General features: G+C 42.7%; 1 protein-coding gene across 5 annotated transcripts; it reads right to left on the reverse strand.

Annotated features, from left to right (window-relative positions):
* Nucleotides 1-2,999: 2,999 nt before the first annotated feature.
* LOC137332529 (biorientation of chromosomes in cell division protein 1-like) lies at nt 3,000-52,836 on the reverse strand. 5 transcript variants are annotated; one of them, XR_010965690.1, is made up of 9 exons: nt 52,570-52,836; nt 47,075-47,199; nt 43,878-44,065; nt 42,491-42,979; nt 40,745-40,811; nt 21,262-21,290; nt 19,834-19,921; nt 12,230-12,289; nt 3,000-3,079 (listed from the first exon to the last, which is right to left on the reverse strand). XR_010965690.1 is itself a non-coding variant. In XM_067996435.1 (4 exons), exons 1-4 carry the CDS (start codon nt 52,687-52,689, stop codon nt 42,948-42,950), a joined length of 465 nt encoding a protein of 154 aa, XP_067852536.1. In that variant the 5' UTR covers nt 52,690-52,836; the 3' UTR covers nt 42,350-42,947. The 5 variants fall into 5 exon arrangements, 1 of the variants encoding a protein (XP_067852536.1); XR_010965689.1 differs by lacking the exons at nt 3,000-3,079; nt 12,230-12,289; nt 19,834-19,921; nt 21,262-21,290 and adding an exon at nt 38,761-40,578; XR_010965688.1 differs by lacking the exons at nt 3,000-3,079; nt 12,230-12,289; nt 19,834-19,921; nt 21,262-21,290 and having other exon boundaries at nt 38,760-40,811.
* Between the last annotated feature and the right edge of the window lie 19,253 nt (nt 52,837-72,089).

Raw genomic sequence — 72,089 nt, forward strand, 5'->3', positions numbered from 1 at the left:
AATCTATGATCAACATCTTGATTACTTGGAATCTAAAGGCCAACAATCTAATAATTTGGAATTCTAATAAAGATCATCATCTTCAGTGGTGTTCTGACTCAATTCCAAGATATAAAACATATTTGCAAAATATAAAATATCAGGAAAATATCACAGATCAGATGTTTCAGGACATAAATTGCAATACAATTGGATAGATTGGCACATTCCTGATATATTGTAAAATGCTAGAATGTGAGGGTATCAGGTAGCTTTACTCAGACAGGTAATGTAAGCTCTTTGAGCAATGGGTCTCACCAGATCCTCTCACAACTTCTTGCATAGGCCAATTAAGATGAAATCTATGTACGTCTGTTTCTCACTGAACCTTGAATGCTACCAAGCCAAAATAACTGACCTCAGAATATGCTCTCTTCCAATGTTGCATTCTTCTAGTATCCTGGCTCCTCATTTTGAAGTGATTCCCTTTATATACCACCAGTGGATGATTTTTAAGAAGATAAAACAGGTGTATTGCACATTCACATAATTCTGAGTTGAGGAACAGTTAGTTACTGGAAATAGCGTGTGGAAGGAAAGATGCAACAGATTTACAATGGAATGTATCCCAACTTATAGTAAAGACATTCTGTTCTTCCCTTCCACTTCTAAAACGTTCCTCAAGTCACTCTTAAAAATGTCACAACCGCAAAATCTCTGCAAAAGAAGGTTAAGGAAAAATTAAAAGTCACAAATACCCTTGTGGATTTGCCAATGGTTGGAAAATCGGGGTTTTTATATTAGAAGCTGTCTCTTTCAGTATTTGCGTTAATTAAGTTTGACTGTGACAACTATTATTTTGAGAATTCTCCTTTGTTTCCTCTCATCCTCTCTTTCTAGTTATTTGTGTTTTGCATAAAAATGTAACCTCACAAGGTTTTAATCATGTGCATAACGTAAATCACAGGGTACCATGGAATTTCTGGCCTAGAGGATGTCAAGATGCCTCACAAACTATCTGCCACAAAACGACCACAGGAATGCTCAGATTGGTCTCCACTTGAAGCTCTTACTGGCATTCACATATGAACTTGACTGTGGCACGCATATTCGTGTGCAGTGACTATACCACAATCTGGCAAGAACTTTCCTCGATTTCGTATATCTTGCATTCATTGCTCTTTTTTAAAAATCCAGCATTGCTATTGCACAATTATTTAACTACAAAATTTTAGTAGAGATTTGTAGGTTATACAACTGCACTGAGATTTATGAAGAGTCAGCTGCACAGATGGACATTCCAGCAATATTCGAGTTGTTCTGTCCCCGTACCGTGATATAAGTATAATTTTTTTAGAAAAGGATTATCTGCTTTCCTGTCATTTATCTGAAGTCCTTTCCTTGCAGGCTACTAATTGCACTACAGCAGTCAGGCTCAGAGTTTTGAGTCAGTAAGTTGATTTGGTTGAAAAATATCTAGCATTCCAACAGTTGAAGAAAATCATGGTCTCTGATTTCTTAACAACCTTGAAAACTTTCTTGAATTTAGAGATGAAAGGGTTATTGCAAGTGCCTAAAGCTGGTGTTACACGGTAGCATTTCACTTTTATCATGTAGCTGTTAGATGGCTTTGAAGAACAAACAGCTCTAGGCACAGACATTGACTTCTTTTCTTGTGTGGACATAAGCTTAAGGACATGCAAAGGATGTGCTAGTGCTCAATATTACTGTAGGACTAAAGTCCATCTGTAGTATTTTATTGGACTCAATAGAAGAAGCTTACATTGCTGGTAATATTTATTCAATCATATTTTAAGGCCTTTATTTGAAGATAATTGTATTCACCATTTTCAAACCACAGAACAAAAAAGAAATCACCAGGAGAATGCAATACTTTCAACAAATATTAAGAATCTTAAACAATCAATCCTATTCTAAGTTAGTTTTGCTCAGATCAAATATTGCTCAAGAAGAAATATTTCCCATGTACAAAATTATATAAATTCACCACAATATAAATGACACAATTTATATCAATACTGCCTACACCAATTCCTGTAAAGATTAGCATTTTTAGACTATCATTTTAATTCATGGTAGTTTAAGATCAAATTGCCAGTTTTTCTTTCCACACTTTAATGGCAAGTTAATTAAATCAATGTCTGAATATTCAGAATAATCAGATAAAATTAGCATACACAAAAATATTGTCTATTTGTTTTGGCTTTGTGATATTTGTGTGGATATGAGTTTCAGTCCTGTACCTAATGTGAGGGTAGTTTGTCGCTAAGAATTCTGCCATTATAAAGAATTTGTGAATCCAAGTGTGGGATGATGGACATGTTTTAATATGAAGTTTTTCTACATTACAACAGTGACTACACTTCAAAAAAGTACTTCATTGGTTCTAAAGCACTTTGGGATATCAAGAGTTCGTGAAAGGCGCTATATAAATGCAAGTCTTTCTTTCTTTTATTTTAGCAGTGCGGGGTTGCAATGAATGAATCAGCTACGCATGGTGCCAGATCAAATGCTCTGGGGATGGGTTGAGCTGAGGCCAAGTACCTCACCACTGGATGAAGGGAAAGTGGACAGGACAGCTCCTCTGCACATTGTGATATGTCTCCTGGTGATGGACCAGGAACAGCACTGACAGTAGCTGGCAGCAGGCCAAGGCAGAAGGTGCGTGGTATGGAGTGACCAGCAAAAGAAGAAAGTTGAGGGGTGGGAGAGCAGGCAACATGCATACCTTCAAAATTAAAAAGATGGATTTGTCACGTGCTATCATCGTGCCAGTCAATGTGCCTCTCAATAAAGAGTTATTGAAAATGTGATTAAAAGCAGAAACTAATCAAGGCTATTTGGCAATAAAATTCCTTTCGTGACACAATTATTGCTGCCAAAATGCATTCTGTTCCATTTGGAAAAAAAACAATTATTTCAAACCAAATTGGGGAAAAAATGTCCATTAATCTTCAGCATATGTTGCTAATGTAATGCATTCGTGCATTCATATTTGTAGCAATTCTTTAAGTACATAAATTCTTTGCAGCTTCCAACAAACAAAATTGTTTTGAATGGCCTAAGTTCCTAAGAGTATCTATAATGAACAAAAAAGTGAAGAGAAATTGTTAAGTGTTATGATCGTTGCAGACAGCTATAAATCTATCTTGAATACTTTCATGTCACAAAAAGTACTCCCATTGTTGGAAAGTTGGGATGTTAAATACAGGATGTATCCTTGAATAATCTATATTTCCTTTTCCAGCTATGATAAGTATGCTAGATATTCAAAAAGAACTATCCACAAAGCATAATAATCTACTGGGATAAATCAAGGGAACAGAGAGACTATTAGTTCAGCAGAAATTATTATATTCCTATAAAAATAAATCTACCTGTCTTACAACACCAAGTTAACTTGTACTACAGGTAAAGTACTGCATTCCATTAAAGGAGGGGACTAGAAACGTCCTGGTATTACATCTACCCGGACTGATACTTCCTGAATGTTCCATTCCCAGTTATTTGTAAGTTAGAGGCAATTTAATAATATTTTGAGAAATAATATAATTAGATCACAGTAATTTAGTTTTGGTTTCTCTCTTTCTGTTGCAGAGACAGATCATGTGAGCCTTTTTCGCAGATCAAATCCCAGTGTGACTAATTTGATAAGAGATTTTACAATCCCATATTATCTTAGATGTGTATTTTCTGTTGCTTGGTATGAAATATAGGCTACCTAGGCTAAATCAGTTTTACTGTGGATTAAGGACAGATCATAAACACCTTGGGGGGAATTTCCTTGAAGTGAGTTACACTGTTGTGGCATCTTTTAAAGAAAAGTATTGTGCCTGCTGGTGAGCTGTAGATGGAATTACACGTGAGATTCCTGGGTCTGCTCATTTGCATAACCATTGGAGTACGCATTAGTGTAAAATGCGTGTAAGTAGCTGAACTGCATGGAAACTCGTGCAGCCTTTGAAAATAGTGTTCAGCCTGCATACTTCTGCAGCAGACTGGGCACAGCCAGGTAAATAAAGAACAGTGCTCAACACTCACTTCACACTCACGTAAATTCAATGTAAAGGAAAAGTGCGCCAGGAGTATAACGGGCAACCGATTTGTTAATGCTCGTTTTACGCCCTTGCCAAAGTTGAATTTTACCCTCTACATGTCATACTTGAAAAAATATTAATAAGACAACATTAGCACCAACAAGGCACCAGGGCATGGCACCAAGTCAGGGAATAAGAACACTGAACTTCACTCTTTCAGACCTCCAAGCTCTCATGAAGGCAGGAGGAACAGGCACCTAGATGTGGAAACCACTAAGCCAGAAATATCACTTATGCCACTTGGACGGGCTATGGAACTGGCATTGACTGCCAACTCCTTCACCCCTAGGACTTCAGAACAGTGCCACAAAAAGTTCCACATCCTCAGCAAGGCAGGAAAGGTAACACATTGGACACCTCTGCCTTTTCTTCCTTGCCCACCCTAGGCATCAGCACAGTCTTCACCCTCTTTAAGCAATAATTGCTCAATTAACCCTTCACAATGGTCTCTGGTTAAGGGGGACTCTAATTCTGCACCTTGCACTGTGGCTACAAAATTCCACTCAATAAATATTTACATGCACAACCCTAAACTCCTCCTTCCACTTTAACAGCCCCAGACTCCCACATTGCTTACTTCAACTCTCTCATACGACTTGACACAGATTCCTCAACTGCTAACTTTACCCACCACCACAGGCAGGGTATTGGAGGTGCTTCCCCAACCTTAAAGCATTAACCCCTTTGAGGAGAAGGCCTGATATCCTTGTGAAGCACCACACAGCCACAACCTTCTACCCCCATCTGTCTCTTTAATTCCATGGGGGTAATGCTCACCTATTCTTAATTTCTATCTTCCTTTCCTGCAGGTCCACCATAGCAACAGCCAGCATAGGAGGAGGAAGATGATGATGGTCATGAAGAGGATGATGAGGATCAAGCCACCCACGAATCGCAGCTGCGTAATGCTAATGTCTCTCAGGACAGCGGCATATACCAGGCCTCCGGTTGTCCGCTGCACTGCATTACACCAGTGGAGCAGGGGAGGCGACACCAAGCTGCCCGTGAGCAAACTGATGTGAGAAGAGGACCACCTCAGTCTCATGATTCTTCTGTACAGTATGAGGAGCCAACCACCTCCTGCAATCGTGGCCCTCAGGTGGCACTTAAGCAGTAGAACAGATGATAGAAAGGCTTGTGTAGGCCAGCGGAAGCACAATGTTAGCAAAGAGTAGGATGATTGTGTGCAGTTTACAATTGTTGTATTAAAACAGACTGTGCATTGATATGGTGCTTTGTTATTCATGGTGATAATTAGTGAAGCTTTTGATATCTGAAATATTGATGCAAACTATGTTTAGAATAAGCAATTTTACAAATAATCACTAACGGCTATGATATGGATAATACACTTACGTTTTCACAATAATTAGGGTACTGCAAATGCCTAAATGAAGATTTCAAAATTTTGATAAGGGGAAAAGCTCTACAGTAACAATTGTTTTTTTTTCCCCACTGAGCATCATGAGACCACATACTTCATATTGCTCAGCAACTTGGTGTGCACAAATTTCTTTTTAAATGGAGTTCCATTAAAAGCAGCACTGATACTGGTGCGCCCAAATCTCAGTTCAGTCATTTGATTGAACAGTTTAGAATTTAATACCCCATCAAATAATTGCAATTAAAAATATGGAACAGCTTTCTGCTGTGGGCCTATGATGTGGTAGATAACACTCAAACTCCCTTCACTCTGGATATATATTTTAATCCAAATCTACTAAGATAATTTGAGACTTATACATAGAAATACACAGAACTATTTCCTGTTGGCATCTACCCTCCATGCAAGCAAATAGTTCTAATCGCATTTAGCCACCCTGTTCCTATATCCCTTTATCCACCTATCCAATCTAATCTTGAATATTGACATAATTTCTGCCTCAGCCAATATGCCTGGAAGTGAATTCCACAGCCTCACAGCTCTCTGTGTAAAGATATTTCCCCCGCCCTCGGTTCTAAATCTCTTAAATTTAATCATGTATCAATGACCCCTTATTCTTGACTCAACTACTTAAAATGAATGTATACAAGTGTTCATACTAGATTGAATAGCTGCCTAGGCCCCATGCTCTGGAATTCTTTCACTAAACCCCTCCACCTTTCCATCTCCCTCTCCTTCTTTAAAACCATTTTTAAAAGCCACCTCTTTGACCAACCCCTCTTAATATTTCCTTCTTTGGCTCAGCATCCATTTTTTTCTGTGAAGCGCCTTGGTACGTTTTCAACATTAAAGGCACGATTTAATGAAATTGTTGTTAGTTTCAATTGTGCAACAATAGACTAATGGGGATGCTGCAACTATTGAACTATTTGCATAAAGAGACAAAATAGGGTGAAAGTCCAATAGGACAATTAACACTAAACCATGATTCCAATTATCTCTATCAAAGCTTTGAGTGCCCAAATTCAAAGTTCATTAGTCTCAACAGAAATTTGCTTATTAAAGAAATATCTGTTCTTATCCTTAATTTATTGCAATTGAAATGAATGGGGTCCATCCGTATACAGCAAACTTGCTTGTCAGTCTTACCCTTAAATGGAGCTGCCTGTATTGCCTTGTAGTAAATAACACCTTGCTGCTGGAATATATTGTATTTATCTTTGTTTTAAAAGCACTCTTATTGTGGTTGACGTATGTACTGTTCTTCATTATAAATCAACTATGTTGACCTGCAGCTATACAGAAGTGGCCATTGCACCCATAACAATAAATCTATTTTAAGTTATTGAGCTGAAGATACGGAAAACATAAAAAAGTAATTGACTCTTCCACTGAAAACAGCACTTGACAGGTATGCATGGACATCTGAGACAGGTGGGCTGAATGGCAATGGGATGATCTTCTGCTTAGTTACAGCATTATGGGGGTGATTTTAACCCCCAAGAACGGGTGGGTTGAGGGCGGGTGGGAGTTGAAAATACTTGTTTTTTGGGTCGTGACTGCAACCTGGCTTCACTTCCGGGTTTAACATGGGCGGTAAAAGTACAGGCTTCCCTCTGGGAATGCAAAGACTGAAAATTTTGTGGTTGCGACCCAAAAAAACAACTATATTCAACTCCCACCCGCTGCCAACCCACCTGTTCTTGGGGGTTAAAATTACCCTCTTTATGACTGTATTTACTCAACTTGACACTGCTTTGGCCTTTCTCCAGGCTTAAAAGCCTGTCAGCATACATTCCCATTGTAAAGAGAGATTTGAGAGAGGTGGAGAAAAAAAATAACTACAAAATGGGGTTAAGCAAAAATTTGTTTAAAAGCTACAATGGAAACTAGATATAATTGCATTTTACTTGCCAAAAATACATTAACCCACTGGCAAAAAAGCTCATGCAGTTGATGAGAGAGCTGAAAGAACGGTTTAAATTGGATTGACTTAGAACGGATGTATGCTTACAAGCTCAAAAGCCTAGAGAAAGGCCAGGCAACACCAAGTTGAATAAATACAGTCATAAGGGTGCAGTAAATGAGCAGAAGACCCTAGAAAGTATTATATCCTGCATGCAGGAATAGAAAACCATCTCTCTACAAGTGAGGTGGCTTCTTTGATGCTTAGGCTTAGACTGATAGTAGTTCCATGCTCAAACATTTAGTGATGACCATGTTTATCTCATCGTCAAGAAACCTCATACTATTTTTTTCTTAAATTTTAGCTCTCTGTTGTAATTGTTGATCGTGACAGCACGGGTCACATGACGATTGTTCAATAAGCGGTCATCTCCCTCCAAAACAGGTATACCGTTTTGGATACTGTTGGGGGAGATGGCTCACCAGGGGAAGGTGGCAGTGGCCAGGTTCATGGCACCGTGGTTGGCTCTGCTGCACAGGAGGGCAGGAAAAAGAGTGGCAGAGCTATAGTGATAGGGGACTCGATTGTAAGGGGAATAGACAGGCGTTTCTGCGGACGCAACCAAGACTCCAGGATGGTATGTTGCCTCCCTGGTGCAAGGGTCAAGGATGTCTCGGAGCGGCTGCAGGACATTCTGGAGGGGGAGGGTGAACAGCCAGTTGTCGTGGTGCATATAGGCACCAACGATATAGGTAAAAAACAGGATGAGGTCCTACAAGCTGAATTTATGGAGTTAGGAGTTAAACTAAAGAGTAGGACCTCAAGGGTAGTAATCTCAGGATTGCTACCAGTGCCACGGGCTAGTCAGAGTAGGAATGACAGGATAGCTAGGATGAATACGTGGCTTGAGAGATGGTGCAAGAGGGAGGGATTCAAATTCCTGGGACATTGGAACCGGTTCTGGGGGAGGTGGGACCAGTACAAATTGGACGGTCTGCATCTGGGCGGGACTGGAACCAATGTCCTAGGGGGAGTGTTTGCTAGTGCTGTTGGGGAGGGTTTAAAATAATATGGCAGGGGGATGGGAACCGATGCAGGAAGTCAGTGGGAAATAAAGTGGTGACAGAAACAAAAGGCAGTAAGGGAGAGTGTACAGAACATGACCGGACAGATGGTCTGAGAAAGCAGGGCAAAGACCAAGGGAAGTCTAGATTAAACTGCATTTATTTCAATGCAAGAAGTCTGATGGGCAAGGCAGATGAACTCAGGGCATGGATGGGTACATGGGACTGGGATGTTATAGCTATTACTGAAACATGGCTAAGGGAGGGGCAGGACTGGCAGCTCAATGTTCCAGGGTACAGATGCTATAGGAAAGATAGAGCAGGAGGTAAGAGAGGAGGGGAAGTTGCGTTTTTGATTAGGGAGAACATCACGGCAGTAGTGAGAGGGGATATATCCGAGGGTTCGCCCACTGAGTCTATATGGGTAGAACTGAAAAATAAGAAAGGAGAGATCACTTTGATAGGATTGTACTACAGACCCCCAAATAGTCAACGGGAAATTGAGGAGCAAATATGTAAGGAGATTACAGACAGCTGCAAGAAAAATAGGGTGGTAATAGTAGGGGACTTTAACTTTCCCAACATTGACTGGGACAGCCATAGCATTAGGGGCTTGGATGGAGAGAAATTTGTTGAGTGTATTCAGGAGGAATTTCTCAATCAGTATGTGGATGGCCCGACTAGAGAGGGGGCAAAACTTGACCTCCTCTTGGGAAATAAGGAAGGGCATGTGACAGAAGTGTTAGTGAGGGATCACTTTGGGACCAGTGATCATAATTCCATTAGTTTTAAGATAGCTATGGAGAAGGATAGGTCTGGCCCAAAAGTTAAAATTCTAAATTGGGGAAAGGCCAATTTTGATGGTATTAGACAGGAACTTTCAGAAGTTGATTGGGAGAGTCTGTTGGCAGGCAAAGGGACGTCTGGTAAGTGGGAGGCTTTCAAAAGTGTGTTAACCAGGGTTCAGGGTAAGCACATTCCTCATAAAGTGAAGGGCAAGGCTGGTAGAAGTAGGGAACCTTGGATGACTTGGGAGATTGAGGCCCCAGTCAAAAAGAAGAAGGAGGCATATGACATGCATAGGCAGCTGGGATCAAGTGGATCCCTTGAAGAGTATAGAGATTGCCGGAGTAGAGTTAAGAGAGAAATCAGGAGGGCAAAAAGGGGACATGAGATTGCTTTGGCAGATAAGGCAAAGGAGAATCCAAAGAGCTTCTACAAATACATAAAGGGCAAAAGAGTAACTAGGGAGAGAGTAGGGCCTCTTAAGGATCAACAAGGTCATCTATGTGCGGAACCACAAGAGATGGGTGAGATCCTGAATGAATATTTCACATCGGTATTTACGGTTGAGAAAGGCATGGATGTTAGGGAACTTGGGGAAATAAATAGTGATGTCTTGAGGAGTGTACATATTACAGAGAGGGAGGTGCTGGAAGTCTTAACGCGCATCAAGGTAGATAAATCTCCGGGACCTGATGAAATGTATCCCAGGACGTTATGGGAGGTTAGGGAGGAAATTGCGGGTGCCCTAGCAGAGATATTTGAATCATCCACCGCTACAGGTGAGGTGCCTGAAGATTGGAGGGTAGCAAATGTTGTGCCTTTGTTTAAGAAGGGCGGCAGGGAAAAGCCTGGGAACTACAGACCGGTGAGCCTGACATCTGTAGTGGGCAAGTTGTTAGAGGGTATTCTGAGGGACAGGATCTACAGGCATTTGGAGAGGCAGGGACTAATTAGGAACAGTCAGCATGGTTTTGTGAGAGGAAAATCATGTCTCACGAATTTGATTGAGTTTTTTGAAGGGGTAACCAAGAAGATAGATGAGGGCTGTGCAGTGGACGTGGTCTACATGGACTTCAGCAAAGCCTTTGACAAGGTACCGCATGGTAGGTTGTTGCATAAGGTTAAATCTCATGGGATCCAAGGTGAGGTAGCCAATTGGATACAAAATTGGCTTGACGACAGAAGACAGAGGGTGGTTGTAGAGGGTTGTTTTTCAAACTGGATGCCTGTGTCCAGCGGTGTGCCTCAGGGATCGGTGCTGGGTCCGCTGTTATTTGTTATTTATATTAATGATTTGGATGAGAATTTAGGAGGCATGGTTAGTAAGTTTGCAGATGACACCAAGATTGGTGGCATTGTGGACAGTGAAGAAGGTTATCTAGGATTGCAACGGGATCTTGATAAATTGGGTCAGTGGGCCGATGAATGGCAGATGGAGTTTAATTTAGATAAATGTGAGGTGATGCATTTTGGGAGATCGAATCGGGCCAGGACCTACTCCGTTAATGGTAGGGCGTTGGGGAGAGTTATAGAACAAAGAGATCTAGGAGTACAGATTCATAGCTCCTTGAAAGTGGAGTCACAGGTGGATAGGGTGGTGAAGAAGGCATTCGGCATGCTTGGTTTCATTGGTCAGAACATTGAATGCAGGAGTTGGGATGTATTGTTGAAGTTGTACAGGGCATTGGTGAGGCCACACTTGGAATACTGTGTACAGTTCTGGTCACCCTATTATAGAAAGGATATTATTAAACTAGAAAGAGTGCAGAAAAGATTTACTAGGATGCTACCGGGACTTGATGGTTTGACTTAAAGGGAGAGGTTAGACAGACTGGGACTTTTTTCCCTGGAGAGTAGGAGGTTTCGGGGTGATCTTATAGAAGTCTATAAAATAATGAGGGCCATAGATAAGGTAGATAGTCAAAATCTTTTCCCAAAGGTAGGGGAGTCTATAACGAGGGGGCATAGATTTAAGGTGAGAGGGGAGAGATACAAAAGGGTCCAGAGGGGCAATTTTTTCACTCAAAGGGTGGTGAGTGTCTGGAACGAGCTGCCAGAGGCAGTAGTAGAGGCGGGTACAATTTTGTCTTTTAAAAAGCATTTGGACAGTTACATGGGTAAGATGGGTATAGAGGGATATGGGCCAAGTGCAGGAAATTGGGACTAGCTTAGTGGTATAAACTGGGCGACATGGACATGTTGGGCCAAAGGGCCTGTTTCCATGTTGTAACTTCTATGATTCTATGATTCTATGATTCTATAAGCTCCGATCAGTTCCAAGCACAATCTGAGAATCAGTTAAGTAATGCGTTACATCATAAATAATCAATGATCAGCAAACAGAAAGCAGCCAAACAACAAAGACATCCTTTTAATTTAATGCATTTATCTGTAATTCCTTTTTCTGCTATTGCAGCAATGGTGTTAACAAAACTAAAATTTGCTTTCAGTGTAAATGTGCAAAGTCGTGCAGTTGGGGATACAAAATAAGCAGAAGGATTGTAGGAATAATGGGAAAATACAGACGGACAAATCAGGAAAGGAATCCTGGAGTCATGGTAGGTAAATCCCTCATGACATCAAGCCAATGTCTGGCTGCTGTTAGAAAAAGGAAACGGGGCATTAAGTTGTGTAAAACCAGGAGTTAATTGTAGAAGGTTAACCAGCCACTGTAAAGAGCTTTGCTCAGGCCATACCTGGAATTCTGGGTACAGTTCTGGAACTCACACTACAGAAATAATGTCGCTGATCTGGAAAAGGTGCACAGAAGGGGTTACTAGAATGATTAGGGGATGAGACAGAATTGGGGCTCTCCTCAACGAAGAAGAGAAAACTGAGGGGGATATGATGGAGGTACTCACATTAATAAGGTGCAGGGATATTTGATTTGATATGAGATAGCAGAACAAGGGGACATGAGTATAAGCTGAAAAGATGAACCACGTAGAAAGTGTTATTTCACAGAGAGTGGTGAGTTTTTGGAATAGCTCACCTGGGAAAGTTGTAGGGACAAGTAGCCTTGATCTCTTCAAGGTCAAATTGGACAAAGTACCTTCAAGAGAAACACATCATCAGTTACAAGTGCTAGGACAGTAGCAAAGTGGACTACGAACTATGGCCTTTTCCAGCTTTTAAATTTTCTGTTTCTTTGTTCTTTCACCTCCTCCCAAAAAAAAAACTATTAAAACTCTTCAAAAAGGTTCAGAGACATACACTATGAAACACAAACATTTTCACAAGTTTGTTAGCTTTTTTCAGAGCACTCAAAATTCCAGTCAATGTCTCCTGGTGACCTCCACTGGCCAAAATCTGTTACTGCAAATCTGAACAATATTGCAAAAATGAAATACACTAAATGTATCTTATAGTTAAAGTGTAAATAATTGTAATTAGACATTTATAGTAAAACTAAAAATAAGCAAAAAATTAATTTACCTTTTTTAATTAATGATTTTTAAAATATCTAACATTCAGATATATTTTATTTTTAAACTCAAGGTTCTGGATCCCATTTGCTAACCAGCACATGTCCTCATTTTTTTTATGAGGCACATTACATTCAATAGGTGCAGTCGACAAAAATCACTCTGATGTGGGGATAAGAGTATGAAGGTTTGTTACATAACATTTTTCAGATTGAATTATATCTTGCCTTCCACAAAATGATTAGCCATTATTTTATAAAGTGATCATTTTACACTTCTAAATTAGAGATCACAAAAAGAAGGAACTTATTCCATAACTCTGAAAATATTATATGTATATATAAAAATTTGTGATTAGCATTCATGGTAAAAACTGCAGGCATGAATACAATATTCTGGTCAAGACAGAATTTACAGACATGCTGTGGAGAACCAAAAGGTAAGTGAAACAAGACTTTATTATTGAATTATAAATCTTGATGTACTTGCAGATGCCTATTTATAGAGTAATATATAATAAATAGTTTGTAATCTTAGGAATTTACTATACTATCAATAATAACCATGAAATAGCAGCGCCCCTGTTAATATCTGTCAGGTAAAACAACATAATGGTCCTACATTATGGTGCCTCACCCTTCAGATACTATCCTTGTCGTCACTAACTTACACTGGCTTCCTGTTTCCAAATGCATCAAGTTTAAAATCCTCATCCTCATCTACAAATTCCTCCACAGGCTTGCTCCAGTCTACCTCTAGAACCATCTCCAGCCTTACGTTCCTTCCTGTGCCCTTATGTCCTTTGACTACCTCATTCTATGCATCACCCCATTTCTCCACTCCACTATCGATGGCAAAACCCTTCAACCATCTTGGCCCTGCTTTTTGTTATAATCTATCCGAACAGGCAGCCAGAACCTTGGTTTAACCAAAGGATGGCACCTTTATCAATGTAGCACTCAATACTAGCCTAGATTATGCGCTGACCCAGAAGTAAAATGCTACCAACTCAGCGATGCTGACACCTCTGAGGATTCTGCAGTCCATTTTGACCCTAGCTTTACCCATGGCTTTTAGGAAAGGAATCACCTGGAGTACGATTATGATATAAGGCTATTTTTCATTGAAAGAGAAATCTTTAGGGGTGGCATGATGACATAGGATGATAACACTTTATTAATTTAAATAAAAAGTTCTGTAAAACTTCTTTTAAAACTTGCAAAATGAAATTACCCCTCCTTCCCAATGGCACAAGATTGATAGCAAATAATAAAATAGAAAATTTAGGTAGGGAAGGGAATTTTCAGGTGAATTTATGTATTCATCTATTGAGGAATGTCAGTGCAGGGCAAAAGGAACATTTTCCACATTGTTTCATTTGGGGAAAAAAATACACATTTTTAATTCTAGTACAGCATGGGCAGACCTAAGATCATCCACTCTGTTCATCATCCTTATTCATTCATGTTATTGATTTACAGTAAAACAAGTGCAAAATTGCATTTTGGGATTGGACAACTCATAAAGGAGGTGTTATAATACCCCTAAGGGTGAGGGCGGGTTAAGACTCAGCTGTGATGCCCACACCATTAAACATAGCTACTGATTCATCACAGGCTCACAGAAGAATAATGGCCACTTGGATGAGATACCAGCGAGCACTCACATGGTACTAGAATGTGAATGAATTTTTACTTTATACACAATATCTTCAGTGGTTTTATGTTGTTGGTAAATCACATCCTTATGATTTGGATTTTGCTATCAGCAACGTCTATTAGTCACTGGTGCCAAAAAGCAGCCTGTTTTATATTCATCAAGTTTATTTTAATACTTTTTATTTCAGCCAAAGGAGTCGTGAATACAGAGAGTGAACCACATAGCTTGAGAAGTGAAATTGAGCCAGAGCCCCTGTGGTCTAATAATTGTACAAAATAATACCAAATCAGGTATAATACATTATTGTGCTGTCTTGTAGGTCAGAACACATATAATAAAGTGATTATCATGGATTCCGTAGAACAGAAAATAAAATTGTAGAGGAGTAGGATTTTAGAAAAACAACTTTTAATCATAGTTTTTCAACTTGATGAGTACATGTTATTGATCATGTGGACTGAAATTAATATATGCCTGTGCAGATTCATTGTTTAACACTTTTCGGAATTAAGAACAGTGTAATTGTACATCTTATATTAGTTAAGAATGTAGGCCATCACTTTTAATATCAAACAGCATTCTGGATGCATTCAAAATGAACCAAGCCAGGTGGACTTGAAGGAGGATTTTAAAGGAGTGGATGGAGGTGGAGAAACCGAGGAGTTTGGGGAAGGAATTCCAGAAAGTGAGCTGGAGCGATTGAAGGCACAGCCGCCAATGGTGGGGCAGAGTGGGGGGAATGCAAAACAAGTCTGAGGAACGGAGAATATGGAGGTAGGGAGGGGCAAGGCCATGGAGAGATTTAAAGGTAAGGACAAGAATTTTAAATTTGTGATCTTGGTGGACCAGGAACTAATGTAGGTCAGTGAGGACAAAGCTGTTAGGTAATCAGAACTTGGTGTGGGATAGCGTATAAACAGCTGAGCTTTGGATGAGCTGGAGTCTGTGAAGGGTGGAAGGTGGGAGGCAAGCAAGTAACATGTTGTAGTAGTCAAGTTTAGAGTTGACAGAGACATAAATGAGAGTTTCAGCAGAAGAGCCGACGTATGGTGGAGGTGCGTGATGTTACAAAGGTGGTCTTTGTGATGGACAGGATATAGGGGGGAAACTCAACTCAAGGTCAAACAGAACTCCAAGGTTGTGAGCAGTCTGATTATACCTGAGATAATAGCCATGGAGGTTGATGGAGTCTGTGGCAAGGGAGCAGAATTTGTGGCGGGGGCTGAAATCAACAACTTCAATCTTCCCAATATTTAGCTGGAAGAAGTTAAGGTTCATGCAAAACTGAATTTCACACAAGTAGTCAGACAGAACAAAGACAGTGGAGAGGTAAAGGCAGTTAGAGCTAGATGTTACTGATATGCAAATGGTAGCTGACCTCATGTTTGCAGATTAGGACACAATTGTTTCTGTGCTGCTCAAGATGTGAGAAATGCCCGTGGAGGACAGCAATACCACCGTGCTAAATGGGATAGATTCAGAACAGATCTAGCAGCTCAAAACTGGGCATCCATGAGGCGCTGTGGGCCATCAGCAGCAGCAGAATTGTATTCCAGCACAATCTGTAACCTCATGGCCCGGCATATTCCTCACTCTACCATTACCAACAAGCCAGGGGATCAACCCTGGTTCAATGAGGAGTGTAGAAGAGCATGCCAGGAGCAGCACCAGGCGTACCTAAAAATGAGGTGCCAACCTGGTGAAGCTACAACTCAGGACTACATGCATGCTAAACAGCGGAAGCAACATGCTATAGACAGAGCTAAGCGATTCCACAACCAATGGATCAGATCAAAGCTCTGCAGTCCTACCACATCCAGTTGTGAATGGTGGTGGAAAATTAAACAACTAATAGGAGGAAGAGGCTCTGTAAACATCGCCATCCTCAATGATGGCGGAGTCCAGCACGTGAGTGCAAAAGACAAGGCTGAAGCGTTTGCAACCATCTTCAGCCAGAAGTGCCGAGTGGATGATCCATCTCGGCCTCCTCCCGATATCCCCACCATCACAGAAGCCAGTCTTCAGCCAATTCGATTCACTCCACGTGATATCAAGAAACGGCTAAGTGCACTGGATATAGCAAAGGCAATGGGCCCCGACAATATCCCGGCTGTAGTGCTGAAGCCTTATGCTCCAGAACTAGCCGCGCTTCTAGCCAAGCTGTTCCAGTACAGCTACAACACTGGCATCTACCCGACAATGTGGAAAATTGCCCAGGTATATCCTGTCCACAAAAAGCAGGACAAATCCAATTCGGCCAATTACCGCCCCATCAGCCTACTCTCAATCATCAGCAAAGTGATGGAAGGTGTCGTCGACAGTGCTATCAAGCGGCACTTACTCACCAATAACCTGCTCACCGATGCTCAGTTTAGGTTCCGCCAGGACCAATCGGCTCCAGACCTCATTACAGCCTTGGTCCAAACATGGACAAAATAGCTGAATTCCAGAGGTGAGGTGAGAGTGACTGCCCTTGACATCAATGCAGCATTTGGCCGAGTGTGGCACCAAGGAGCCCTCGTAAAATTGAAGTCAATGGGAATCAGGGGGAAAGCTCTCCAGTGGCTGGAGTCATACCTGGCACAAAGGAAGATGGCAGTGGTTGTTGGAGGCCAATCATCTCAGCCCCAGGACATTGCTGCAGGAGTTCCTGAGGGCAGTGTGCTAGGCCCAAACATCTTCAGCTGCTTCATTAATGACCTTCCCTCGATCATAAGGTCAGAAATGGGGATGTTCGTTGATGATTGCACAGTGTTCAGTTTCATTCGCAACCCCTCAAACAATGAAGCAGTCCGAGCCCGCATGCAGCAAGACCTGGACAACATCCAGGCTTGGGCTGAGAAGTGGCAAGTAACATTCGCGCCAGACAAGTGCCAGGCAATGACCATCTCCAACAAGAGAGAGTCTAACCATTTCCCCTTGACATTCAATGGCATTACCATTGCCAAATCACCCACTATCAACATCCTGGGGGTCACCATTGACCAGAAACTTAACTAGACCAGCCATATTACTACTGTGGCTACAAGAGCAGGTCAGAGGCTGGGTATTCTGTGGCGAGTGACTCACCTCCTGACTCCCCAAAGCCTTTCCACCATCTACAAGGCACAAGTCAGGAGTGTGATGGAATACTCTCCACTTGCCTGGCTGAGTGCAGCTCCAACAACACTCAAGAAGCTCAACACCATCCAGGACAAAGCAGCCCATTTGATTGGCACCCCATCCACCACCCTAAACATTCACTCTCTTCACCACTGGCGCACAGTGGCTGCAGTGTTTACCATCCACAGTATGCACTGCAACAACTCGCCAAGGCTTCCTCGACAGCACCTCCCAAACCCACGACCTCTAACATCTAGAAGGACAAGAGCAGCAGGCACATGGGAACAACACCACCTGCACATTCCCCTCCAAGTCACACACCATCCCGTCTTGGAGATATATCGCTGTTCCTTCATCGTCGCTGGGTCAAAATCCTGGAACTGCCTTCCTAACAGCACTGTGGGAGAACCGTCACCACACGGACTGCAGCGGTTCAAGAAGGCAGCTCACCACCACCTTCTCAAGGGCAATTAGGGATGGGCAATAAATGCTGGCCTCGCCAGCGACACCCACGTCCCATGAACGAATAAAAAAAAGATTCTGGGATTGAATAGTTACACATGGTTGGTTGAATACTCAAGAGTTTTGCTTGCTAACCATTGGGAATCAGAGGGTATTTGTGCAGAACTTTTTAATTGGGTGCAGAAGAGTAGATGATAGAGCAAATTGTACATGGTCTGTGGAAGGACTAGGCTTAATGGGTCAAATATTGAAAAATGTCAGTATTTCATTGTATAAACATTATTTTCTCTAAAGATATGCATACTTTAAATGTTTACGTTTTAGCGTCCACGTTTTACCTGATGAAGGACCCACCCTTGACCCCTCTGTCCTTGCAAACTACCGCCTCATCGCCAACCTCCCTTTCCTCTCCAAAGTCCTTGACCGCGTCATTGCTTCCCAAATCCTTGCCCATCTTTCCCGCAGCTCCATGTTTGAATCCCTCCAATCAGGTTTCCGCCTCTGCTACAGTACTGAAACTGCCCTGATCAGTCATAAATGACATCCTATGTGACTGCAACGAAGGCAAACTATCCCTCCTCATCCTTCTTGACCTGTCTGCAGCCTTTGACACGGTTGACCACACCATCCTCCTCCAACGCCTCTCCTCCGTCATCCAGCTCGGGGGGGACTGCGCTCACCTGGTTCCATTCTTATCTATCCAGTCATAGCCAGAGAATCACCTGCAATGGCTTCTCTTCCCGCTCCCGAATGTTACCTCTGCAGTCCCCCAAGGATCTATCATTGGCCCCCTATTTCTCATCTACATGCTGCCCCTTGACGACAACATCCAAAAACACATCAGATTCCACATGTATGCTGACGAAACCCAGCTCTACCTTACAACTACCTCCCTCAACCCCCCATTGTCTCTCATTTGTCACATTGATTGTCTGACTTCCAGTACTGGATGAGCAAAAATTTCCTCCAATTAAATATTGGGAAGACCGAAGCCACTATCTTTAGTCCCCGCCACGAGCTCCGTTCCCTAGCCACCAACTCCATCCCTCTCCTTGGCCACTGTCTGAGGCTAAGCCACACCGTTCGTAACCTTGGCATCCCATCTGACCCCGAGCTGAGCTTCCGACCACATATCCGCTCCCTCACCAAGACCGCCTACTTCCACCTCCATGACATCACCCGTCTCCGCCCCTGCCTCAGCTTATCTGCTGCTGAAACCCTCATCCTTTGTTATCTCCAGACTGGACTATTCCAATACTCTCCTGGCTGGCCTTCCACCGTCTTGAGCTAAACTTGAGCTCATCCAAAACTCTATTGCTCATATTCTAACTCGTACCAAGTCCCGTTCACCCATCACCCCAGTGCTCGCTGACCTACACTGGCTCCCAGTCCGGAAACACCTCGATTTAAAAATTCTCGTCCTTGTTTTCAAATCCCTTCATGGCCTCGCCCTTCCCTATCTCTGTAACCTCCTCCAGCCCTACAACCCTCCGAGACCTCTACACTCCTCCAATTCTTGCCTCTTGTGCATCCCCGATTTTATTCGCTCCACCATTGGTGGCCGTGCCTTCAGCTGTTGAGGCCCTAAGCTCTGGAATTTCTTCCCTAAACCTCTCTCGCTCTACCTCACCTCCTTTAAGATGTTCCTTAAAACCTACCTGTCCAAATACCTCCTTATGTGGCTCGATAACAAATTTTGTTTGATAATGCTCCTGTGAAGCGTCTTGGAATGTTTTACTACATTAATGGTGCTATATAAATGCACGTTGTTGTTGTTGTAGTAGCTGACTTAGCTCTCTGATACAGTCCAACAGCATTTTGCTACATTACTTTGTGGCCCATAAGATGAGGTATCACATGTGAGCTGCATTCATGGTACTATTGCTGATCTGTGGGATTATATTTATGTTTAACAGATTCTGAATTCAGTAATAACTATTTTGATTACCTGGTGATCAGATATGTGAAGGAGCCATGGTGGAAGCACCTAAAGCGATTACTCAGCCCATCCAATGAAGAGATGAGGAAAGCACATCCTGATGACGTATGGGAACAGAAAACTAGATGTTACAACTGGGAAAGAGTCTGGAAAAATTGCCACCGAACAAACTATTATATCTTCACTTAAATTCTTGGAGCTATATGATTCAGTTAAGATGATCCAGCAGACTGGATGTCCAGAAAGACTCATATTTTAACAACCTGACATTCAAAACAACAGCAAAAATGTCTCTCAATTTTTTATTAGTAAATACACAATTAACACATTTACTACATTAAGTTTTAAATATTAAGAGTGAATCCAATAAAGTTATGTTTAAAACTGATGATTGAAACTAGGTCAAGCCTTTTTCATCACAAGATAATTTATGATTTGGTAAATTAGTAGTAAAATAAATATTTACCACTTGCAATTAGCCTATTGACTATTAACTTAGAAATTACTGTACTAATTTGCTTATAGTAGCTTTTGGTTACCATACTCTGGTGAGAGATTAAAAAATACCAAAAATAGTTACAGAAAATACTTATGACTTCAAAATATATACCATCCCAGTTTTGTAAAGGAACAGCAAAGCTGGGCAAGAGCTGTAATAACTTGACAGATGATTTAACAACGAAATATTAAAGGGCCAAGTAATTTAGGGTCTGCTGCAATACCACAACATAAACAAATGCTGAACTGGGATTGTGAACAAAAGACAGATGTTACAAACAGAAATTAGATTCAGAAAACCAACAGCAGGAACACAATTCAACAACAGGATGATTTTCTTAGACTGAAGCATTTATTTAATGAAAAGACATGTTGAAAGACAACACTGTGTTTATAAAAGATAAAGGAAAGAATATTCCTCCCATTTGTTATGTATAAGGGGAATGTTCTATGATTAATTTTGTTTTGAAGAGTCATGGTTGATTGAGGATTCCTCATGTGATGCTCTGACATACCATGCTTATCACCTATTTCATCATGTCAGTGGCAATGGAGAGTTCTATCCCAAACTCTCAATTACAAAAAGGGCGGTTTTGAATTTATTAAAAACACAGCAAGCTTCTCTGATGGTTTACTCCATAAGACACCAGTGTAGCATTAAATCACAGACTATAAGGACAATGACTTTGACTACTACTAATAATTCAACATTATATTACCTTTAGTCACTATCATTGCTGATGTCCTCTTATCTAATCATTCTGATTTTAACTGAATTGAGTAAATTTATCAGGAAAACAAACTGCAGCATGAAATTTAGTATGCTAAATCAACATATCTCCATGTGTCTTTTGAATAGGAAAATGGCAAAATCATTAAAATAAAAAAAAATAACCTGACATTTGTTCTCATTAAAGACCAGTAGAGATAATTATTTACCTGGGATGCTGCGGCTTCAACTGAGCACACTGAAAGAAAAGAAACCTTGCATTTATATAGCACCTTTCATGATCTCAGGATATCCCAAAGTGCTTTATAGCTAATAAATTCCTGTTGTAATGTAAGCAAACAAGGCAGCCAATTTGCACACTGCAAAATCCCACAAACAGTAATAAGATAAATTGACCAGTTAATCTGCTTTAGTGATGTTGGTTGAGGGATAAATATCGGCCATGGCACTGGGAGAAACTGCTCTTCTTTGAATAGTGCCACAGAATCTTTTATGTACACCTGAGATGGGGGGGGGGTGGGGGGCGGGGGTCTCAGTTTAACGTCTCATCTGAAAGACAGCACCTCTGACAATGCAGTACTCCCTCAGCACAGCACTGAAGTGTCAGCTTACAATATGTGCTCAAGTCCTGGAGTCGGGTTTGAACCCACATCCTTCTGACTTGGAAGAAAGAGTGCTATGACTGAGCCAAGCTGACATATTGAAACAGCTTCTCAAGGTACAGCAATATTGCACAATGGAAACGGACAGTGCTTCACTCTTAAGTTAGATGTGGGTATGGAAAGTCAATTTGTACTGACACGCTAAGGTCATTCTCAGTTCACAATTCTGAAGCCAGTTTTTAGTTCCACTCATGCTCCTGACATCACAATACCGAGTTTTTGAGGAAATTCAGCCGGAGATCCAAACTCCTGAAGACTGCATTTACACTGGGAAATGTGATTTGCGCTTCTGGCATGAACCGCTTCCCCCGCTGGTGGTTTCACTTTCAGATCCTGAGTGCGCTGAGAGATTAGGGGCCTGATTTTAGCAGGCCTGCGGGTTTCCGGTGGGTTGGGTTTCGGGTGCGTGGCCTCCGCGCCCGGTGAAATTAGTGGGTTGCCCGCACAATCGTAGCAGGCAATCCACTAATTGGAGCCACTTACCTGCTCCTCCAGGGTCCGCGCTGCTGGTCTGCGCGTCGGGCGGGCTGCGCATGCGCAGTACGATCTGTCAGCTGGAGGCTCTCTAGTTAAAGGGGCAGTCCTCCACTGACAGATGCTGCAACCAATGGAACAAATTACAGCATGGAGCAGCCCAGGGGGAAGGCTGCTCCCAGTTTAATGATGCCTCACCCCAGGTATCATCAGTTGGGGTGAGGAGGAGGGGGAGGACAGAGATCTTCCACCCGGCGGGCGGGAGGAAGCGGCCTGCCTCTGCCACCAAGAAGGCCTGGCTCGAGGTGGCAGAGGGGGTCACCTGCACCACCAACATATCGCCCACCTGCATACAGTGCAGGAAGCGCTCCAATGACCGCAGTAGGTCAGCCACAGTGAGAACACGTAGTCTTTCCCCTACACTCCGTCTGCCACAACACTGCCCCCACCCCACATCTCCTTCGGCACCGCCAACACTACTCTGTCACATCACCCCTCATACCCACTCAAACCCCATCCTCATCTTACCTGCACCTACTCACCTCGCGAGTACTCACCCCGCCACTAACACGCAACCCAATCCTCATATAATCTCATGGCTCTATCCCATACTCACCCTCTCGTGCATCTCCCTCACGGCCAGCCTCACTCAACCTGCCACCACCTGTGCTGCAGCCACAGGGCATGCATCACATATGTGCAATAGGCAGCGTAAGGCAAACGTGTCGTGAGCATGAAGGGGATGTACAAGGGTGTCTGAGGGTTTGCCATGGGTGTTACCTATATTGAATTTCAGAGCAACAAACATCACACATTATATTGGCACCACCACTGCCATGTCTCCGCGAATCCTGTCTGTTGTGTCCAATAATGCCCGCTCCTGGGTATCACTATGAGGACCCACCACTGATGCCACCCATTGTGTTACTGCAGAGTAGGTGCAGGTGCATTTGCAGGGCTCTTCCGCACAGACGACTGAGAGACATCGGCGGTGTACCCGGCTGCACCATGGAAGGATGCGGAGGAGAAGTTGTGGAGGGCAGTGGTGACTTTGGCAGCGACAGGTAAGCAGATGGTGCTGGGGCCAGCCAGGAGCAGCTCGGCATGAAAGAGCCTGCAGATCTCCACGACTACATGTCGAGTGAATCTGCGCCTCCGTGTGCACTGCTGCTCGGAGAGGTCCGGGGAGCTGCGCCTCGGTCTGTGGACCCTGTGGCGAGGGTAGTGCCCTCTGCGACGCATCTCTCTCTGCGGTTGCCCTCCCTCCTGCTGTGCAGGTGGGCGTGCAACAGCACCGTGTTGGGGGGCTCCACGTCTCTGCGGCGGACGGCGTGGACTGCGAGGCTGCTGGGGCTGGTCATGCTGTTCGTCCTTCGAGGGTGTCCACGCACCACCCATCTGGCAGGAGTTGGTCTGAGGGGTTGTGCAGGGTAGGTGGGTGGTTCCTCGGACTGGGGCTGCGGTTTCGCGTCGGTCTGTCCTCTGGCTTGGCGGGGGGCAGGGGTTGCCCTATGTGACGCGGTGGCCTCCTGCGTGGGTGAGGGCTCTCCCCACCCCCGTGGAGTGCACCTTGGCAGCTGCCACAGGCTGCTGGCTGCAACACGCCTGGTTGAAGGGAGACTGTTTCCCCCAGTGTGTGAAACACTCTGCATTGAAGGTAAAATCCCACACTTCCTGTTTTGACAGCTGATTCAGCTCATTTAATGACCTCAACAAGCAAGGTAAGTACACTAAAGTGGAACCCCGCTGGCTTTAATTGCCTGCGGGATTCCCACCAGCGGGGGCCGCGCACGCAGCCCCGCACGTCATCGGGGAACCCGGAAGTGGTCAGGATCGTGGCGCGATCCGGTCACGTGACTGGATATCGGGATTTTTGGGGGCCCCCCGCTGGAAACCCACAGGAAACCAGACGGTAAAATCGAGCCCTAGATCTTTGATCTTGGAAACCGCTGCACCTCAAACTATCAGCAACTGCTGCAACTACTCTAAATTATGTATTATCACTTACTGACTAAACCAAAGTATTAAAAGGTGGGGGGGGGGGGGGGGGGGAAACTACCATTCTCTATAATCACTTGATTTGCTCATGATGCCTTTCACTCTTTAGTACATAGCATTATGATTCAGCCAGTTTTTTGTTCTTACAAGCTTAGACTTCTCCCAATCATGGACTATCAAGAATACTGCATTGATGTCATCCTATTAGTTCATTGAAGGATCAGTAACAATAGAAAGTAAATTATTCTAGCATAGTACCAGCTTACTGGTTTAACCTTATACAAAATCAAAAAAGTAATGATATTGGTGACAGAACTGAGAGAACAGGTCATCTGCTACCAATTTGTAACTTCAATTCTTATTTAATCAATCAACAGATCAAGCAGTTGAAGAACTGAACTTTAATTTGGGTTTAATATACTGTGAAACATTTGGGACTTGTGACTGATTTTTATTCTTTAATTTCAGATCCATATATTTTTGTGAGCTAGGTAATAATGAAGGACAAGCTGTGAACAGGTTGGGGTTCTACCCATGTCTATGATTGTTTCAACAAACACACATCTTTTCAAGTTCATGGCTTCCATTTGATTATGGAATTTACCACTTAAGTAGTCATTTTTTGAAAATAGAAATTCTTAGTGAAATTGGAGTTTGAAACTGCAGTAATGATCGTAACTAGCAGAGAGAAAAAAAAAACTAACAAATTCAGGATATGTGCTGAAGTGGCTACATCAATAATTTAACCTTTCACATTGCTTGGATGGATTTCCATGTCACTATAATGCAAATCAGGTTGTTTCAAGGTATCCTCCATTATACTATGATGGAGGATACAATCCATCCCGACTTGGAAATATATCGCCGTTCCTTCATCGTTGCTGGATCAAAATCCTGGAACTCCCTATCTAACAGCACTGTAGGAGAACCTTCACCACACGGACTGCAGCGATTCAAGAAGGAGACTCACCGCCACCTTCTCAAGGGAAATAAATGCTGGCCTTGCCAGCGACGCCCACATCCCATGGAAATGGAACATCAGAGACTGTAAGTTACCACATTCTTGTATTATTGGAATTTGTAAGGGCGTTCCTAAGAATTGAGAGGCATTGTACTGCATGCAGTTCCTTCTTTTCATAATTTGATCTTAGAGGAAGCAAACTTTTAAAAAAGACAATAACGACCAGCATTTTTTCTGGAATGGGAGGGGTCTGCTACTGTAAACTTGAAATTGATTTACTGTAATTTTCCAACTATTCGCTGAAATGCATCTACTTCCTGGAGTGAGCTTTGTTCTTAATTAGTAATCTTTATAATTGGTATTTGAAGGATACTTTAACTTGCAGATGAAGAATTATTAGCTATGTTTTAACATGATAGAATGTGACAAAGCCACCTTAAATATAACATTGTACATTCTTAGTGTAAAAATAAATGTTATATCTTGGCCAGATCTTAGCCAGGAAAGTAGATAAAGTACATAGATGGTAGCACTGTGGCTATCCTGGCAGAGAAAAATTTAGCCACATCAGCCCCAACATGCAGAACTACACTATCTGGAGGCATTTAATGAACAATACTGGATGCCTTCCAAGAGACCTGCGACTCAGCCCATTCCAGTGCTTGAGCTAAAGGAGAAAGTATGGTAGCAAGTACAGAGCAAAACAACTAAAAAAGATCCAATCAATAAAGTGTGGCTTTAAGAATATTTGCCAAAAATATAAAAATGGAATCTACCAACTTATTTGTGTTAATGACATACAGCACATAAAATACACTATATGACTGACATCATTATTTCAGCATGTGAAAGACCCTCTGATTTTATCAGATTGCATTTGAAGTGCCAGGTGAAATGCTTTACTGACAGCAGTGTTCCAGCTTTGGAGAGAAAGAAAACAGATCTAACAACTCACTGGCACAGATGTGCACACCCTACCTCCTACATCTTGCAGCTCAAGAACATGAGTTGTGGAGTCTTCAGTCTTGACCACCTTCCTCCCCTTCACATCCGACTGCAGGTGGGTATGTAAAGACAAGCAATAACATTGGGAAGACAGAAGTATGGGGGGGGGGGGGGAAGGGGAAAAGTGATGTAAATACAGTAAAAAAAAACTTTAGATGGAATGTTTCCATTAAATACTTGCATAATCACCCCAAATGAACCATTAAAACAGAATACATCACTAGGTGCTCAATTTTTAATCACTCCTGCTGTGTTCTTGGACTTCTTTCAAATTTTAATGAAAGAAAATGTTTAATATATTGCTTGATGCAAATTTTCCAGAACTTCTGAGATTTTAGTGTGTTCTACAAACTCTGCAAATAACTCGTCCATAGAGGGTGATAAATTTCATGGAAAATAATGAAAATTCTGGAGTAATTACAAAGACATGACTTGCTGAGACATTCAGACAGTTTCAAAAGCTAAAGCTGAACAGTTTATAATATCTGTACCTCCCCTCCAACAAGAGATCCCTTTCACGCATCCACTATGCATGTACGTGCACAGACACACACACTCATAAATTCAGGGCTGCTGTAAATATCTTCTCAGGTTCAGTGGCATCAGTCACTCCTGTTAGCAGTTTGAGTATCTTATTTTTATGAGAGTTGACTCACATGCTCTATATCTACTTGTACAGTAATGTAACTTGGGGGGTATAACAAAGTACCTCCTTGTGACCTGAACCAGATATTCATGTCTTTTGCATATGTGCTTCTTCAATCTCTCCAAACGCAGTCTTGGAGGATATATGAATCAATAAGCTGCTTTATTTCAGTGATGACATACAGAACAGCCATTAAGATCGAACTCATTTAATTCAAACCAGAACAACCAACCTTTGTGTAATAATACAAAATAAAGAACACATCATGCTTTCCCACATCAGTGAGTCATATTACTTGACTTAAACAAAATGATTTCCAAATGTCCTCCAGCATTTCTAACCTCTTAGTCTCAGTGAAAGCCCTCACAGCTATCTCTTAAAATATCTGACTGCCTGTCTGTGCCAGTATCTTTATCTTCTTCAGTTCACAGCTGGAAAGGAATACAAAACGTTCCAACACAATGGGAGTGAGGTGTGTATTGATTACCAAGTTAAAGTTAATGAATTGTTTATTGCTTAGTCTTTAGAGAAAATAACTTCCATTAGTAACCACCTTTTACCTAGAAATGCCCTTTTAAACTTGAGAATAGACTTTGCTTTAAAAACCCAACATTAAAAGTAACTCTTTTTCCAAATTCTTTTTGTAAAAAAATGGTCAAAAACAAATGCCTAAACATGAGACACAGACACACGGGGCTCGATTTTCACACCTGTGATAGGGTGTGTTCGTGGCGGGGGGGCTGCGAAAATCCGGGATTCCTGGGGCGGGTCTGGAGCCCGGCTCCAACCCGCCCACTTCCGGGTTCCCCAGTGACGCACTGACATGTGCGCGCAGCCCCCGCATGTGGGACTCCCACCGGCAATTAAAGCCGGCGGGGTGCCAATTAAAGTACTTGAACAGGTACTTCAGGTCGTTTATAGACCTGATATTTTAGGAGGGCTGGGATTTTGAAATGAACTGATTCCCATACTAGGGGAAACACTCCCAGTTCAAATGGACGTGTTGCAGTCATCAGCCTGTGGCAGCTGCAAAGGTCCATTTGACAGGTGGGGGGGGGGTGGGGGGGGCGGGGAAAGAGACCCACACTCATTGCAGGAGGCCACTCTGACAATTTGGACAAAGTTTGGCCTCCACCACCCTCCCCCAAACAATAAAATTCACAAACTTGCACACTTACCCCGGTGTCCAGACACATTTACCTACCTTGCGGACCCCCTCAAATGTACATCTTGCGGATGGGGGCCGCCGTAGCTGCAGTCATGACCTCCTCGGAGCATCACCAGCCTCGCCGGCCACCTCTGACACGTGGAGCTCCACAACACAGTGCTGTGACACGTACACCTGCACAGCAGGAGGGAGGGCAACCGCAGAGAGAGATGCGTCGCAGAGGGCACTACACTCGCCACAGGGTCTACAGACCGAGGCTCAGCTTCCTGGACCTCTCTGAGCAGCAGTGCACACGGAGGCTCAGAGTCACTCGACATGTAGTCGTGGACATCTGCAGCCTCCTTCATGCCGAGCTGCTCCCAGCTGGCCCGAGCACCATCTTCTGTCAAAGTCACCACTGCCCTCAACAACTTCTCCTCCGCATCCTTCCAGGGTGCCACCGGGGACATCGCCGATGTCTCTCAGTCGTCGGCACAAAAGAGCCCTGCAAATACACCTACACCCACTCTGCAGTGACACAATGGGTGGCATCAGGTGTGGGTCTTCATAGTGATCCTCAGGAAAGGGCATTATTGCACAAACCAGACAAGATTCGCAAAGACGTGGCAGTAGTGGTGCCAATATAATATGTTATGTGAGTTGATCAGAAATTAAATATAGGTAAACACCATGACAAACCCTCAAACACCCTTGTGCATCCCCTTCATGCTCACGACACGTTTGCCTTACGCTTCCTACTGCACATATGTGATGCATGCCCCGTGGCTGCAGCACAGGTAGTGGAAGGTTGAGTGAGGCTGGCTGCGAAAGAGATGCATGAGAGGGTGAGTATGAGATAGAGCCATGAGATTGTATGAGGATTGGGTTGAGTGGTAGTGGCGGGATGAGTACTGGCGAGGTGAGTAAGTGCAGGTAAGATGAGGATGAGCTTTGAGTGGGTATGAGGGGTGATGTGATAGAGTAGTCTTGGCAGTGCAGAAGGAGATGTGGGGTGGGGGCGGTGATGTGGCAGACGGAGTGTAGGGGAATGAGTAAGTGTACTCACTTCGGCTGACCTACTTAGGCGATTGAAGCGCCTCCTGCACTGCATGCAGGTGCGCGATATGTTGGTGGTGCTGGTGACCTCCTCTGCCACCTCGAGCCAAGCCGCTTCCTCCCACCCGCCGGGGGGGAACGATCTCTGTCCTCCCCCTCCTCCTCACCCCATCCAATGATACCTGGAGTGAGGCATCATTGAACCTGGGAGCAGCCTTCCCCCTGGGCTGCTCCATGCTGTAATTTTTCCTATTTTCTGCAGCGTCAGTCAGTGGAGGACTGCCCCTTTAAATAGGGCTCCTCCAGCTGACAGACCTTGCTGCGCATGCGCAGTTCGCCTGCTGCGCAGCTTACCAGCGGGAAACCCGGAAGCACAGGTAAGTGGCTCTAATTAGCCTGCAATTCCGTGCGGAGCACGCTGATTTCACCGGGCACGTTACCCACGCGCCCAGTCGACCCCCCGCCCTGCTAATATCGAGCCCACAGAGTGGAGCCCGTAGAGATGGTTGCATTCAGCTTTCTATTCTTTTAGTCAGTGACAGGAATCATGAAGGCTGGGATATTCCATTCAGTTGATGTGTAGTGAGAGGCTTTCCAAAGGATTAACAACTGTGATAATTACTGAGTTTATCTGGTGACAATCAATCAACACTGGGTTACTGGAAAATACTGTAATATAAATCAACATAATATAATTTACTTGGCATGCACACCAGCATTGTCCTCTGCAATAACTTAAAATCATTGGCTGTTGGGTTTATGGTTAGTGAAGTTGGAGGAGCTTTGTTCCCCAGTCTCCACATATTCCCTCAAAGGAAACCTTACTGTGTAAATGTATGCCTCAAAAGCACTGTTATCAAAATGTACAATTACTTCTTAACATATATATGTGAATGGAATCCTTTTAAAATACAATAGTACAAAAAATCTACCAAAACTCACTTTTACATTGCATCAATATAAACCATACAAACCTTGGCCCAATATTTATGGAAGGAAAACATGTGTGAGAGATAGAGATAGAGAGTGGTAGGTTCCATGCCATCTTCTAGGAGGTATTGAGAAAATAAAGCTTAAAAATCCCTAACTTGTGTGAAACATGTATAAGTTTGTCATTTTCAACTCATGGAGCCCCACCATTTCAGATCTCCCGATGACCTGGGAGCCACTTCACTGATATTAGCAGACCTCACTTAAAGCAGCACCAGCAAACAGCTTCATGGTGATTCCAGAATCAGCCTGCAGGTCTATCATTCACTCAATTAACCATCATTCTTTGGAAAAGTTATACAGGACAGCTCTTCAAAAAAGTTAATGTAATGTTATATCATCTTACTAAAAATTCACTGCAGCATTAAGATGGAATAAAACCTTGGATGTGCTGATGAAATGTGATTTTACAAGCTGGATCTGTACTGGTAAGTAAACTATTGACATTTAGCGCTGTCCAAATGTGGTTAATTCTATTTTAAGGCTCTACAGTTGAACTATAAAACTCCTAGTCTAGTCTTTATACTGGGTAGAATATAAAGCAAAAGCTTTGATTGGATTTTTTTTCAGGCTTCAGATGCACAGACCTCCAGAAGCATGCTTATCATTATCTGACCAAATGAAGGATGGTATTTTGTACAATTTGATAAAAGCTGGTCATTGTTTACATCTAACAGCAACCTAGCTGAAGGCAGGTAGAAGATAAACAATGGAGGGTGGTATTTTATGTGTTGTCAAGGTTATGAGATGTAAATAAAGGGCATTCTATTTTCATAAACCACTGTTTCTCGTGTATTAAATGCATCATGTAGAATTTTTTTTTAAAAATACATTTACAGGGCATATCTTTTGTTTGATACATACTTAAATAGTTTCAAATTATGATCCCTGGCAGATATTAGGCAATAATATAGCTACCATTTGTTTATCAATTTCTTTCCTTACATGCTTTCCCCTCAATGTGATGTCCTTCAGTTCAGATAGCAGAGTATCCCGCCCAAAAACCTCTCCATGACTGCCCTGATAAGCTGATAGGTATTTTTTTCTTGCTCTACTTTAAGAATCCTCCTCATCGGTTAACCTCCCTCCAGGCAGAAAGCTTTGCTTCTGTGAGGCACTCTAATAACAGACTGATCATGAGCTTACAAAACTTGTCACAACTGTGGCAAGTGGATTTGAATGGCACGCAGAACCAGACATATTACATTTAATGTCAAAGCTTCGTTTAACCTGAATCCACAGTTCACTTAGGGAGAGGGAGAAAAGGAGGAAGAAAGCAGAGAATACTGGAGCAGGCTGTAGCTGGAGGCTTGGTTCAGAAATTTAAATAAAAAAATATGCAATTATGAGGGTGTATTTTGAATTCCTGAAGAAGTGATGTACTGTAGTCCTGATATTTTGTAACATATACTGGATGTAGAATTTTCCAGCAATTAACTGAGGGCTATTGCTTGATAAGTCTGCAGTAATTATAGTTAATCCTTTTGTGTGAACGCCCTTAGACAGCTGTTGTCAGCACAAAACCTGACTAAAAACTGAGTAAAACCCCCATGTACAACCAAGGCAGTATAAATAAATACAAAATACCTGGGAGGAATTTCAATGTCGTAATTCAATTGTCGGATTCAGAGAAAGGTTACCATCCGTTTTTGTTAATTCACATTGTCAGGTCAATATATTTGAGCACTTTTGTCATATTTTGCACATTTTTATTGAAAATTTATATATTAAAAAATGGATGTGGTTTCTTAATAAACCCAATCCCACCTATTGGGGGTAATTTTAACCCCCAAGAATGAGTGGGTTGAGGTGGGTGGGTGTTGAAAATGGTTGTTTTTTTGGGTCGCAACAAAAAATTTTCGGACTTTGAATTCCCAGTGGGAAGCCTGTACTTTTACTGCCCATGTTAAACCCGGAAGTGAAGCTGGGTTGCAGTCACGACCCAAAAGACAACTATTTTCAGCTCCCACCCGCCCTCAACCCACCCGTTCTTGGGGGTTAAAATCACCCCCATTGTTTTGTTGTATTGTCTTTCACAGGTCCAAGCAAATGCTTTGTGCTAGTCATCTAAATATAAAGTTTAACTCTCACTGTGCAACATAAATAACTGTTTTGAATACATTAAGAGTTTTAACACATATGGAATAGTTAAAGTAAACATGGCCTTAAGGCTCATTTCTGATTTAGGATACACAAAAGTTAAACCTATCTTTCACTTTTAGATGATTGGTTTATTTTAAGCAGTTATTGCTTTTATTTCAGATTTGTGGTTTTTCTTTTTACCTCAGGGTCTTGTTTCTGCTGGGTATCATTTTAGTGTACCTTTTCTGTTCCAATAGCTTTCTCCCTGCTTCCTCAATGTCAAATTTTCTATTGCACTTCTAGTTAAAGGTGAGCAACCATTTCAAAACGTGTTGTAGGACTTAGCAGACAGAAAAGAGCAAGAATTCTACTCCAGCTTACCATCTAAAGTAACAATTCACCAAATCTCTCAATAAACTGCATATAATTCAGCAAACCTCTCAATAAACTTCCCATGGCATTCAATGGCATTACCATCGCCGAATCCCCCCACCATCAACATCCTGAGGGTCACCATTGACCAGAAACTCAACTGGGCCAGCCACATAAATGCCGTAGCTACTGAAGCAGGTCAGAGGCTGGTATTCTGCGGCGACTAGCTCACGTCCCAACTCCCCAGAGCCTCTCCATCATCTACAAGTCACAAGTTAGGAATGTGATGGAATACTCTTCACTTGCCTGGATGGGTGCAGCTGGAACAACAGTCAAGAAGCTCGACACCATCCAGCAGTCCGCTTGATCTGTATCCCATCCACCACCTCAAACATCCACTCCATCCACCATCGATGCACCGTGGCTGCAATATGTATTATCCACAGTATGCACTGTAGCAACTCGCCAAGGCCTCTTCAACAGACCTCACAAACGCGCAACCTAGGACAAGGGCAGCAGATGCATTTTTTTTTATTCGTTCACGGGATGTGGGCGTCGCTGGCAAGGCCGGCATTTATTGCCCATCCCTAATTGCCCTTGAGAAGGTGGTGGAACACCACACCTCCAAGTTACACACCATCCCAACGTGGACATATACCACCGTTCCTTCAGAGTCGCAGGGTCAAAATCCTGGAACTCCCTACCTAACAGCACTGTGGGAGAAGCTTCACCACATGGACTGCAGCGGGTCAAGGCGGCGGCTCACACCCCCTCCTCAAGGTCAACGAATACTGGCCTTGCTAGCGACGCCCATAACCAGGGAATGAATAATAAAATAATGAAATGGCATTATACTGTATATTAGTGCAAGTAGTAACAGTCATGTGACAATTTTTAAATTTGTAATCATTAAATAACAAACTGCTTTTTAATCTTTCCATAGCCCCCCACCGCCCCCCCCCAACTTATGACGACTCATTCTGTTTTTCTTCACCTTCTCTCACAGTTCCCCACTCCAAGCAATAATCTCCAGCCAACTTTCCTCTAGGCCTCTGGTCATGCCAAAGGTGTCTGGTCTCCACCCATTACCTCCCCTTAATGGGAAGGCTTAGATGAGGAACACACTGTCTAAGGAACTGCGGGTGTGAATTACACCCAGCCAATCTGTGGTACAGCATATTGAAAGAGCTACACACTGCCCCAAGACATTAATTTAAAGTCAGACAATTGGCACATTTATTTGTGCATGGTGATTGATTTTTGCAGGAGAAGTAAATGTTACTTTTGGTAATTATTTATAAATTATATTGCAGCTCTGAGAGGAATGGTGAGCAAACTTGCTGTGTTTTTTTTTGGGGGGGGGGGCGGGAATTGCAAAATGTTATTTTATTCAAAATTGATGATCTATGAATTCCGTGGTACACTGCAAAACAAGCCTTTTTAAAATACAGCATTTTGGATGCAGGGACCTTGACAGCCACAGGTACGGCAAGCACTTTATATACATAAAACACACAGATAAAATGCATTATCAAATTTGTTAACTTTCTAAAAGATTCACCCAGGTCGAGTCAACTACACATGAATTATGTTTACAGCATCAGGACCCCCTATAAATTACAACCGATATCATTTTATTGGGCCCATTTCAATTCTTTTTTGAATACTTTTGTCGAAACAGGAAGTGCTAATATTATTTGGGGTCTGACCACCCAGGCAATGAGGGAGCTGGATTAACAGGATTGGCGCTATATCTTCTTTGGGTTTATTACTGTGTCTTTAGCAACGATACTTCAACACAGTCCACCTGAGTAACCCCACCATGGTGCTCCCCCTAGCATATTTATCAGCAACACGAGGATATTACCAGTAATCAGTTTGATTTTTCTTTAATTTAAAAAATGACAGAATATGATAACATTTATTGGGAGTGTATGTGACTTTTAAAATGTTCATTAAGCTATCAAAAATAATTTCCTGTGATTGAAAAATCTCAGTTAGCTCAGAATTTTGATTTAACAGATTAAGTTGCAAGATGCTGAAAAAAATTACATTTTTATTTTTGGTGCTTCTTTTCCTGCTACTCAAGTCTCTCGCCTTTCGTAAATTTTCTGCTTGGTTGTCATGAGATCATGGGCATGATTTTTACTTGCAGCCAGTAACACAGCGGGTGGGTAGGTTCTCACATGGAAAACCAGGAAGTCAAGTGAGTGCGTCAGAATCTGCGATCGCAATTCAATTGAAGGCAATTGTTTCCGGGTTTCCTATGTGACAGCCAGCCAGATTGACAGGCTGGCTGCCTGCCGGTGGAGGGGTTGGGGGGGCAAAAGCAGCCAGGGAACGAATGCCACTTAAGTCCGAGATCACTGGGGGGGGGGGGGGGGGGCGGCGGTGGTGGTCAGAGCCATTCCGAGTTGGGGGAGGGGGGTGACTCAGCAATGATGGGGGTGGGGTGGGGGGGGGGGGCGGAGAAAGAGAGGGGGTATCAGAGCCATTCCGAGTTGGGGGAGGGGTTTGGTGAATCTTGGTTTGAATCCTAACCAGTTTATAGTTGGGGGTGAATGAGAATTTGTGATCCTATTCCAGAATTTCTGCTCAGTGGTGGGGAGAAGGTATGTTGTCCTATCCTGGAATTTCTGCTATGTGTTTGTGGTCCTGTGCTGTGGGGATGCATTTAGGCTTATGGTCATTTTTTTTTGGGGGGGGGGGGGGGGGCGGGTTGTTGTTCTCAGATATATACTTATTGGTTGCCAACTTTTGCTCGGTGGGTGGGGTTTGATTTGTGTTTTTTTTTTTGCTCAGTTGAGTGAGGGCCAAGTTTATAATTCTGCCGGGGGGATGTAGAAAGTGATACAATTGCGGTGCTGCGGGGAGAGATTTCTTTTCATTGGTTGCAGTTTTTGCTGGTTGATTTCCCATGGCATTGCACATGGGGAGGCAACACCACAGCAACTTTTCAGGTCAACCAAGGGAGATAATTGAACCAAGGCGGGAGGGGAGGGGCGAGAGGAAGGGAGAGGGTGAGAACAGTGAAGGCAGACTGAGTGAGGGGGATAGGAAGGGTAGGGAAGGGAGAAGCAACAAGGGGGAGGAATGCAGAGGGGAGAGAGGGTGTGAAGAGCTGGCTCCAGATTCAGACCAGGAATAAGGAACATATAACAGGGTGAGCAGGAGAGAAGCGATTTGATGATCAGTGCAATATAAGTAACATTCATATTTTGAACTTCTTAGCAGCACCAGCAGTAGCATAAGAATTAAAAGATGAAAAGCATAATGGATGTCCCTGGCAGTTATTTTCTGCTGCATATGGGAAATGTGGTGAATTCAATCAAAGGGCCTGTCAACCACTGCTGAGGGAAGACTCAGCTGAGGGCAAAGAGGGTCCTTTAGGAACTCTGGTGTAGAAAGTAGATCTATTAGAGCAGATATGACAGAGAAGGAGAAAATTAGAAAAAGGGATGATGAAGTATTTACTGGAAGTGGGGTGGGAAGAAGCACAATCAAAATAGTTATAGAGTCATAGAGTTATACAGCACGGATAGAGGCCCTTCGGCCCATCGTGTCCGCGCCGGCCATCAGCCCGGTCTACTCTAATCCCATATTCCAGCATTTGGTCCGTAGCCTTGTATGTTATGGCATTTCAAGTGCTCATCCAAATGCTTCTTGAATGTTGTGAGGGTTCCTGCCTCCACAACCCTTTCAGACAGTGAGTTCCAGACTCCAACCACCCTCTGGGTGAAAAAGTTCTTTCTCAAATCCCCTCTAAACCTCCCGCCTTTTACCTTGAATCTATGTCCCCTTGTTATAGAACCCTCAACGAAGGGAAAAAGCTCCTTAGTATCCATCCTATCTGTGCCCCTCATAATTTTGTACACCTCAATCATGTCCCCCCTCAGCCTCCTCTGCTCCAAGGAAAACAAACCCAATCTTCCCAGTCTCTCTTCATAGCTGAAGCGCTCCAGCCCTGGTAACATCCTGGTGAATCTCCTCTGCACCCTCTCCAAAGCGATCACATCCTTCCTGTAGTGTGGCGACCAGAACTGCACACAGTACTCCAGCTGTGGCCTAACCAGTGTTTTATACAGCTCCATCATAACCTCCTTGCTCTTATATTCTATGCCTCGGCTAATAAAGGCAAGTATCCCATATGCCTTCTTTACCACCTTATCTACCTGTTCCGCCGCCTTCAGGGATCTGTGAACTTGCACACCAAGATCCCCCTGACCCTCTGTCTTGCCTAGGGTCCTCCCATTCATTGTGTATTCCCTTGCCTTGTTAGTCCCTCCAAAGTGCATCACCTCACACTTTTCCGGGTTAAATTCCATTTGCCACTGTTCCGCCCATCTGACCAACCCATCTATATCGTCCTGCAGACTGAGGCTATCCTCCTCGCTATTTACCACCCTACCAATCTTTGTATCATCAGCGAACTTACTGATCATACCTTTTACATTCATATCCAAGTCATTAATGTAGACCACAAACAGCAAGGGACCCAGCACCGATCCCTGTGGTACCCCACTGGCCACAAGCTTCCAGTCACAAAAACAACCTTCGACCATCACCCTCTGCCTTCTGCCACTAAGCCAGTTTTGTATCCAAAGTGCCAAGGCACCCTGGATTCCATGGGCTCGTACCTTCTTGACCAGTCTCCTGTGGGGGACTTTATCGAAGGCCTTACTGAAATCCATGTATACCACATCCACTGCGTTACCCTCATCCACACGCCTAGTCACCCCCTCAAAAAATTCAATCAAATTAGTCAGACATGATCTTCCCTTGACAAAGCCATGTTGACTATCCCTGATTAATCCTTGCTTCTCCAAGTGGAGACTAATTTTGTCCTTCAGAATTTTTTCCAATAATTTTCCTACCACTGATGGGAGTCCGAGCTTGTAATAAATATCTATGGAAAGCCAATTGCCAAAGATGGAGCGAAAAAGCCAGAAAAAGGGAAGAGATGGAACATACAAAGGTAAAGAATGGATGATAATTGGAAACATACTTGGATTGCTATGATTTATATTAGCAAAATAGCCACGTTCTTATAAAATTTTATGTTCCTTTCAAGTAACTTGACCGCAGAATATTCCGATATTTCAGATTTTGTCATCATTCTTAACAATATAAACTTGTGCAGATACTCAAGATTGATTCAGGATGTTAACAACTGATTATTTTCTGAATCTTTAATTTAATTGAGGGATGGCTGAAAGATTGACTAAAGAACTCTCAGCCAAATGTTTGCCTGAGAGAACTGAGACCAGCTGCAATGCCTGAGCTTTTATTGAGATGTGCCAATCACAGGTTTAAAGGGCCAAATCAGCTTCGGCTGCACCTCGCCTCCGTTTCAATGGTGAGATTCAGAAGCCATAGGAAACCCATGCAGGTGAAGTAAAATTCGTTGCAGGTTCAGAATCAACAAAAAATTACCTACCTCAAGTATTTCAACTAGGTAAATTGAACGATCCTTTAACGATCCGCCCACCGGCATTAATCGGGGACGTGACTTCCGGGTTTTGGCTGCGAACATGCCCAAGTTAAACCCAGAAGTGGGTGCTTTGGAGCCGGGTTGAAGTCGCACTTCAAAAACATATTATTTTAACCTCCCACCTGCCCCCAACCCACCCGTTCTTTGGGGTTATAATCTAACCCCCATATGTTTGTGGTGCACTTGTTATTGTTATTCTAGAGGATGACAACTACAATTCCCACCATGCAACTCACATACACACAATTTTCAAGATCAGCTGAAAAGATCCAGTTGAAATTTCCAATTTTGGGGCTGAAGCAAAACTCAAGCCGAGAAAAAGGAATTTCATGTACATTTCTTGCTACATTGTGCAGATAAGTTTAGTGACTTCCTCTCCCTCAAAATTCACATTTTTATGTTAATATTAAGTGCTATTTCAGTTCTATATACTGAGTGAGCAAAGAAAATGGCAAGCAGAAGCAGTTTTAAAAAAAGATAGTTTAAGTGATTTGGCTCAATCTGTGGTAATTCCTAATTTCAGTAATTCAAATTGGTGGTTTTGTGGTGCTTACATATCGCTGACTGGCAGCCTTTCTAACCTGTCCAATGAATGGGAGTAGTTTTTGATTGCTTCGCATTTAGCCATTGGGATATTTCAGCCAATCATGAAGTTTTGTCCCATGGACACTTTTGAGGTACAACACCCAACAGATACAATATATACTTATGACTTTTCTATAAATAAATAACTTCAGTTTTAGTCCGTGATTAAAAAGAAAATAAACACACCAATTCTCATATCTTGCAGTACACTTTTATTTTGGTAGAAAGGAAAAATTTACAATGTTCAATTTTATTGAACTTACCCAAAATATGTATTTGCATTTTAAGCACAACATTAATCAAAGATCAAACTTAGGTATCTTTCGTACAACTCATGAAAATGTTGATTAGATTTCTCTAATCGAGCTTCAGATCATTTTTTAAAAAATTAACACAGGGGAATTGAATTTCACAGTCTTCCATTTCAGAGCCAATACTAGACCCATTTTTTGATTTTAAATTAAGCCACGAGATTAGGAAAAGGATATCTTAACTTTTAATTGGAGAGTAAAACAGTAGGGATTATGTAAAAAAAGGCTTGTGTAACTTGCAGCATTGCAGAACTATTAATTTACAATTAACAAAACTAGTCTGTAACCACTGAATTTTACTACCTGGTGGGACCAGTGAACCTGGAACTGGATTTCTTGTGGCATACCCAATCAAAGTGAGGTGAACTTAACCCCAGAAACAGGATTTTTAACAACTTTAGCAACTAATTTAGAAAAATAATGGAGGTAAGCCATTTTACCAAGGTCACAGGATATTTAAGGCATCAAAGAGCCAGCATATAAATTTAGTGAATAAAAATTATTATATAGGTCAATCACACCTAGCGAACAATTCAATTTTGGACAATTTAACCGTAGTCACTGAATGCCAGAAGAATGGGTGCTTCTGTGCACCTTTTATTACACTAAAGATATGTGTAACCATGCATTTGCAAGGGACCAGCCGTGCAATTAGTTCAGAGAACCAGCAATTCTACATCATTTGTAACTTTTATAAATGGTACCCTGTTGACTCTCAGTCTAGACAAAAAGATATTTATGACTCCCAGTTATATAAACATGGTCTACTGTGCGCAGAGTTCTCTGAAAGCATAGTCTTGGTGATCCAGTGATTCAAGTAAAATTTGGGAACCGTACAAAAATATTGGAAGCACTAAAGGTTTCTACCTCAGTCACATTGATACTTGGCGAAGTGCGATCCTTTTTAATACAATTAACCCACTTAGTTTTCCAGGAGGCAAATGCCTTCATCTTTAAGGATCTCTACATAACATAAATGGTTCAAATCACTTAAACTGGCCACAAAAAACAAACACACAGTAAAAAGAAATTTTAAAAACCCTGAGCATTTTGGGATTTTACTCCCCCATATTTTACTTCACATTAATGTTCCAGCATAAGAGAGATTATCTTGAGATCTATATCTGAAAATTACAAAATGAACTCCTCAAATGATATGGGTGCTAAAATATGGAGTGGTTACTAGGAGACAAAATGTACACCCAGAATATAACAACACATATTTGGGTTCTCCCCAAGTCTTACGCTGGTGGCCAGCATCATGCCTGCTGGTTCAATCTGAACCACTAATCTGTCCCAATTTATTTGCTAATTTTCTCCCCATCGCTCCTGAAAGAACTGACATGCTCAAGTGGCCATTTCACACATTCGAGCCTACAAAGTGCTCGTAGGGTATTCAACCATGGGGGCGGGCATGCTCCGGCATAGCTTAGGACTAAACTGGACAGTACCTTTTCACCCTAAGCTATCAGGGTAGCACTTCCTATTTTAAATAAGCACTCAGGTCTTTACCTTTTGATGCTCAATGCTGAATTACTGCACATTTCTAATAATCCAAACCTTGGCTTCAGATTCCAGTCACCTGAATTTTGTTGAAGCCAAAGCAGAAACCCAGAATTAAGGCGAAAATCTGAATCCTAAACTTCAGAAACTGCACAGCCACAGGACCCATATCTCCAGAACGTCTTCTGTCACTTCAGGTAAGCACTGTACAAAATGAAGAAACCTCATGCTTGATTATTCTCTCTGAAATTCAAACCAATAACCAGGAGTGAATGGGTGCAACAGCTACAAGGTAGTCATTCCTACCTCCTTTCAGACCGATATTTTCTCAAGGAGAACCCAGATATTATTGTAAAATGAAAATGCAGAATCATCCGGTAAATGTGCAAAATAAGATACATTTCATTACCTGTGCAAAGGGAAAAAAACTCTGTTCTGTCTAGGGAAGTTTTCAAGATTAGTCTTCAAAAACTATCCTGGAAAACAAACCAAAGCAAAAAGTTAGTTTAAAAAAAATGCACAAACCTTAGGGCTTTTAATTTGCCCTCATTTATATCTTCCTCCATCCCCAGAAGTTCGTACTGGTGTACGGAAAGCCAGTGACCATGAAACCAAACAGCTCTAATAGGTCTGGACAATGAGGCAGCATATTCAATCGTGGGAGGCATCACAATTGAGCCTGAACCTGTCCTTATCAGATGTCCACAAGCATGCACTTACAGTAGCGATTGCAATCAGGAGCAGGAATCCTGGCTTATTTATTCTAGGGCCAACTATAGTGCCCCATCTGGTGAAGATTCCCTAAGTTAGCACAGACCAGAGATTGAATTTGAAACCTTCTAGCTGCCTTATCTTAGTGCCAGAATTGTAGATCCACAAAGAAATATCTCTACTATTCTATCACTGGGATAAGGAATCTGAATTTAGCAGTGTGAATACAGGGAGCCAACTCACAGATGCCAGGCTCATGGAATCGGAACTAAATGAATGCCAATATAAAAGTGGCAAGTGTGATAAGAGTCCTATCTCCCACACGACTCTCACCCAATGGAGCTGTGCACTTGCACGCTTTGCACTACACTGCAGTTATACTGCACTCTATGCAAAGCCCAAGTATTGTAAGATTGCTTCATGGATCTGGTCCATCACTTCATGCCTAAAGTGCAGTTGCATTCAGATCACAGACTTGACTTTGGAATTATATTACCTGTTTTGCATTGATGTGTACACAAAGCCATTTTGCATCAATGCTAAAACAGCAGTGTAAACTGGCCTGCATTAGGAGGGACTTGTGTAGTTTTTTAAAAAGTTAACAAGAACAAAGTGAACAAATTCTATTGGCAGGGTTTTCTTGGTTAGCAATTCTCATGCGCAGCCACACTGAGAAAGTTCAGATTCCTCATACATATAACTAGTAATTGGGAGGTAGCAGCTCTGCCAAGACACAGAACGAATGATGGAGATATATCCAGCATTGCTTCGACACTACCAGATAGCTTGCATGCAACTGACATTTTAGTAGCCACAAATTAAGCAACAATTAAGTTCCTATTATATTTAATCTTCCAAAAGTTATGCTAGAATGTAATAGTCGGCTTTTTGCAACACCAAAAAGGGGAAAAGTCTAAGAGTCACTTCTAATATTTAGCAGCTCTTGTTCCTGCCCCAACATAAGCAAAGATTTTTATATGAGAATGTATGAGACAGAACAAAACTGCAATTGTAATATTGGACAAAACACATGACTGAGTAATTACCATAGTTTTCAGTGTACAAAGATCTGATTTCATTGTAAAACAAGAGAAAAGGTATAAATTCAGCTGCATAAATCCTTTAGAACAAATGGAAGCTCTGAATGTAAAAATTCTAAAGTAACATTTCAACTAAAGGTTTCATGGAAAATGCACTATTTAACCCTTTCAGTACTGGATTTACATTGCAGATCTTAAATTATTGACATGCTGGTACCTCATAAAAATTTAAGCGCAGAATGTTTTAAAGATGACAACAAAAGCACAGAATAGAAATTGTTTTTATTTAAAGCATTCATTGAACCCAGGAAAAAGCTTGTTGTATTATGGTGCAAAAAAGCTATTGTAGTCCTCAAAGGGTTAACTGCACAATATATTTACTCTTTTTTAGAAAAGGGAATTACCTTTTGGGTAGGTTGGTTGCTACCTTTCATTAAAAGAAAACCTTGGAAATTAAAAAAAAAACAGATCCCATCTCTTCAGTATACGTCCTCCGTCAACGGAAGTCACAATTTGTCCGGTTATAATAGAACTTTTTCTTCATTTACTCTAATTGTCCTAATTTTTTCTTCAAAGTTTGAAATGTTGCCCAAAGCATCTCAGCATCTGTTCATATTGGATCTCCAAAGTCCCAAAATTCTTTGTCTGTAATTAAGATCCATCAAATACCATTTTTCTTCAGTGCCCAGTTCCCATCACTTCCGCTATTCAACATGATGATGCAGCAATGCTGCTGTAAACAGTAGACAGCGTTCAAATTGGTTTATCCTAGATGAGCATCTTTGCCCCAGTCAAATTTATTCTTGACTGATAGTGCAACTACAGCTGAAGAAGATACTGCTGAAGGTAGAAAAGTCATTGTTATGCTGGTGCTAGGGCATTTGAAGTGTTACCTGTAACAGAAAAAGTTTTTCAATACTTATATAAAGTTCACATTTAAAATCTGCCTGCATATATTTCAATAGATCTAAGTAGAAGACAGCATGTTTTCTTACATTTATGTTAATCACATACAGTATTAATTGTTTCAAATTAGTCAAAACTGGGCTGCCTGTACCACATTAAGCCCTGCTTACCCATTACTCCATTCTCACTGTCCCCCAACACATTAAATTTAAAATCCATTTCCTCGTCTTCAAATGCCTCAATGGTCTTGCCCCATCCTATTTCTGTAATCTCTTCCAGATTTGCATCCCTCCTACACCCTTCACTTCTCTGACTCTTGCCTTTTGTGCATTCCCCATTCCCCTTGTGCTGCCATTGGCCTTCAGCTGCCTAACTCCTACTCTTTGGAACTCCCTGTTTAAATTCCTCTATCTCGCCACTTTTTTCTCCACCTTTATAAACATTTTCAAACCCCATCTCTTCGACCAGGTTTTCGGTCACCCATCTTAACTCATACCATGGCTCAATGTCTGTTGCTTTATTCCTTTTATCTATTTTCTTTCTCTTTATGGAAAGCATCTTAGAAAGTTTCCGATGTTAAAGACACTATATAAATGCAAGATACATTTTGTTGTTTCTTACTACTACACATGGAATAAACCTTTCAATATCACATTTATATGCAAACAAAAACACAGGATCAAAAAACTTCACACTGCTAGCTAGCACTTTAACACCCTTTAAAATATATTGCATTGGGAAATTGTAAAGGTGCAAACAACTGTACACCATATAAAGTAGAATATTAAACAAAATTTAGAAAACTTTCATGTACCAAAGAACAAGCACGTCAAATGAAGGCAAAAATAGAAAAGTAAAAAGATGATACGAGACCTCAGGGTGTACCTGAAGCTGGAGCAGAGAGCTCCTGTTTCTCAGGCTCTGGAGGTGGATTTGGCGCAACTTCCTCCTTCATTTCCGTAGCCATAAATTCATGAATTGCCTTCTCTATCTGTGGTTTGAATATGTGATACAGTTTCGGATCCACGACCTGAGAAATAATTCTGTCCACACCCGATTCCAACATGCCTGACCTGGGGGACATAAATTCAATTTAGTGCCCTCACAGGATAAGCCTTTCTGCACCATCAATTGTTTAGACCACAGATATATTAATTTTGCATATTGCAATAAAGAGACAACAAGGATAATTATATGTATCTAAATAAAATGTATAACATTGCCACCTCATTCTAAAAGTGGAAATGAGACCAACAGTTACAAAAATGTTCCTGTGACTAGTGTTATAGAGAAACCGTAAAAATAATTTTAGCAAAAGGGTCATTGAGCAGACAGTACAAACAGACATTATTGTAAACTAAAAGCACTCAATTTTCTAACTATTCATTACAAGGATAAATTGTGCTTAGTTGTCACTACTGCAAAAGATCTGATAGCATCAAAGGCACTATATAAATGCAAGTTGTTACTGTTAGATGTGAATCTTACATCAGAAATGAAACTTTGAGTATTTGCACAGCAGTGATTAGGGCTTGAATTAGTAATTGAGATAGTTTCCACTTTTCCTCCCATATTGAATGTTGTATCAAAAACAGAAAAATCACTACTTCTACAGACAGAAAATGTGTGCCCCTCAATATTAGGATCAGATGAGAAAATCATTTTCAGTTTAGCAAACAAACTTTTTTTTTAAAAAGGTGTTTAATTAGATGATTAATTATTCAAGTAAAGAAAGATTATAAAATGTGCTAAAGAGAACGATTACAAAATGCACAAATGGTTCCTTACAGATATGTAACAGAAAGATGATGCTCATTAAGTTCAATGAAAATGCTGAGCTTGTTATTAAGGTTAGAACACTTTTAACATATCATGTACCATTTTTTCAGCAGCCTGATGCTAATTATCTTAATAAAAGCGCAAGTTCAAATATACGAACAGAGAAATTGAAATATAGACAACATAACAAATACACAAATTTTAGAGGAGAGAAATATTACATTTGAGATTTTTATGTGATGTTTGAGATTTTTGACTTTTTTGGAAGGGGTGAAGAATCAATTATTTTTCAAAAACAATGACAAAACTAAGAGTTACATATTAATAATGAATACCAAACTGTTACATCAAAGTTATTTCCTTGGTACTCAATGCAAAGTACTACCCTCCTTTGTTTTAGTTAGCCAAGACAGTTGTTGTTGAGCCCTTCAGAGAAATTTAACAATAAATGGCATTCTCAGAGCCTGCTTGAAACCCATGTTGAGTCTAATTTTTGGGAAATAGATGGACAGTTAATATTAGTGATGGGTCTATCAGTGAGTGGTTCAACAATATCAGCAATTATCAGCATTCTTTACAACTCAGATACTGATCCAGAGCCACCAGCCACTTGAAAATTCAGTACCCAGTATGATGACTCACAGGAGCCATCTTGAATTTTGCATTTAGAGCATGTTTGTACTTGTACTTTATAATTATAAAATCTCATGGAACCATTTAATTGGCTTGCTGCAATTTTTTCTGCATTAACACAATTATAAAGTTCAGGCTAGTTTGACATCATTATGCCCCACTCTAAAATTTCTCCCTACCATCTCCTGAAGCCACCAATTCATCTTGTGGTTGCATGGTGCCATGTGCACATGCAACCCTCCAAAATCTCACCCAACTGGATGTGAATCTAGACAGTAACTGCTGCTAGGCAATTTGATTGAATGGAGAGCACAGCCATGCAGTAGAAATTGAATCTCCTCACTCAACATTCTTTCTAGCAGAGGTCACTGGATAACCCAGTAGGCTAGAGGGACCACTGGCTTGGCTGAGATCAGTCGATCTACTAGAGAGCAAGAATCAAAACTGTGACCTTTCATCTCTGTATGGCTCAGTACCACACCACAAAATGCATTTACCTACAGGATAATCACAACAACTGACATCCATCCATGTGTTAAAGACAAGAACTGATTCAATTCAAATGATTCAATTCAGTGCTTCTACATTTTACAGCACTGCTAGCCTTCTAGTTAATAGTAACATTTCTATGTACATTTTTACTGCATTTAGTTGTAAAACTGATTTTAAAAAAAATTTTACTCTGCGAGTTTAAAAGAGAAAATTTCTATGGAGGTTAGATTATAAACAATCTGGAAGCTATTAGCTGAAACGGCTTATTTACAGCCTTACTAAGACTCACAACCAAGCAGTAAACAACAGTAACACAGAGGGTGGCAATCTTAGACATCAGTAACATAGGTAATACTAAAATGTATACATATTTATGGTTTTCAGTTATAGAAGTTCTAGTTTTGTATACTCTAGCAATAATAAAAAGGTTTAAAATTTTAACCTATTTACCAGAGGAAATTGCTTCTCCGCATCTAACCTATCAAATCCTTTTAACATTTTAAATACCTCAATCAGATCACCACTCAATCTTCTATATTCAAGGGAATACAAGCCACATTTATGCAACCTGGAATACAAGCCACATTTATGCAACCTGAGCTCATAATTTAACCCTCTCAGCCCCGGTATCATTCTGATGAAGCTGCGCTGCACCCCCTCCAAGGCCAATATATCTTTCCTGAGGTGCGTTGCCCAAAATTGAACACACTATTCCAGATGGGGTCTAACCAATTTTTTTAAAAACCTAGAAATAAAAAGTTGCTATCAGTAAAATTGACCATAAAGCTGTCGGATTGTCGTAAAAACCCAACTGGTTCACTAATGTCTTTTAGGGAAGGAAACGTGCCGTCCTTATCCAATCTGGCCAATATGTGACTTCAATTGCACACCAGGCAAGTAGGGCAACTAGGGATGGGCAATAAATGCTGGCTTTGAATAAAAGAAGTCTTGCCACTTAACCTGACTAATGGCTGCTGTAGCTCAAGAAACTGTTTGCCAGTAAGAATCAGCACCTTGAATAAAGGAGAGTAAAGGAATAATACGGGCCATAAGGTCAAGAGGAAAGCTGCATTTCCAAACTTGATGAAGGTGCAGTAAGATAGCATGAAAGTAGCCAGACTAATAAAGACTAAAACCCTGGAAACTGTAAAAAGCTTTAAATAAAGTAGCGTACTCACTTACAGACCCTCTGTCGCAGCTCATTACGCAGCTGATTTTTGTTAAGGCTTGGATTCCACTCGTGATTAGCCAAGTGATTGGACACAAAATTATCAACTCTCTGTCTGAGATTCTGATAGGCTGGCTGCACAAGTTAACAGAAATGGATTAAAACAAGCCAAATAAATGTTAACAGTTTAAAAGTACATGTATAGTATCTTTTATACAATGAACACAGGATCAAAATCCCATTCATATTTACTTCATGCAAATGACATTTTCTTAGAGCAGCACATTAGTGTAGTGTGCTCAGGCTCTAACTCACTAACCCACAGATATTTGCTTCCCACTCTGAGCTAACTATCCCAGCTGGGTCACAGAGCCTTTAAAAAAGAGGAACCATCTCCCAATATAATCTGAGACAATTATGAGGTAGAAGATGCCCAAAAGCAAATCAGCTGGGCACCATCTTAGCCACAAGGGAACATGATGCATAAGAACATTGAAAAATAAAAAGGAAGGAATAGACTGTAAAGGGAATGTTCCAGGACAGCATCCTATCCCAGAAAACAAGCCAATATAAACTCACCCTAAAGTTTCCTGTTAAGGCCATCATCTCTGCAACATTTCCAAAGATGTACACAGGCTTATGTGATTACATTTTTCAAATACTCAAGGACAAATACATTGTATGGCATATACTATTGGTTAGATTTTAAAAGATACCATAAACCTTTTTTCATTTATCTTCAAGTCCTTCCCACGGTCTTACCCATTGAAGTTCATTACCCCAAACGGGTTTCGTGCCTACAGATAACAGAAATTGAAGTGCAAGGTAAAGAATATACCTAATAACTTCTGACCACCTGTACTTGAGGTGTGGAATGAGCCTTTATCTTAGTGGTAGCATTCTCGCCTCTGAGTCAGAAGGTGAAGGCTTCGATCCCAGCTCCAAACAGCCTCCGCGATGGAGACTAGAATATGGTCTCTATATACAGGGCTGACATCCAGTAGGATACTTACATCCAGATGGAATTCCCACCTGAGTCAGATGGGTTGGGTTCAGGCCCCACACCAGACATCCCCAGTGAGCAGTGAGTGGAGCATCAACTCAGAATACTGGGTTGGTGTCCAGCAGGGATACTTGTGTCCACTGGGTGCGGGTGGCTTCCCCCAACATAAAGGGTAGGTAAGAGAACAGCCTTGGTTGTAACCCACCTAGCAGAAGGTACTGCAAAGATTAAAAAAAACACAAGGCAATGGGAAACCACCTCAGCTAGTAAGTGGCTCAAGAATCTCATGCAAGACATGTTATGACCTGCCCGAGGGCAGAACACAATGGACAGACTTGGTGTACATCATCCACTTCATGGAGTGTTCCTCGTACTGTTTTAAATTGAGCTCAAGCCCTATTTAACCTGCTCAAACTCACTTAATTTCAGACTAGGTTCCTGGAATTGGTGATGGGCAGCATAGCAGAACACTAACTATTTTATAAAGATAAAATTGGATTGCTGGCAATGAATTCCAGAAAGGAGTTTTGCTCTTGTGATTTATATCTGACCACTCTATCTTCCCCGTGAATTCACTGGTCACCATCCAGTAGCTTTATAAATGTTTGACACAAGGCCAGGCAGTGAACTCAACTATAGATAAATACAGACAGAATTAGTCTACATCTGATAGATTTGCATGCTTGTGCAATGGCTCCAAAACCATTCTACTGTTATATATACACACTAGGGCTGTCACAAACAGTGATAAATAAAACACTGTGGAGGGAATGCAACACAATAAATATCCCATCTTATGCTGTTGGCTGCAACTTATTCGAGTTGACATGTCAGTCTATTGTTGAGATGCTGAATTTTTAATATTATGAAATATTATTATTTCCCATTAACCTACATCCAATCCTGACCCCAAAGAAAACTAGTATTCTGGGCACCTCAATTTAAAAGTTAGATTTCACCTGCTTCCCACCAGCTCTACTGTGTTCAGTGATTCTCCTGGATTATTTAAGAAAAAGATTTTTTAAAAACAATGTGGAAGCAAAGTAAAAGGAACAGCTGGTAGCAAATTTAAGGTAATATTTTAATCTCTAGATTCCGCTGACACTCAAACCACTTCAGCTTTGCTCCAACAGTTTATAAAGTGGTCCAAATTGTTCAGTTGAATTACTGCTTGTTACATACTATCTGCCATCTGTTACATCCTATATAAACACACACAGCACCTCCCCCCATAATCATCCTTGACACCCTTCATTTAAATCTATGGGCTGCACTTACAAAGTCAATTTACTATTTACAAAAAAAAATTACAGTATAGTTAACCCTCAGAGAAACCAATGTCATTTAAAAGTTTTCTAAAACTTTCTTCATATTTTTCTACTATGTTAAAAATATCCATATAGACCACTTCAGTTCTGTGAACGATTTTGCAGTATTCAATGAGGAAACACACTATTTGCGTTCACATTTGTTTACAGATAGAACTATTGGGCTCAATATTTAAAGTGTGTCAGACACGTACAGAGGATACTGGATGGTTGTCAGCAAATTGCAACATAGTAATACAACTCAGTAGCCTGGAGGATGATAAACCATAAGAGCAAAGCTCAAAACAGTTCATATCTGTCAGCTGAACTCCCTATTGGATTACTACATTCCAATTCACTGACAGCAGTCCAATATTATTTATATTTAAACAGTGAAGTTTAAACAAACAGCATTAAAGGCGGTCAGTTTAATGTCACAAGCTGTGTATGATTGAATATAGATTCGTTAACTTTTGTTTGCACAACTCCCTGCTCACAACACCTGCACGTGAACAGTTTTGGGGTCTCGATCCCGGCCTCAGACAATCTGCTGGGTGTCTGCAAGAGTGGCTGAGGGATGGCTCTTCCTCCAAACCGTACTTCTCTTTCCAAAGAACCCCCTCCCACTGTGAAATGTTTAACTTCGACTGAGCACTGCCAACAGCAACAATTGAGGACATGCGCGCGGAGGGGAAGGGGCAGGAGGGGGTGGGCGGGAGCGTGCCAAGGGGGTTGTGCACAAGGAGGGGCAAGTGGCCAAGGGGGACGAGAGTGGAGTGGGGGGCGAAGGGGGGATGTTTGTGTTGGGGGGGGGGGGGGGGGGGGAGCGTCCAAGGGGGACGTGCGCGGGGTGGGGCCCCAAGGGGTACATGTGCTGGGGTCCAAGGGGGACGTGAGCAGGGGGGGGTCCAAGGGGGTCGTGAGCAGGGGGGGGTCCAAGGGGGTCGTGAGCAGGGGGGGGTCCAAGGGGGTCGTGAGCAGGGGGGGGTCCAAGGGGGTCGTGAGCAGGGGGGGGTCCAAGGGGGTCGTGAGCAGGGGGGGGTCCAAGGGGGTCGTGAGCCGGGGGGGGGGTCCAAGGGGGACGTGAGCCGGGGGGGGGGGGGGGGGGGGCGCCGAGGGGGACCTGCGCGGTGGGGGGGCCCCGAGGGGGACCTGCGCGGTGGGGGGCCCCGAGGGGGACCTGCGCGGTGGGGGGCCCCGACGGGGACCTGCGCGGTGGGGGGCCCCGACGGGGACCTGCGCGGTGGGGGGCCCCGACGGGGACCTGCGCGGTGGGGGGCCCCGACGGGGACCTGCGCGGTGGGGGGCCCCGACGGGGACCTGCGCGGTGGGGGGCCCCGACGGGGACCTGCGCGGTGGGGGGCCCCGACGGGGACCTGCGCGGTGGGGGGGCCCCGACGGGGACCTGCGCGGTGGGGGGCCCCGACGGGGACCTGCGCGGTGGGGGGCCCCGACGGGGACCTGCGCGGTGGGGGGCCCCGACGGGGACCTGCGCGGTGGGGGGCCCCGACGGGGACCTGCGCGGTGGGGGGCCCCGAGGGGGACCTGCGCGGTGGGGGGCCCCGAGGGGGACCTGCGCGGTGGGGGGCCCCGAGGGGGTCCTGCGCGGTGGGGGGCCCCGAGGGGGACCTGCGCGGTGGGGGGTCCCGAGGGGGACCTGCGCGGTGGGGGGAGGGGGGTCCCGAGGGGGTCCTGCGCGGTGGGGGGAGGGGGGTCCCGAGGGGGTCCTGCGCGGTGGGGGGAGGGGGGTCCCGAGGGGGTCCTGCGCGGTGGGGGGAGGGGGGGTCCCGAGGGGGTCCTGCGCGGTGGGGGGAGGGGGGGTCCCGAGGGGGTCCTGCGCGGTGGGGGGAGGGGGGTCCCGAGGGGGTCCTGCGCGGTGGGGGGAGGGGGGGTCCCGAGGGGGTCCTGCGCGGTGGGGGGAGGGGGGTCCCGAGGGGGTCCTGCGCGGTGGGGGGAGGGGGGTCCCGAGGGGGTCCTGCGCGGTGGGGGGAGGGGGGTCCCGAGGGGGTCCTGCGCGGTGGGGGGAGGGGGGTCCCGAGGGGGTCCTGCGCGGTGGGGGGAGGGGGGTCCCGAGGGGGTCCTGCGCGGTGGGGGGAGGGGGGTCCCGAGGGGGTCCTGCGCGGTGGGGGGAGGGGGGTCCCGAGGGGGTCCTGCGCGGTGGGGGGAGGGGGGTCCCGAGGGGGTCCTGCGCGGTGGGGGGAGGGGGGTCCCGAGGGGGTCCTGCGCGGTGGGGGGAGGGGGGTCCAAGGGGGTCCTGCGCGGTGGGGGGAGGGGGGTCCAAGGGGGTCCTGCGCGGTGGGGGGAGGGGGGGTCCAAGGGGGTCCTGCGCGGTGGGGGGAGGGGGGTCCAAGGGGGTCCTGCGCGGTGGGGGGTCCAAGGGGGACCTGCGCGGTGGGGGGAGGGGGTCCAAGGGGGACGTGCGCAGTGGGTCCAAGGGGGGTGGGGTCCAAGGGGGACGTGCGCGGTGGGGGTGTCCAAGGGGTGCGTTCACGGTTTGGGGGGGGAGGGGGGATCCAAGGGGGACGGCGCGGAGAGGACGGCGGGATCCAAGGGGGACGGGTGCGGGGCCAAAGTGGTCGTGCGCAGGGTGGGGGGGCCAACGGCAACGAGTCTGTTCATTTTCTGATTGGTAGTGGCAAGGCGGTGCACCGCGAGGACAGTCATGCTGGGCTATCAATGGCTGGAGCCTGGGGGTGGGATGGTCGGAGGAAGGGGGGTCGTGTGTTGAAATCTCCAGGAATATGTCCAACCAGAGTTGGCAACCCTCGGGTGGAGGGGTTGGATTGTGGGAAGTGGTGGGGGCAGAGTTGACGGCGTGGTGGTCTGCACCACATGTGGACAGTCCCCTGCGGTGAGCAGGGTCCGGTCTGGCCCGGCCTGGTTTAAGCGGTGCCCGTGGTACCAATCTTCAGCGGTGAGTGACGGAAGCTTGAATTGCCGCGCGCCATCCATTCGGAGCGGGCGTCACTTCCGACGGTTTAAAAGCCCCGGCCTTTGACCGTTGCATCATTCCCACACACGGGGAATCACACAGCTCTCCCCCCGGGGCTGACAGCCCTGAAGACGGACTGAGGTCGGCCCGGTGCCCGTGTGGATCATTGCCACTGACTGGGCGGGCGGAAAAATACCGGAGCAAACCTCGCCCGCCCGCCCGCCCGGCCGGCCTCACTAATCCGCCGCCTCGCCCGCTCTCACCTTGGTGTCGACATCAGCCAGACAGTCTCTGCGGAATTCGTCGAACAGGCCATGACTCTTCAACTGATCCACGATCATAGCGATTAAGTTAGGGTCTCCGGGCGGCAGGTTCTTGGCCATGGCGGGCGGGTGAGGAGAAACGCAGATTTAAATTTTTTTTTAAAAAAAAGGAAAACGAAGGTTGGGGGAAGAAAACCGTTTGCGAATTGGGCTCGAATCCGCTTCAAGTGTCGTCGCTCCTTCCGCTCAGTCGCAGTAACGAGGAAGCGGCAGGTCTGCGCGGTGTGTTCTGGGAGATGCAGTTTGTTTATCGGTGAGAGACGGGCCCGCCCGCGCCCGGTAACTACAACTCCCAGGTGGCCGTGCGAACAATGGGCAGTGACCGGCTTCTCATGCGGCGCCTGCGCATTCCTCTTTGTTTTTCCCCCAGCTGCAAGTCCCAAGTTTTAAAAGTTGAATTCTTGCTTAAAATTTCATTCGGTCAATAACCTGCCGCGCCACGGTCTTGTGCACTTCAAGTGCATATCCAAGTACTTTTTAAATGCAATGAGGCTTTCTGCTTCTGCTACCCTTTCAAGCAATGAGTTTCAGTCCCCACCACTGGGTGAGAAAAAGATAACTAGCCACACTTCAGATCGCAAAACAGATTAATAGTTGCCAGGACGCCTGAGATGTGGACAAAAGTCTTTGAAATGAAAAAATATCCTTGCCAACACCCATATACTTTCAGTAACATAAGAAATAGGAGCAGGACTAGACTATGATCCCTGGAGTCTGCTCTGCCATTCAACAAGATTGCAGTTGATTTTCTACCTCAACTCCACTTTCTTGCCATATCCCTTGAGTCCCTTAGTGTCCAAAAATCTAATGATCTCAGTCTTGAATATACTCAACGGCTCAGCGTCCACAGCCCCCTGGGGTAGAGAATTCCAAAAATTCGCAACCATTTGAGTGAAGAAATTTTTCCTCGTCCTAGTCCTAGTCCTAAATGGCCGACCCCTTATCCTGAGACTGCGACCCCTAGTTCTGCACATGAACACACCGTAACCCCCCTTCTTACGGAAAGTTTTTTTTTGTGTTTTAGGCCCCCCTTTTATGAGTGCATCCTGGATCGATAGAATAAAATTATAATTTGACATTTATTTTGGTTTTTTTTGATTTACTGCACATAAACACACCCTAACCCCCTTATAAAAGGGGGGGGGGGGCTAAAAATACAAAAAATGACTGCACTTCCATTCCAAACTCCTGAGCGGAGTTCAGAGCAGAACAAAACTACGGCCCTTACCTACTTAATCCGGGTGAAGGCAATTAAGGAGAGGAAGGGGAAAAGAAAGAAAAAAAAACTTTGTGATTTGTGTATCAGGGCACCCAAATCTCTCTGACTACCAACATTTCTTAGTCTCTCACCTATTACAAAAATATTCTGCTTTTCGATTCTTCCTACCAAAGTCAATAATTTCACATTTCCCCACATTATACTCCATCTGCCCAGTGCTCGCCCACTCACTTAACTTGTCTATATGTCTTTGCGTCCTCCTCACAGCTTACTTTCGCACCTAGCTTTGTACTGTCAGCAAACATGGATACATTACACTCGGTCCCCTCATCTAAGTCATTGATGTATATTGTAAACGGTTAAGTCCAAACACTGGTCCTTGCGGCACCCCACTAGTTACAACCTGCCAACCCGAAAATGACCCGTTTATTCCTACTCTCTGCCTTCTGTCTGTTAACTAATCCTCAATCCATGCTAATATATTACACCCAATTCCATAAGCCCTAATCTTGTGTAACAACCTCTTATGTGACACCTTATCGAATGCCTTTTGAAAATCCAAATTTACTAGATCTACTGGTTCCCCCTTATCTCCCCTGTTAATTACACCCTCAAAAAACTCTTAATAGATTTGTTAAACACGATTTTGCTTTCATAAAACTATGTTGACTTTGCCTAATCATATTATGATTTTCTAAGTGCCCTGTTACTACATCCTTAATAATAGATTCCATCATACTCCCTACTACCAATGTCAGGCTAACTGGCCTATAATTCCCTATTTTCTCTCTCCCTCCTTTCTTGAATAGTGGGGTTACATTTGCTACCTTCCAATCCATGAGGACCGTTCTAGAATCTAGGGAATTCAGGAGGATCAAAACCAATGCATCCACTATCTCCGCAGCCACCTCTTTTGGAACCCTAAAATGTAGGCCATCAGGTCCAGGGGATTTGTCGGCTTTTAGTCCCATTAATTTCTCCAGTATTTTCTCTTTACTAATCTTAATAACTTTAAGTTCCTCACTCTCGTTAGCCCCTTGGTTCCCCACTATTTCCAGTATGTTTTTTGTGTCTTCTACTGTGAAGACAGATACAAAATATTTGTTTAAAGTCTCTGCTATTTTCTTATTCCCCATGACCGCATACATGCCATGCCACAGAGCCCAGAAATGCTCACAAACAGCTTCAAAAATGCTGACATAACACCCAAAAACTCACACTCAAAAAGTGTACAGCTGAAAAACAGCCCAGAATAAAGACCTATGACCAGCCTTGAGGTGATTGCATAAGTTGTTCTTAATACATTGGATTTCAAAATTTTTAATTTGTGTTTTGGTACATTACACAATTCAGATTGTTTTTCTATGAAAACTGACACCCTTACAATCACTTAACTTATAAGAATTTTGAAGCTCTGTTGCAGATACATCTCCATTGAGCAGTAAGAATTATCCACAGTGCACCCTGCAGACTGGCAACAGAAGCAGATCACTCAGATGTAGCAGAAATGTACTGAATATGCCACATTCACAGCACTTACTGTGCTACTCATGTCACTATAAAAACATTACTCCAAGTAACTAAATGGGAAAGATAGGCATGGATTTGCGAAGCAACAATTGAGAGTTCCACTGGACTCCTGCATTACTCCAATGGGAGAACCTAACGAAAAATGGCAGGGACCCAGCTACGCCAGGTTCCCACCAACTCCAGGGATGAGAAATTCAATTCGTGCTGGTTTCCGATGCAAAATTGGAGATGCGATGTAAACACAAACCAAGAGACACTGGCCTGAGGCCCATTCGAAATTGGGCCTTGGGCCTCATCTGAATGAAACTGGTGAGGTGCAGATGCCAATTAGGCATCCTGATGGAGCACACCAGTCGGGACCTTAGGAATTTCGTCTGCGCCAAACCAGCCCACAGGTAGTTCCTGGGGATGGGGGTTGAGGAGCACACCTGCTCTTCCTGGTTCCATAAAAGTGAAACTATTAAAAAGTTTGCTGGTCTTTTTGTGGCAGGTTTCCAGTGGTCCCTTTAAGGACCGCTAGTTAGGCCGCTGAAGACCCGGAACAACTGGGCAGAGCATGCGCAGCCCCTTTCTACCCCTTTGCTCACCAATTTTGCATCGGGGTCCTAAAACTGCCGTTGGGAGCCCAATTTGCAAATCGCCTGTTTCAGGTGGGTGCCCTGCACTCTTGGAAGTTGCTGGCTTCCGATTAGCAGCCAACGCACTTCCAGGGGAAATCAGGTATGGGAGATCATGACCCAAAATTCGTCTCTCCAATTTTGATTTATTCGCTCAAAAAACAGTGAAATGAGGTTGAGTTTCTTCCCCAAGCGTTAACTTCCAGGATTTTCAGGCCCATGATTTTTTTTATTACTTTACCTTCTGTAAGAGTTAGATAAAATACATTCTAGAGTAAATACTTAACTATATTGTATCACTGTTAGTTTATTCACTTGTTTATTATTTGTTTAATAAATTTGTATCATATTTTATACTTTATATGAGATCTCATAATGCTTTCTCACGTTTTCATAGGCTGAAGTAGGACCTTATGGAGACATAAGGAAGTCCAGTAACTGAAATCAATTACCAAACAGGGCTTGTAGTTCATTTACCTTGGGAATGGTACTGAAAACTTACTTAAATCTCAAGGCAAGGATAAGCGCTCTCAAAGATTTGGAGTGTTAGTGCCCACCCATGAGAATTATCTAAGATATGAGAGCTGAAATAATCTAATGTAAGAAGTTAGAAAAGACTTTAAAACAAAACAATCCTTGATTAAATTATAATCTCACAAAACTAAAAAAAAAATGTTTTTTCTGATTTTCAACCAAACTAGGATTTGGGGTAAATAATTTACCAGACACTGGAGAGATTAATTTTATTTTATTGCTGAGATGGCGTATTTACCTGTCTGAAACCTATACTGAACTGGTGTCCGTAGTAATTTCATAAATGTATTGTTTTCATTCTCTAACTGTGGAAAAGCTACTCTATCAATAAAGTACATAATTTACAGTAAAGGGTTGTGATTCATTGCACTTTAGAAGAGAACTGCATAAAAATTTTGAGATGAGCTGTCAGTCACATTCAAAATTTTAACTCAGTTGTCCATATGGTGGCAGCAGATTACCTTCTGTTTTCAACACATTGACAGACAAAACCACCCATGATCCTGTTTCACTGCTTGATGCCTGAAATATGAAGGAGCTACCAAAGTCGGCCTGGGCCTCTGAGTCAGTCTTTATCCCTCCCTGGCACTTTGATTAAATACAGTTAATTGAAATGAAATCAAATTCCAAGTCTATCAACATGACAAGTACATTTGTGGTCACGGTGATCAAGGTGAGGGATTCAGACCAGATTAAATGTAGAGCAAGACTCTATTCTGCAGCAATGGATGAGTGCCTCTTACTGTGTAAGTGGTAGGTTTTCATTTCCCACACCTGCTGTTCTTGTGGCCTTTTAATGTGACACTGCCAATTTAATGACAAGTTATGGACACTTTTGTGCTTTGGAGTCATATCCATTAAAATCTGGGTTGGCATATAGGACCTTTATAGCCATCTAGGGTTGCCAACTCTGGTTGAACATACTCCTGGAAGTTTCATCATATGACCTTCTGCCTCCAACCGCCATGTCCAGTCAAACAGCCTTTTTTCCCCATCTCTAATATTTTTATAATTAATAAACAAAAATGTTCAAAAATTTTTTTTTAAATACTTTTTTTAATGCCACTATGATTTTTCTCCCGGATTGTTTGCAGCAGTGTCCTGGAGATTAATCTTTAATTCCTGGAGACTCTAGGACAATCCTGGAGGATTGGCATCCCTACAACCATCAGAGAAAGAGATTTTCACCCCATTAACCTAGGCTGATTTAAAACAAAACTCACAACAGTGAAAGGGCAGTGTTGTAATAGGTTTGTCCCCACTTCTCTGTAAGTAGATGACTTAATGGTGAAGTATGGGTGCCTGAATCCCTCTAGCACACTTTTATCAAATAACCAACCTTTACGTGAGAGTATATAAGTGAGATCGAGCATGCCATTCAATCATGATGGACAAAGCCATCAAAGCTAAATCCAATCCCGCCCTCACTCAACGTCTGTACACGTACACTTCCAGCAGTGGTTACTGGAGAATGTTCCAGAGAGGGAATCTTGGCTAACTTTGACCTTTTTTAGAATGGGCTGCTGAGGTCAATTGTACTGCATACATGACTGCTCCAGCTGACATCAGCTGACTCCCCATAGAACTGGAATCAAACTTGGATCTTCCTGGTCGGTTTGAATCAATATCACACTACGTGGTGCAATAGCACAATAAGCCACCAATGTTACAATATATACAAGGCAATAGAAACGAGTGTTATTAGTAGAAGATGACTAGCTTGTCCCATGAGAATCAAGAGAATGCCAAGAGAGGAAAAATAGACATAAAAGCATAGATAACCTCTTTTCATAAGTAGTGAAAGATTTAGTGAATTTTAAGTACTGGCTTTCCCACTGAGTACTGAGAGAAGCGATAGAGATAAAAAGAGAAACTGAAGGCAGCTAATGGCATGTTCTCAGAGAAATTTTTATACAGCAGTTATTTACCAGCCGAATAGTTGGCAGTCTATACAGCAATGTCCAGACAACGTTAAATTGTGAGATTAAAAAGCCAGTTATTCACTGCTGATTGTAACAGCTTTACTACACCATCCATTATTGAATGGGTGTCTGGAAAAGGTAGTTCTGGCCAGAAACATTATGTTCTGCCAGGCAGGGTGAATACTAATAGGACAGCCACTGTAGCAAATTACAACGGGATCACTCAAATGTTGTATTATGTACACATGGGGCTGTGCGTGAATATGGGGCCTTTTCTATCTATAATTACTCTGCATTCGCATAGTCTCTACCAGAAGCTTGTAAAAAAATTGTACTCCTTTGAACTCAGTCGACAAAAGCTGATTGTTCATAGTAGTGCAATAATCATAATATATTGTTTTATAGTACAATGTTTTTTTTCAATGTTTTAATTTCTCCTAGACAGCAGGCCTCTAGATATAGTAGATATTAGGCTTGAAATCTTTTAAGTATAATATGCCACAGGATTAGTCATTTGTACCATAGGATCTAAGAAGACACATTGTCGTTGTGCATTTAGGAGTCATCTAAATTAATGGACGATTTTGTATTGAAAATAATAATTGGCTGGGAGCAATTATAAATAAATGATTTCATTGAAGAGTGCTGATGATATAATAAACTGCAAGAATGAAGCTCAACTGGTTTATAACCATTATTTGAACCCTAAGATGACGGTGCAGCTTTGATTCAGCTATTGTTAGCCCAACACTTAAAACACTTTGCCAGCAACATTAGCTCTCCGGTAGGGTAAGATAGTATAGCTGTCAGTAATTCTTGCTATTTCCAGTTTAAAAAATAAACTAGTATTGTTCTGTACATAAAATGCAAGTTGTTGTTGTCGTACCGTTTATCCTGTAACAATACCTCTATTGTCTGGTAGTTCTAGTTATTAAATATCATTTTGGCAAGGAGATATTTGCAGAATCTTTTCTATGGAGATTAAATGGGTTGGGTAAAGTCCAAGATAGAGAGGTTTGAAAATGGACTATTGAAGAAGTGGGTTTGATGGGACAAATAGCCTTTTCCCATCCAACATTCTTTGTGTTCTTATTGCTGCTCTTGCCTATCTAAGGATATGTTTGTCCAGACTTGAGCCACAGTCAATCCTTGGTGCAGGATGGACAAGTCAAATATGTTCAGCGTTGTATTCTTATGGTAATTCATAATGATAGCAGGCATCCTTGGCAAGGAAATGGAATTTGTATTGTTGGGCTGATGGAAGTAAATTTGCTTGTAGGATCTTGTGGGCAATAGTGAATTGACACATTTTTGGTAGAATCATAGAATTTTACAGCATAGAAGGAGGCCATTGGTCCTTTGCACCTGTGCTGTCCTGGCAAACGTCCAATCACCCACTCTCCATAAACTTTAGCTCATCCAAAACTCTGCTGCCCGTAACCTTTCTTGCACTAAGTCTTGCTCACCCATGATCCCTGTCTTTTCTCACCTAAATTGGCTTCTAAACCCCCCCCCCCACCAAAGCCTCAATTTAAAATTCTCATCCTCATGTTTAAATCCCTTCATGGACTCACCCCTCGCATTCTCAGTAACCTCCATCAGCCCTACAACCTCCCCAGAACTTTCCATTCCTCTGACTGGCTTCTTGTGCATTCACAATCCTCCACTTTGGCTCACCATTGGCAGCCGTGCCTTCAGCTGCAGAGGTCGCATAATGTAGAATTCCTTCCCTAAACCCCTCTGTTTCTCAATATCCCTCCTCCTTTAAGACCCTCCTTAAAACCCACCTCTTTGACCAAGGTTTTAGCATCTCTTTCTTTGGCTCGGCATCAGTTTTTTGACTACACCAAGCCCCACTCACCTATTCCCTCCCTACACCTCTCTACCTCCCTCTCCTCCTATAAGACCTTCCTTAAAACCCATCTCTCACCCCTCCTAATATTTCCTTCTTCGGCTTGGTGTTAATTTTTTTCTGATTACGCTTCTGTGAAATGCTTTGGAATGTTTTTCTACATTAAAGGTGCTATATAAATGCAAGTTGCTGGTGTTGATTAATTTTACTATTCAAGTATGATCAGCATGGCCATTCATGTTGTTCATTTGTTTTTGACATCTGATGTCCGTATCATTCGGCTTGCCTGCTCTCATGTAGTCGGTTTAGCTCCACTGGGGGAAGTAAGCTTGTCTCTGGAGTATCAGCCTAGATTATGAGCGCAAGTCTTAAACACACAATCATCTGAGCCAGAGGCGAGAGTGCTACCAACTGAGCCAAACTGACACAGTGATACGACTGCTCAGCCACGCAGGCAAGCAACTGAGATCCCATCAATGCCAGTTTGTAACCAGTTGTGAGGAGGTGCCCATCAGCTTGGGCTGATTCACCCTCTGATTTTTATCTCCCTCCCTGTGGAGAAGCAGTTAGCTTCTGTTCAGTGCTTTACACAAAAGCACAGTTGAGATCAAGAGCTTAACAAGTGGGAAAGGATGTAGACAAAACCATATCCTACAATTCCATTGCTCAGTATTGTAAAGCAACTTGCCACCCCTCTGTTTCAGGAGAATCCAGAAAGTAACTATTTAGGCAGTGGTAATTTTGACAAATCTGAAATAATTAGTAAACCCCAACCTGATCTGTCTTTTGAATAGATAATTGCCTTGTTATGGATCAGGAATGTTGTTTGCTGCCCAGTACGGCAGTGCAGCTCATGGTGTGGTCAGCAGAAGAAACAGACATAATGTTCTCTGATAATCCATTCTTTTATCCTAGGTTTGTTTCACAACATTGCCTGCAGTGAGACTAGGGCTCTCATTAATGTCCTCTTCACCTGCTGCAATGTCTTTTCCTGATTGGTATTCTCTCCAAATAACAACAAGACGCTCCATGACAACTGAAAACAGCTGGGGTCTGGCAACACACAGCTGTCAGAGTCAGAGACTGAGAGTGAGACAGGGCTGAGCCCAGAGCCCTGGCACAGACTGGGATAAGGAGAGAGAGCTGAGTCATAGCACAGCTGGAACCGAGACTGAGACACAGAAAAATGTGGAGACCTGGCACAGCCTGGGACTGGAAGAGAACTAAGCTCTCTCATAACCTCGTACTGAGACTGTGAAAGAGCCAAGCTCTGGCACAGCTAGGGCTGAAACTGAGACGGAGCTGAGTCCGAGGACCTGGCACAACCTGGAACTGAGAGAGAGCCAAGCCCCAACACAGACTAGGACTGAGAGTGAGATGGATAGCAGAATCAAGCTCCAGCACAACCAGTGAGAGAGAGACCTACTTAAGTATTTAATTCATAGCACTTTATGCTATGTCACATAACAACTTCACATGCAGTTATACAGGGGTCACATGTGACAAGGAAGAAGAACTTAGACACGGCTGAAAATGGAGACAGTAGAGGCTTCATGATCGAATTAGAGTAGCAGCCTTAAGGTTAAATGAAATAGATCAGTCTGTGATGTATATAACAGGTAATGTAGAGGAAAACAGCATTAACTTATTTGCTGCTAACTCAGCATGTTGCCGCTGATGGGGAAAGCAAGGACACTATAATTGCCTGACATCAGATCTGACAGCTTTTGTGTGCTACACTTCAATCCTATTTCCCAAAGGTTGAACGCAAGTCAATGCCTATGAATCCCTCTGGAGACAATCCAGCACCAATTTCTGTTGTTAAAAAAATGGAAATTCCACTTATGTCTAGATGGAATAGGTTAAAAATTGGAACTAGGTTAATATATTCTGTGAAGGAGTGGTACAGACAGATTTGATTATAATAATACTTCCATTTATATAGTGCTTTATAACTTTGAAACATCTCAAAGCACTTCATGCAATAAACTCCTTTCAGAGTGCAATGGCTATTGTTTTCTATGCTTGATGAGTAGGACACTTAGATTGAAACAATGCACCTTGGGAACTCTATTTTAGAAGGGATAAAGAAGGGGTTGACCGGAAAATTGACAAACTGAACTGATGAAATTTCCAGGAAGTGTGTCACATGCATTTTCTTATGGCTTTCACTGGAATATTAAAATTTATGGCACAAGAGCAGGGGGTTCTCCTCCTGCCCTGGCTAACATTCCTCCTTCAACCAACATCATCAAATAGAAATTCACTAGTCATTCATCCAATTACTGTTTGTGGGATTTTACTGCCACATTTGCCTACTTAAGCAGTTTCACTCTACTTCAAGGTAATTCACTTTGAGATGTTTCTGAGGGACATGTTAAGCCATTATATAAATGGAAGTTCTTTGTTCTAAATTACCGTTTTACGGAAGATGCCATGATTTTTGAATGAATGAGATCTCATGAAGTGTTTTGAAATAATTGGAGAGATTCTGAGCCAGCGTGTGTCAGGAATGGATTTTTTTTGGTTATTGCTATAAATTAAACATTTTTTTCTCCTTTTTTTTGAGTTGCTGAAAAGAAGAAAGCTAAAGCACTTTTTTGTAACATCTTTTGTCCTTACTATCCAAGATAACTTAAAACACTGTAGAACTGAATACATGTTTTTAGAAGTAGAATCATGTTGGAACCACATGCCAGTACATCATGGAACAAGTGCAACTATTACCAGCCCAAGGTATTTGTAAGGAATAAGCATCACACCTGCTTCTGGACCTAAACTGGTACCATTTCAGATCCACTCAAGAAGATTGAGGTTGCCCAATTTGGACTATTCCAGTTTAAGTTTTAGGTACATTTTAGGTTTTGAAAAAATAACCCTCTACACTTGGGTGTACAATGGTCTCATGTCTTGCAACATCTGTGCGCAACACAACAGAACATTATGTCCCACTGTGCATTCGGGATAACATTTTGTGAATCCTCTATAGTTTCCCATCACCATGCTGGGTAGTGAGTGATCAGCTTCTGTAGGCACTGTTTTAATATTTATTCCTATACTTTGTTGACTTGGTAATCTAGTGGGGAAAGGGTCCAACTTCCTGGTGCATGAGGTGTGGAGGTGGATTCTGATTCTTGGGCATGTGTTCCTTTCCTTGGCAGCATAGGAACATTTGTATGCCAGCCTGTGAAATTAAAGGGTCCCACCTGAAACATATCATTCTCTTTCAGATGCTGACTAACCTGTTGTGTATTTCTGGCATTTTCTGTTTTTACATATTAAATTATTTATATATATGAATTAGTTTCTTATTTTAAATGACTAAAGCTACTTAAAATAAATTTTCTCAAAGATTTAATTATATTTCTTCATATTGAATTCCCATTTATGTGCAGCACACTTACTGTGGGTAAGCTGTAAAATAAAGCATTCATATTCTGCAGTGGCCATCACGGTTCCCATGGAAACCCTAATTGCTGCCAAGCCAGTAATGGACCAAACAACCAGCAGCAATAAGACAAAGAGGCTGCTGGATATTGAAATCCAATAATCTCTTTACGTACATAAGGACGATAAAAGTTAATTAGCTGTTCAAAAGGACTTACTGTCATGAAACCAATGAGAGAGAATACATTTTTTAAAAATGAAGAGTAAAAGGAGAGAGAGCGGATACTGTTTTACATTTTTAATTCAAATATATTTCTTGATAGAGAAAGGAATATAATCTGTGAGAAATAAGTTTGCAGGCACTATTTCCAAAAGAATTAGTACGGGCATTTTTAAATGAATTTGGTTCTGCGGATTACTAATATCTAACCTGACAATGCTCCATAAAGATCAAGTGCTGAGGTGACAGATAGTAAAACAGTGAAAACCAGATAAGTAGCAAGCCTTCTGTCTTTGACTGTCTGTGTCTCCATCACTCTGGCCCTAAGTCTGCCAGTGTACATGTAAGTCTCTGTTTCTCTATCTGAGAAACTGAAAGTATTTAAAAAAGTAGAAAATGTACATTGAATCTTGTTGTCAACCACACGTTATTAGATTTTATTTCATTTTATAGGATTTTTACTTACAGATCGGAAAATACATAACTGGGTTTGTTACAAGACAGTAATGTATTGTGGAAATTCAGATTTATGTCATAAACTATTACAGCAAAGTTCAAATGATTTATCAATTTCATCTGAACTACAAGAAGTGTTGTTGTCTTTTAATGCACTTCAGTCTCTGTTACTCTTTGTAATATATACAGCGGTTTCCTGAGGCTGCTTTATTCTGTGTTTGAGTATTTGTCTAAAATAACACAGCCTTGTGCCTAATTAAAAACAAAATAGGAGCTAAAATTACTTTTATAAAAACTTACAATGAGGAGATTGGTCTCCACATTTTGAAGGTTGTCCTCTGTTTTTTGTTTAGGACTTGCTCTCAGCTCCCTTGGTGCTCCCTGTTTTCAGCAAACAAAGAGCCATTACAACAATGACAACCATTATAGCCATCCAGTACCTAAATGGTCAACATTATATCTTAACTGTGAATTATGGAGATTTTTTCATATCTCCGCACTTCTGATTCAACAGAAATATAAATTGACTTAAATAATTATATTTATGGTAATTATATAAGGTAAAGAATGTGATGTATTAGTTTATACCAAAATAAACCATTGATATATTACCGACAATGATTTGGCTTGTACCTGGCTTACATATCAAAATGAATCATGTAACGGGTAAACTAAACTGCTGTCAAATATTACACAATTCTGTGTATCAACAGTCTCAGCTCCATTTTGTTTTACATACAATAAATAGGGTAACAGAATCACAAATAAACCTGAGGTTAAAGCAGTACTCTATCATCATATTTTGTGATTTTGATGCTGTTCACAACTTATTGGAGCCACTGCTGGCTGCACCTGATGTTAAGCCTTTTTCAAGTCCAAAACCAGACAAAGAAGCACAGGGCATTTGGGGGAGGAATTAAGTACTGGTGTTTACTTTACTACAGATGAAAATTTATTCATAACTTTAATATCATCAAATAAGTGGGAGGTGGGGGGAAATGTACTTCTGTTTTATAAAAAATAGACTTTTTGAAATTTTGAAATTTTCTCAAAGCCCACTGAAAAACTGCACCAAATGCTGCAAAACAACAGATGGCGCCCCTAGGTAGTTTCTTTGCTCAAGTCCTTCCCTTGTTCTCATTCTTTGACCCTCCACACCCTACTCTGAAACCATTCCTCCTCTCTACCTGGTCTTCTCCAGACCTGACAGTGCTTCTAGATCAGGATTAGACTTTATCAGTAGACTATTCCACTTGCGATGAATTAACTTCCCCCCTTCCCCCCAACTTGTGCCCACAAGAATAAAAACCCAGCAAGAAAGTTACAGAAACAATGAAATTGTGATTTTTTTTAAAAAGGTAAAGGAATGCAATAACTACACCCGGAAGAGACGGTGCACCTCATTAACCCACGAACGGCACTTTTGCAGCGGAAAACATGCACCAGAGGTGAGGTGAGAGTGTCTGCCCTTGACATCAAAGCAGCATTTGACTGAGTGTGGCACCAAGGAGCCCCAGTAAAATTGAAGTCAATGGGAATCAGGGGGAAAACTCTCCAGTGGCTGGAGTCATACCTAGCACAAAGGAAGATGGTAGTGGTTGTTGGAGGCCAATCATCTGAACCCCAGGACATTGCTGCAGGAGTTCCTCAGGGCAGTGTCCTAGGCCCAACCATCTTCAGCTGCTTCATCAATGACCTTCCCTCCATCATAAGGTCAGAAATGGGATATTCGCTGATGATTGCACAGTGTTCAGTTCCATTCGCAACCCCTCAAATAATGAAGCAGTCTGTGCCCGCATGCAGCAAGACCTGGACAAAATCCAGGCTTGGGCTGATAAGTGGCAAGTAACATTCGCCCCAGACAAGTGCCAGGCAATGACCATCTCCAACAAGAGAGAGTCTAACCACCTCCCCTTGACATTCAATGGCATTACCATCGCCGAATCCCCCACCATCAACATCCTAGGGGTCACCATTGACCGGAAACATAACTGGACCAGCCATATAAATACTGTGGCAACAAGAGCAGGTCAGAGGCTGGGTATTCTGCGGCGAGTGAGTCACCTCCTGACTCCCCAAAGCCTTTCCACCATCTACAAGGCACAAGTCAGGAGTGTGATGGAATACTGTCCACTTGCCTGGATGAGTGCAGCTCCAACAATACTCAAGAAGCTCGACATCATCCAGGATAAAGCAGTCCGCTTGATTGGAACCCCATCCGCCACCCTAAACATTCACTCCCTTCACCACCGGCGCACTGTGGCTGCAGTGTGTACCATCCACAGGATGCACTGCAGCAACTCGCCAAGGCTTCTTCGACAGCACCTCCCCAACCCGTGACCTCTGCCACCTAGAAGGACAAGAGCAGCAGGCACATGGGAACAACACCACCTGCACGTTCCCCTCCAAGTCACACACCATCCCGATTTGGAAATATATTGCCGTTCCTTCATCGTCGCTGGGTCAAAATCCTGGAACTCCCTTCCTAACAGCACTGTGGGAGAACCTTCACCACAGGACTGCAGCGGTTCAAGAAGGCGGTTCACCACCACCTTCTCAAGGGCAATTAGGGATGGGCAATAAATGCCGGCCTCGCCAGCCACGCCCACATCCCATGAACGAAAAAAAAAGATGTTACTCACTTACCAATGCCTGTTTACACCCTCCGGGAGGTTGCACATCTATTTCATGCACCATGCAATGTCCTTCTTTTCTAATCACTACAATCTGTTAATAAGCTATTAACTGGGCATCTCTCCCTCTCTCTATAGATATATATCTTTCTCTCTTTCACTTTCCTTATTTTCTTAACTGTATCTGTATGTAGGTAATTCATCCAGTGCAGGTATAGAAGAAAGCAGCAGCCATAACATATTTTCTTTTTGGTCGTTTTCCGGCATAGTAAAGTTGAGCTGTAAGTAGCTCTACTACTTTTTTAAGAAGTTTTTTTAAATGCCTTTTTTGTCTTTTCTCCCCATCTGTGTTGAAGGCAGTGGGCTCAATTTTCATGCCTTCTGCCTGGCGGAAACGGGATGGTAGTGACCCAAAAATGGTCTGTAAGAATTTACCGCCCTGTTGCCGCCTTCACGGGGTCCTCAGAGTAGGCAGTGAAGAAGATTGAAATATTTAGATCATATAGGACCCCATTTCTAAGCTGAACTACGAGGAGCGTGCACTTTGCAGGCTCCAGCCAGTATCAGCTGGTGGCTGGGCCAAAGAGGACCCGAAAGGTGAGTTCCTCTTCATTTTTGTGGTGCTGGGGAGGAGCAGGAGTGTTCCTCCATATTCCAGAACCCCTAGCCTGAGCCACTGTCATACTGGCTCTACCCCTCCGCCCCCTGCAGGTTGGTCTCCCCCTCCCCCTCCCCCCACCCAAGTAATCTAGCTTCCCCCGGCTTAGCTGCTGGCCAGGCCGCCTGATGGTGCGGCAGCCGGCAGTCAGGGTCCCATGAGCTTAGCAGTGGGACTGACGCCTGTGCAGATTGGATGCAGGAAGTCCCACTGCTAAATTGGTATGCTTTGCGTCTGTTTTACGCCTGAAAAATAGCATCATTTTGGTAGGCATCCTCTGGACCTTTTCTATGGCCTTTGCATCCCCCACCATTTGAGGGGAGAAAAACTATGCACAGCTTTCTTAATTTGGCCATACCAAAAGCTTGTATAAGGTAAGTATCTTTCTTCTAGTTTTCTATTTAACTGTTCTAGCTATAAACTCCAATATCCTATTTGTGTTCCCTACTACCTCGCAACACTGGTTATGGACTTTCAATGTTTCATGAACTATGAGCCTCAGATCCCTCTCCTACAGGTAACTCTGCACGGAATTATTATCCCATCTCAGATACATTGTGCTGCATTTATCCACACTGTAGTTTTTGTGCCAAATTCTATTAATGTATCTAGGTCAGTGTGCATTCTATTTATTTCTCCTAAGGCCTAATTCGTCCATACAACTTTATATTAAAAGCAAATTTAAGAATTGGTAAAGATGGTGAAAAGCAATGGTCTTAACATGGATCCCTATGGGACTCCACGAGCAACTGGACCCCACGCCCCATTAATAACTACATTCTGCCTACATGAATACAACCAATTCACTATCCATCCTAAAACCAGCTTCGCTTTCCCTGCGGTAGATCTGCAGACCTACAAAACCTTCAGTAATCTCATCCAATGCATTGTTTCCTTAATTGAGGGAATTGCCAGTTTTCCCAGATGTGCTATCCTCCTCTTAAACATCTCACCTGCATTAAGATCTACCTACATTCCGATAAATCTTGATATCCTTTTCTGCACGTTTTCCATGATCATAGTATGTCGGCACATGATAATTTATAGCAGTCAACAGCCTCATTTCTGGCATGTAAAATCAATTATTAAAACCATGAACTGATTTGTTGTTTTAATTTATCAGTGAGAGTAAATGGTCATGTGTTACAACATATGTTGTTAATGCACATTTACATATATAAATTAAACAGGGCAACCACAGGAAATTCAATGAAGTTGACATGTGGCCAAAACAGGGAACGTAAAGCCCACTGTACTCCAGTTGCATTGCTTTAGTGCCTGGCCCAAAAAGTTCACCCTATCATATCCTTTGGAGTATTTGGTTATCTATATCTAGAAATATCCTTATAACCTTCAATTCTATTCCTGACCAGACATTTATCCAGTTGTATTCTACGGGAACTAATCAACACAGCATTTACTACTCTGGCTGGGTGTCTGCTTCACCTATTATTCTATGGAGAAAGAAACAGAATTTCTCCTCTACATTGGGGAGACCAAACGCAGATTGGGGATCGCTTTGCTAAACGCCTCCGCTTTGTCCTCAAGCATGACCCTGACCAGCCGGTCGCTTGCCATTTTAATTCCCCGTCCCACTCCCACTCTGACCTCTTTGTCCTCGGCCTCTTACACTGTTCCATTGAAGCTCAATGTGAACTCGAGGAACAGCACCTCATCTTTCGTTTGGGCACTTTACAACCTCCCAGACTCAACGTTGATTTTAATAACTTGAGATCATAACCACTGCTCCCATTTTTTCGGACAGCAAGTGCTGGTAATGGTTCTGCTGTTGCCGTTTACGGCTACTCTAGACCGATCTTTTGTTTCTTAACCTGTCCTGTTACCACCCTCCTTGTCTTGCACAATCATCCCTTTTGTCATTTAATCACTCTTGCCCTTTACCCCATCACAGGCCTTCCCTTTTGTTCTTTCCTCCCCTCCCCACCTTCCCCCCTTTCCCTGGCTCTGTCCTTGCTTAAAAACTTTAACTCTTTAATATCTTCCAGTTCTGACAAAAGGTCTTTGACCTGAAACGTTAACTCTTTTTTTCTCCACAGATGCTGCCTGACTTGCTGAGCTTTTCAAGCATTTTCTGTTTTTATTTCAGATTTCCAGCATCCACAGTATTTTGCTTTTGACCTACTATTCTATGTTGGATTCTTGTGTTTCATTGGAGTTCATACACCAATACTCCAGGTTTGAGGCATCTACTTAAGTGGAACTCATTGGAGACCGGCAGCCAAACTTGAATGAAATCCGGCTATGATTTTCTCACTGAATTTACATTGCTAAAAGGCAACACTCCCACCATGAAAAATTTAAAACAGACAGCTGTGAAATAGTTCCATTTGGGTGGCTTGCGCTTTTTAATTTCTCTACAGTCTCACTCCAGGTACAATACGTGTAAATGTTTGGTCAGCTAGACTGCTGGAGGAGCTGCGCTAATGTGTCAGAAACTGGCATTGTATCCATCCTCGCCACAGGAACCTCCTGCTGTCACTGCAACATTGCTCAACATTCGAAGCAGTGGTTTTGCCAGAGCAGTAGAGCGTGGAAATTACTGATTATCAAAGATGGAAAGCTAAATAACTTTCTACTTGGTTTTCTGGGTGTGGAAATGCAAGAGCTGATGGAGACTTCAACCAGGCCTTGACAACTTCATTTTAACAGCCCATACAGCAGGAGATCCAGGCAATTACTCACATTTTCTCTATTAAAAACATCGCATTAAGCTGTGTTAATGAAATTCTGGCTGAGATTATGCTCTCTTGCCTCCTGCCAATAATTTAACCTTATTCACAGGATCTGTGACCCTTCCCTTCCCCCGCAATATATCCTAAGGCTGCATTTACCTCTACAAAACAGCCTTTATAAAGTTGTTGAATACTACAAGCATTCAGTAGTAGTCTTATAATATACTTCTAATTCTTTATCCTTTAGTATGTGTGCACTGTGTATCCAAGTCAAGCAACGTAGCTCAGTAAGTTACATTAACCTACATAATGCAAAACAAATCAACACTACCAATAGTATATGAGCAATTCAGAGTTACAGTGAAAGCTGCTTATCCTTTCTTATATTTATTAACACAGAATTCCAAAACGATAATCCATTTTTACATATTTCATATATTTTGGCAGATACAATTAACTGGATTTTAAACATCAACAATAATAAATTGGCCTTTCATTGACCCCACAAACACATAGCAAGATTGCCTGGAAAATAAGACTATTATTACAAGAGACGGCTGACCTCATACTGACGAGTGACAAAGTTGTGAGTGAAATGTACAAGTCAGAAAGAAAGAAAGAAAGACTTGCATTTATAAAGCGCCTTTCACAACCTTGGGACGTCCCAAAGCGCCTTACAGCCAACAAAGTACTTTTTTGCAGTGTAGTCACTGTTGTAATGTAGGTCAGCCTCATAAGTGAAGTGAAAGCATATCAAAGTGTTCCCCAGCTGCTATCCCATCTACAGAAGTATAATTAAGCTCCTTTGGTTGCTCAGTTGGCAAATGCATGATCAATTGTGGAGCTGAGCCATACAGGTCAGCAGGGATCAGGGATTCAACGTTCCTGGTCTGTATGACTTGGTTCCTCATTACGTAGTGCATTTACCCACGAGCTATCAAAGGGAATTCAAGACTTTTAAAAACCATTTTTGAGCATTCTAGTACTATAGTAGCAGTTTTATCTCATTTTATAAATTGAGCTTTATTATTTTCACCAGTTACCCATTTAAAGCTTTTGTTATCTAAATGTCCTAAGATCTCCACAATGGATCCCTAGCCACAAGACTGGAGTGAAATCATCACAGTGAAACTAACACAATGGGATCACTGCCTTCCTGGTCAGTTAAAGGCCGAGTATCATTGATGCCACTCCTTAGCGGTTTAGATGCGTTTGCACCAGAAGAGGAAAATCGGCCCCAGTACTGACCCTTGCTGATGTATGACGCCTTGGTGCCAACAGCCCTCCGTTGTCTAGCTCGTTTCCAATCTTTCTTTGTGAGCCTAGACAGTGAGAACCAGCAGGCGATTTCACCATGGAGGGCCACAGCTTAGATCAATTCAGTTCTTCCAATATTCATAAATATAAACTGACCAGCAAGGATCATTAGATAGCAATCAGGCGTGGGAACCCTGGTTGAATTTTACCCTCCTTTGTAGAATCCCTACTTCTACAGCTGAAATCAGCTGCCTCAGCAGAGACCATGAATTAAACCTGGAAGCTTCTATTCTGCACAGCTTACTAAGGAATTCTAACATCGATTCTTCACCATTTAACCGTTATAAACCAAGAGCAACTATGTTAATGCCACTGGGCTGGAGAATGTAGACATTCTAGGCCACAAGGTTACTGGAGGAGCCTGGATTCAAATGGTGGTTATTAAAAGAAAATATGGGAGAATATGGAGAAAATATTTAAAA

This window comes from Heptranchias perlo, chromosome 14 (assembly GCF_035084215.1).
Source record: "Heptranchias perlo isolate sHepPer1 chromosome 14, sHepPer1.hap1, whole genome shotgun sequence".
In the NCBI taxonomy this organism is placed as follows: Eukaryota; Metazoa; Chordata; class Chondrichthyes; order Hexanchiformes; family Hexanchidae; genus Heptranchias; species Heptranchias perlo.

Excerpts from the sequence above, each read along its gene's own strand:
- LOC137332529 (XM_067996435.1), bottom strand. The coding sequence starts at position 52,689 with ATGGCCAAGAACCTGCCGCCCGGAGACCCTAACTTAATCGCTATGATC. Across the intron at positions 47,200-52,569 it reads TGGCTGATGTCGACACCAAG|CCAGCCTATCAGAATCTCAG; the intron begins GTGAGAGCGGGC and ends TAACTTGTGCAG. Across the intron at positions 44,066-47,074 it reads CTGCGACAGAGGGTCTGTAA|GTCAGGCATGTTGGAATCGG; the intron begins GTGAGTACGCTA and ends TATGTCCCCCAG.